The following is a 71,008-nucleotide window of genomic DNA, read 5'->3' on the forward strand; positions in this document are numbered from 1 at the left end:
TAGACGCCTTTGGTAGAGACAGGACGTAAGTGAATAATTTCTTTGTATCAATACCAAAAATTTCCCTGGATCCGTGTGAACTATGTTAGGATAGTAATGTTAAGATTCTTGCCAACACTCTATGGCAGCGGACTAGAAAGAACATAGATACTGTGTGAAGTTAAGAAAATTGACTCCCAATTCTAAAATGAATTAGAGAAAAGATAGAAGACAATTACATGATTATATCCTGCAAAAAAAGAGTATGTGGACTAACTAATTCTAATTTTGCTTGAGTAACCTACTAAAGTAACATCCTTAACACACTCGCACAAAAGGTTTAAATTTCAGTTTTATTAATTTGTTTTCTCTACTCTCTGTTTCAATATATTTAAACACATGCACAACGGCATAATGAAATTTAGTTGTTGTCTTGTTGGTGAAGTGTCTGTTCTGCCAGTCGTGCTGTGAATTTAATTTCACTGCCATCCAAGCATTTTGCTATGGTAAATTTATTTGGCTTCTTTTTTCATAGTATGATGCAAATACAGCAAGGTATTTTTTATAGGAATCAAATGATAATTTGGAGGATGCAAGCAACGAGTTGATTCTCACAGATGAAGAGGTGGTTCGGTTTCAAATAGGGGAGGTTTTTGCTCATGTGCCAAAGGATGAAGTTGAGAGCAGGATTGAACAGATGAAAGAGGTGACGAGTCAAAAATTAGAAAAACTTGAAGAGGAGAAAGAATCTGTACTTGCTCAGATGGCTGAACTGAAGAAAATTTTGTATGCAAAGTTCAATGACTCGATCAACCTTGAGGAGGATTAGGTACTTACTTCTTGTTGATAGATATCTACTTGGTTACTTTTTTGTTAATATGACCTATTGGACCTCTGGAATTTGAATCATTTTGTCTCTTTCAATTTTAGAATGTTTGTTGTCTTGCTTGAACCTCTTTCAATAGTTGGCCTAGGTTTCTGCTTTATTTGGCTTCTTGAATTTCATGTTCCCTTAAACTATCCTCAAGGGGAGGAGGGGTGTGTAAAATCTGCTCTCTTATTGAGGTCATCGAGTACGTGAATTAACTAGCGGAAGGGTGTCCTAGTTTAGCTAATAGTTTTGAGATTAAGTTCGAAGTAATACAGTTGTAATGAGTTTTTGGAGTCAAACTCGAGTAATGAAAGATGATTCTATGAAAAAAAGAGAGGATAAAATACATGTGTAATCTGTTTAAAATTTTGTGAAGTTTGATTTTAGATTCTCTCAACTATTTCTGAAAAACAGTATTGTTAGTATTCTGAACCATTATTTGAAGTACTTTATTTCTTTGTAGAGGGTTATCTAAATATTTTGTGGACTAAAAGTGGTGCTTTTTAACATTGGAAAGACCAAGAAGGAATAATATATTTAGAGAGACCAAAACTTACCTTTAAAATTTAGGAAAATGTTTTTTGACACTAGATGCACCACTTGACAGCTCACTTTTAGAAGTATTTTCTTCATTTAAAAAAGTTAACTTTTGTATATGTAAAGAAAGAAAAAGATTAAAAGGTAAAATAGTGGATGTAAAGTATGTGTAAAAATATGTTGTGTGTCAAAATAATAGCACTTTAAAATTTAAATTTAAGATATCGAAAACATATTTTACTCTCCTATTATCAGAAAATGTTACTTCAAACCATTTAGTTTACTAGACAGTTTGGGTATATTTTTATATCGGTCATTGGAATTAAATAGCTCAAGAGCTACATCTTGGAAATTTTTAAAATGTTTTTCGTTAGGTTCCTGGCCTTGCATTAAGGTATTTGACATTTTATTTTAATATGTAATTTTGCATAAAGAATTTTAATGCAAATTACACTGGACAAAGTCAAAGACAAATAGAAGTTTTTTTTTTAAATACTAATAAATAAATTATTCAACTTATACCATGTTAAATACATGTTTTCTTTCCATTTAAGTTGCATCATTAAATACTTGGTCCAACTAATACAAAATTGTTCCAGTTTAGTAAGTAATTTTAATTAGTAAGTAATAGTTAAATACTTAGAGTGGGAATATCCAAATTAATCACTGTATTCTTTTTTAAAATATTTGGTTGAAGTTGAAGAATGATCATACCAATTCATAGAATAAAATTGCATATCAATTTGTATTTAGAGACAAACCAGATGAATCAAATAAATTTTATTTTGGTATATAATGGATATAATGAAAAAAGTCTATTAATCTATTAAAGATTTATCTAAAATTATATTCATTTAATAAAAATTCTTTTTAATCTATCAATTAATATTTTTTTATGAATGGATATTCAGTCTTTCTATAAAAAATGATATTTAAAAAAAAGATTTTTATAGTTATGTTTTTGAAAGGTTTTCCAAATTAAATTTTGTAAAACAATTTTTTTATTTCTTTAAAGATAAATTTTAAAAAACTAACTACAAAATCGGTTGGATTAATTTTGTCCCTTTGATTTGAAGAAATAATGGATAAATTATTAGCCATTTATATACTAAAATTAATAAACTATAGATAAATGAATTACTTGGCATCCTTCTATCTCAATCACATTATTGATTTTATCACACATCAATTTTCGTACACATTATTTTTTCTCCTTATAGCTCAATCTCGTCATACATTTAATCTCACTTTATTGTTTTCGTATCTCCCTTATTCACTTTGTATTTATTGTACTAGTATACTTTCTCTTGAACAATTTGAATAACAACAGTAGAAACAAAACATCAATTCGCACACCTAACAGAAAGCACTCTTCTTTCTGTCATGGGCATCCACCATTTTCCAAGGATCCGACCGTATCCACACACTACATCAAACCATGAAAGATTCCAATGTCATTTTTCAAACACATTTCTATCATATCCATATCTCAAGTCAAAAGGCTTCCTAGTTCCTGCACTATTACGTTAATCACCATCTACAAAAACACACACACACATAGAGGCACACAAAAACTATTCGTCAAAAGTGAGGAGTTTAGAGTTAAAATGAACGACCAAATAGACAGTGGGGGAGACATCGTGCATGTCAACCCAAAGAGTAAGCATAAACTTTAGAATCGCGTCATGACAAGCAGCAGCCTCCAAAACAACTATACATCAAGGATAAAATTAGTCCCATTCTAATAATCATTGTAGCATACAAATCAAGAATCATATCTGGAAATCACCAAAAACTTAAAAGGTGAAGACAAATGTTATTCTTAAACCAACCATTCATGATTGCATTCATCTTCTCTCCTCACATAAACATCATAAAAACCAGGGGGAGCAAAAGCTGATTACCAATTCACGCCAGACATGCGCCGCTCATCATTGCATCGACACATACTAATCTTCATATAATATTCACCCAGCCATCTTTCAGGTACCCTTTTAATACGCTTTACTATAATATTATAATAGCTTTCTTCCCAAACTCACCCCCACACCCCTTTCACCCTTTCAGTGTGCTTTACCTTATTCCCAGCAACATTCAACAATGATGAGGAAGACTTCCACTTTCTTTCAGCTTAAAGAATCGCGAGAAACCCCCCCAAAGAAATTTTTACAGAAAGTCCACAAGTAAAAGGCTATGCAATCAATAAAGAGCAAACCAACATAAAATATGACAGGGCCCGCCCCTGTAACAGGTATGAGAAAATGAACAATTCCAAGACTACAAGCAAAATACAATCAACATTTGGTAACGAGTTCAGTTTAAGGTTAAGCAAATGATGAAAATTACCACGAGTAACATAGCAGCCAACAGAAACAAAACCGTCATCTGTAAGACACGTTAAATAGACTACAGATCTGCGATGGAAGAAAATGAGGTTATGCAGAAAGAGACCCAAACTTATCAAATAGAATGTAAACAAGGAACTGATAAATAAGCAAAATAGCTCCATGGGGAACAAATTTTTATCCTCGGAAAATCGTCGTGCCTCTATGACAGAAATCGATAAAGCCACACCTAATTCCAATACCCAATTCAATGTTGATCAATGCCTCCCCACAAACACAGTTACAAACCCATCCCCACTCAGGAAATTAACACACTTGCGATTCGCGACTACTCTTCAAAACCAAGTACCCAGCTTCGAAAATTGAGCCCTGCCTTTCTCAATTGCACATTTATACTTCTCAAACTAGGAAAAGAAAAATTCAAAAACCCGATGGTGGTGGCGGAATTGAATGTAATCAAATGGGGGTATAATTAGTTCTGAGAGGCTGAGTTCCCACAACGGAAAGCAACCCACTTTCCTCCTCGAGAAACAAATCTTCAGTAACCCTAAACGCACCGTGCAGGCCAACGAACACCACGGCGACGATCAAAGACACCAAGACGTTGAGGCCAACGTGAGTGGAGACGAGCGCGACGACAGTGATAAACGCCAAACCGCAGAGCACGGCTCTGTCGTCGAGGGTTTGGTTGAACACGACGAGGGGGCCGTGACGAGAGAAGTAGAAGTAGAACCAGGCAACAAAGACGAGGAGAAAGACGATCATGGAGATGGGATGCCAGAGGAGGCTGAGGAACACGATGAGTAGTGTTACGGCGGCGTAGTTGTAGCGGAAGTAGCTGAGATTTCTTCGGAGTCGGATCATGGCATCGTCGTAGGAGAAGGGGCGGGAGAGGGCTGAGAAGTCCAGGAACTCGCGCCATGGCCGAGGGGTGACGAAGGAGGTGGTGGTGGTGGTCGGCGGAGTGGCAGTGGTGGCGCCGGCGATGGTGCCATAGCCGGCGGTGGGAATGTTGGACATTTGGGAACGTAGGTTAGATCTGGAAGTGTGGCATGTCTGTATATGCTATTTGATTGAGGATTGATTTCACTTTCCCTCTCTCTTTAGGGCTGTTTAATTTCCTTTTCCTTTGCTTTCTCCCCATTGCACTTTCCAGCAAAATAATATCTTAATTTCCATTTTAATAATCTATTGTTTAAGCAAAATAAATTCAAGAAACCAGATCGATACAGCATAAAAGTTTAGACAAGAAAATAAAAAAAGATGAAAAAATATAACAAAATAAATTAAAATAATAATTTATTGTTTGTTTCTAAATAATAATAATAACTATTTCATTATTTTTATTAATAATGATAATATTAATTAACAAAACTATGACATCCTATAATTTCTATTATACAGAATTTATTACTATTGAAGTTTTTGTTTTATACTGATTTAATTCCGTTGGAAGATACCTGAACAAGAAAATAATTAGCTAATAATTATATTGTTTAATACGATTAATTATGATGTATTTTAAAAGTAAATTCACGCAATTTTCTTTAATTTATCTGTGCAGAAGTTTTATTACGATATTCTCGATATGTGTATTGATATAAGTATCTTATTAGTTTCTATGTTTATCTTGAAAATATCGATATCATACATATAATATATATATATATATATATATATATATATATATATATAAAGTTGTTAATATAAAGAAATTATAAATTAATATTATTATTTTATAAATCAGATGTTCCATTAGTAAGTAACAAAAAGATATCTTGAAGTATAAAATATAGATACATATTCAACACAAATATGTGACCAAAATTAATGTATGGGAGAATATAATATGAACTTCATAATAATTTCTAAATTACAGAATTCTGAATGCCTTTAAAAATAATGCATTTTGAAATATACATTAAAAAAAATCTGAATCTAAAATTACATTATAAATTTAAAACATATTTAAAAAATTAATGTTCCTTTCTTCCATCCTATGATCCTATGCTTTTCCTGTTCTTCTCCTTCCTTTCTCATATGGTGGATCTAAAGGTGGCACTGGAAGTAAATAGGTGCACCACCCCTGGATACATGGCTGGAGCAGGGGAGAAAGAAAGAATAAAATTATCATTACATCACATCTATGGAAGTGCAGAATAAAAGAGGGAGGTGCAATGAATAAACAGCCCATATTATTTTTTTATATATAATTTATACACAAACGTTAGAATTGTTATAATTTTTTTAAAATTTTATATTTGAATTTATAAAGTTTTTATTTTTAAAACAACACCAACATTTATCTATAAATTATGGATATATAAATATTTAAAATTATCAACTATAATAAAAATACCGTTGTAAAATTTATATAAAATTTAAATTTGATACAGGATGAAATTAATTCAATTTTAACAAAATTGGAACTAAATTGAGACAAAATAACAAATATAAGGACTACATTGAGACTTTTCACATCCAATAGTGACACGTGGCACTGTCACTACCACATCACATTGTCTCTGCCACGTGGCACAATGTCAGATTGACACGTGACAATTTTAAACTTTTTTAAAAAAATTATAACAAAAAAATTAAAAAAAAAAAAAATCAAAAAAATCACGTGCTGACACGTGGCACATAATTAGCACTATTACTGGACAACTAACTGAAAGGAACTGATTGCAACGAATTTTCAAAAATAGGGACTCAATTGATTCAAATAAAAATGGGGGGACCTACTTGAGATTTCGCTACAAAAATGGGGACCTCTAGAATGATTTAACCTAATAAAATTGACATTTTTATTAAGTATTTGTAGAAATATTTTTAAATAAGTTTTTTTTTAGTTTTATTATTAAACAAAGTTAAACCCCAAACTTAATTTCAAAAATTAACAATTTTGTAATTATATACAAAGGCATCAAATGTATCATATATTACAAACTTAGTAAATATTAAAAATCAAATAACTTGTCACATACAAGTTTAGGAACTAAATTTCAAGTTCAAAATAAAATCAAAGTCCAATATTTTGTGTAGAATTTAAAGTTAATTTAAAATATTTATAGAAATATTTAATAAAACGTTAATTTTAGTAAGAATATCACCATAAAATTTATAAAAAAGTAAATTTAGTGTGAATTTGAGGAAGGACAATATTACTTCATTTTTACAAAAATTGAAACTAAACTAAAACTATAAAAAAATATAAGGACCAAATTGAGTTACTTTTTTGACACATGGCACAACTGTTAAGTGACACGTGTCAAAAAGAAAAAAAAATTAAATTTTTTTTTAAAAAATTAAAAAGAATTTAAAAAATCAAAAAAACCATAAATTGACACGTGGTATTGACTTTAATACCGTCTGGTCAAAGTTAACGGTGAGACCAAATTGAGTTATTTTTAATAAAATGAGGACCAAATTGAGACAACGAAAAACTCGAAGACTAAACTGAAATTTCATGACAAATAAAGGAATCAAAAGAGTAATTTAACCTATAAAAAATTATAAATTAGTATCATTATAAAAATATTATTGTTTTATAGATTAGATACTTCATTAATAAGTATTGATAAAATATCTTAAAGTATAAAATATGGATGCGTGTCCGATATAAATACTTGAGCAAAATTAAACCATCGGGAGCATCATAAGAAGTCCATAATACTTTCTAAATTACAGAATTCTGAATGCTTTAAAAATAATGCATTTTGAAATATACATTGAAAAAAATCTGAATCCAAAATTACATTATAAATTTAAAACATATTTAGAAAAATAATTTTCAGATGTTTCGAAAGATCATTCTAGAATGATGTTCCTTTCTTCCATAGTATGATCCTATGATCCTATGCTTTTTTCTGTTCTTCTCCTTCCTTTCTCATATGGTAGATCTAAAGGTGGCACTGGAAGTAAATAGGTGCACCACCGCTGGATACATGGCTGGAGCAGGGGAGAAAGAAAGAATAAAATTATCATTACATCACATATATGGAAGTGCAAAAATAAAAGAGGGAGTGCAATGAATAAACAACCCATATTATTGTTTAGGGTTTAGGGTTTAGTTATATGGACCTAAATAATAAAGTTCAATCTTCATTAGTCCAAATTAGGGATGATAAAAATATTTGTATCCGAGAATATCTACAGATAGAATCCATGACAAATAATTAATACCTGTGGATATTTGTTATTCACGGGTAACAGATATCAAGTATTTTAATACCTATTTATAAACGGGTCGGGTACAAGCATCATATTATCCTCATTTGCGGATACCTATTATCTATAAAAAATTAAAATTAAAATTATGTTTTATTAAGTTAAATTTAATTAAAATTATATTTTATTAGATCAAATTAAATTAATATTTATTTTATTTTATTTTACATTTTATTTTACATTTTTTTGTAATTTTATATAAATTTAATTTTAAAAATTTATAAAATATATTTTTTAAATATTTGCGGGTATCCACGGATATTAGTGAATTTTAAAATACCCAAGAATATTTTTTAAATGGATATCAGCGTGGATAACGAAACATGTAACAAATGAATTTTTTTGTTTAGGTCGGATAGACACTATCTGTGCCCGACCCGACCTGTTGTCATCTTTAGCCCAAAGGATCATGAAATGCTCGTGTGAAGAAATTTTTAAGAACCATCACAATATTTTGATACCAATATTTTTTACACTCCTATAATGATTATTTTACACTTAATTATCTCTTTTATGTTATAAATATAAAATTTTATTTATTTAATAGTCATATTATCTTAAAACCAGGTTATCAAATGATTGGGTTAAACTTAGAAACTCCTTTTATTTACAAATTAAGTTGAAATGAGTGCTACAAGTATCATTCACGAGCCATGAATGATCGTAGATTCAATCTTTTGAAGTGACTAAACTTACTAATGATCAAATCACTACGAACAAAAATAATATACTTATAACAAATCATGTCATTTTTTAAAATATCAATTATATATTAGTTTTAACTACACTAAAATATATACGAAGAAATGGATTGAAATTTTGGGGTAAAACTTATTTTAGTTGAAATCTAGGTTGCATGAACCATTCTCCACAGCATGACAACTTCTTTTCTTTATCATATTTATTATGGCCACCCAACTGCAAGGAAATTTCTTCAGATCACCACAATTTAGCTGCATTTATGAAGTTGTATACCCATTTTACATATTTAGCTTCAAGTTTTATTTGTAGGTAAAAATAAAAACAAAAAGCTGTGTTCGATAAGAGTTTACAACACTTTATTAAACACTTTGCATAATTTTTGTTTTCTTACTCGTTATGTGATGAAAGTGTATTAATCTAGAAAAATTATAATATACATAATTAGCAGTTGCTTCTTATGAGATCTCTTCCCATTGTAATGAAGATTGAATCTAGTGAATATGGATGACAAATATAGGTATTGTATAAATTTAAACATGTCTTAATGTTAATAAAAATATCCTCTTTACATTGAATTCTTTATAAGATATTTTTTTTCTCTTTATTTTAAGTTTTACGTTTTACAGAAAATATATATAATATTTTATTTTCTTCTTTCTGAAAGAAGTAGTAAATTTTTAATATTTTGGTATTTCGACTAAAAAATCGTTTTTATGTATGGATAGGACAATTAATTTGGGTTTCACCACGAAAAGAATGGAGAAAATAGAAGAAAAAGGGATTGGGGGAAAGAAAATGAGTACGCCATAATCAACAATTACATTTTTGCAAGTTTATGTTTTACAATCAAGTCACAACATGTGAAAGGATGTCCTAAGCTAAGGAAAGGGCGTAACACTGATCATCTATTAATACATATATATTTATGTATATACTCATGATTGGTGTGAAATCTCTTAAGTGTCTTCACAGTGAGAGCTCTTATCCTGAACTGAACCCACTTTGCTATTGTTTTTTTACTTTTTACCATTTCATCCAAAAAATAGCTATAGGAATTCAAATACACTCTGCCAGGGACACTTTAGGATTAGAACATCAAAAACAGAATAAATAAAATCGCTCAAGAAATCTGGGTTCATCATAATTGCGTCCATGCCTCTGCTCTAACCAAATTCCAAATTCGACCCAGCAAAGTGAATCTGTTAGCCTCCGTCAAAAAATCCCTTCCCAAGGAATAATCGTAATACAGTTTAAGCAAAGTCTCTTCTTTTATTATTTTTTTCTGTTTTTGTTTCGTCCCTTCTCTGTACAGAACATCCCACAGGTTATTTTCTCAAGATGATTGCATCACAGAACAGGCTACGGCTTGAGCCCAATGCCTTAACTTGGTCTTCACATGTTCAGGGTCATCCCCTGCAAAAAAAAGATTGTACTTTAAAGCAATAATAGTGAATAATGAATAATGAATGTTGAATGAAGAAGATAAAGGGACCTGGGCTACAAATCTTCCAAGAGTCAGAGTCACTTCTAGGGCTTCCAAACGAGGAAGAACGACCTCCGAGGGAAGAGGAACGACTCTGAGGGGTGGAGACAGGGCTAGGAGACAACCTGCGGTTGACAGCGAAATAAAGATCGAGTGCGGGCAAGGTGTTACACAGTCTCTGACCGTCTTCCTCGTTGAATCCGAATCCAAGTTCTATACACCCTTTAAGCTCATTCAGGTCCTCGTCGGTCAAATCATCACATACCGTCGAACTTCTCCGCCGCTCCTGCATCCGCCTTCTTTCCCATGCAATGTCCCTTGGCTTCTCGCACATCGATAACTGCTTCGACAACCTCTTCTTCCACAATGGTGGCGCCAACAACATGTGTTGCAACTCCTCGTCTGACTCACTCGGCGATGAGGAAGAAGAAGAGGAAGATGACACCACCATCTCGTTATGATGATTATGATGATGATGATGATGATGGTGGTGGTGATGAATCTCCATCTGCTTTTCCTCTCTCATATGATGATGGTGATGGTGATGGATCTCCATCGCAGAGGGTGGTTGTGGAGGAATTGAAATTGATGTGGTGGTTGTGACGGCGGAGGCGGCAAGGGGGAGGCGCCTTGCGTGGCCTCGCCGTGAAAGGTAAACGGATTATGGTGGATAAATTAATGAATTGTTGGTGGAGTGCGACAGGGAAAAGGAAGAGGATAGTGTGTTCTAATATTGGCGGGTTTTGAGTTGGGGCTTTCAGTTTCCACCGTCCATTTGTAACTGTCAGCGCCAACATTTTAGGAGCAATATTTAGTAGGCTATGTTGCATCTTCTGCTTTTTTCAAGGGCGTTGCTACATTCTGGTGGAATCTTTGGGATCATACGTAACAATAATTCAACTCACGTGTCTCTCCACTTCGATCTTCTTCTTCACTTTTGTGTTTTAAATCATCACCACATACTGTTACTCGCTAAATTCATGCCAAAATTGTTTGTCATTAATGTTTAGGTAAGTAAAATTATAATCACAATCAACCACAAAATGAAATACAAAGCTTCTTATTAACATCATTCTAGTTCTATAACAAATTATTTAGTTTTCGATGAATAGGGATTTTTGGGAAAATTTATTTCTAATTATTATTAAAAAACTAGTTTTTTATTAAAAAAAATCAGAAAAATTAAGTAACATAATTTTATATTATCACATATTACAGAATTTAATACATAAAATTATTATAAATTTATAATAGTTATTTAAAAGACCATATAAAATTTCTCGTTAAAGTAAAAAACTTATTTTTTTTTAACTTGAAAAACAAGGTTTTAAGATTGCAAGAATATTGTTCATCAGCTATAAAAAAAAAAAAAATATAACATTATATTACTAGATTTATTTGGTACGATAAATCATTAATTTTTTTATTGAATTCTTTTCAAGCTAATTGCAACTATTTAATTTCTTAGTAGTGCATATAAATTTTCTAAAATATTTAGGATTTGAAAAAAATCATCACTGAATGACTGAATTTTTACTAAACTTACCCATAACCTTTGTTGGTCGGAATTAAAGAAATTTAAAGGGTGGAAGAGAATATAAATGTGTGAAAAATGAGTGAAAATGAAATTGATTGAAGTTAAATGAAATGGAAAGAGAGAATAAATAAATAGAAAGAGTAGATAATTAAATATTTTATAGGAAAGAAGTGAAGAAAAAAAAAATATAGTTTTTATATTAACTTTCATTTCCATTGTTTTTTAATTAAAAAAGTTAATTCAATGTTAAGTGAAAGTCATCAAAGTTATATATATTAGAATGTACGCGTGTACGCGTTATCGATTACGAAAAATAAATAAATAAAAATGTATTATGCAAGAAAAACTCTCCAAATCATGTCTGTTTGTGATTTCTTTATATAATTGCTTGTTCTATTATTATAAGAGTGTATTAATCGGGAAAAAAAAATATAGCATATACAATAGCAACTATATGCAGTGAAATTCCACTCTGATTAATAAGAATGAAGTGGAAAACAATGACAAATATTAGTATTATTCGACCCTCTAGTGACGAAAACTACTTCGATTAATAAGAATGAATATAAATAATATTTATTTTTTTTAATTAAATATGAGATGAGAATTATATATATATATATATATATATATATATATATATATATATATATATAACTAAATTACCATACCCATATATTAATATATTATTTTCAAGAATTATACTTTCGGATGTAGGGTTGAATATTTAGTTAAATAATTTCTAAGTCCTTTAAGTCTTGTCTAATATTATTCGTTTGATGTGCATATTTATTAACAGATCGAGGTGTACATGTAAAACTCATTTGATGCTAAAGTCATCATAAATCGTTAGTTAAAACAATAAATGTTACAGGTAATGTGAAACAAAAGTTTTAATAACCAGATATTTGGTCTCAATTTATAATTTTTCTTATGGATCCATTATTCGGTCAATCACTCTTTAATTCATTTTGATTACTAACTTATTTATGTTAATTAAGTTACTAATTGATTCTCAATTGTGTTGCTTGGTTGACCGAATAATGAACAGAAAAAAAAAAAAGAAAAGGAATAGTAGTTGACACGTGACCTGCATGGTTGAAAAACGTGAACTATTTAAATACCGTTAGTAAAAAAAGACTAAATTGATCAAAATTTGACGAAAATGGGACCTAATTGAACACAAAACAAAAATGAGGACTAAATTAAATAAAAATAAGGACCAAATATATATTAAAGCCAATAAATAAAAATGTATTATGCAAGAAAAACTCCCTAAATTATGTTTGTTATTGATTGTTAACATAAAATTGAATATTACTGAAATCAAAACGAATTTTTTAAAATAAAACTTCTATAAATTTGAAAATTAAACTTTTATAAGAGAAGGAAATTTTGTATTTCTTCTAAAATAAAACTTTTTTTAGAAAACTTTTTCTATTTTCAAAATTTAATAAATTTCAATTATAAAATTATATATTTTGCTATATTTTAAAATTTTTTAAATAAATTTTAACCTTTTTTTTCTATTTAATTTTTTTTTATAAATTTCAATTAAAGAACTTGATTTATGTTATATTTTTATATCGTAAGTTATTTATCCCAGCAATTTAGGATTAATGATCTTGTATATAAAATGTAATTAAATCTTCTAATGATCTATTAGGAAATAATGTTAGTTGTAGGGATGGCAACGGGGCGGGGCGGGCACGGGTTTCGCTATCCCATACTCATCCCCGTAAAAAAAATTCATCCTCATCCCCATACCTAAACCCAACGGGTATTAAACTTTTGACCCATCCCCATCCCCACCGGGTATAACCTCGTACCCATACCCATATTCATTTTCTTACTACTTCAATATTAATTTTAATTAATTTTTATAAAATAATAAAATTTTTATGATAAAGGAAACATAATATTATCAAATATTCAATATTAGAATGATGATTGTTTCTTCCATATCAAATACTTTAAAATAAATTATAATTGTTTACATTTTATATAATAATACCAAATAAAATTTCATGAGAATTAAAACAATTATTAAATTTGCAAATATTAATGAAACATAATTGATAAAATTTAAAAATATTTTTTAAAAAATATAAAAGAAAAACAAATATTCAAATTAAAATATATTTTAAATGTTTGTTTACTTCAATCTTTTAAATTCTAATAAATCTTTTTTTATACACTAATAAAAGTTATAATACATCATTTGATCAAAATGATACAAAGAACATAATTGATATTTTAAATGTTTGTTTACTTCAATCTTTTAAATTCTAATAAATATATTTTTTATACACTAATAAAAGTTATAATACATCATTTGATCAAAATGATACAAAGAACAAATAATAATCATAATAAAAGTTTAAAATAAATTATAATTGTTTACATTTTAGATTATAATACCAAATAAAGTTTCATGAGAACCAACACATTTATTAAATTTACAAACATTAATGAAACCTAGTTGATAATATTTAAAAATATTTTTTTTAAAGTATAAGCAAAAAACAAATATTCAAATTAAAATATATTTTAAATGTTTGTTTACTTCAATATTTTAAATTCTAATGAATATCTTTTTTATATACTAATAAAAGTTATAATACATCATTTGATGAACAAATAATAATCATAATAAAAGTTTAAAATAAATTATAATTATTTACATTTTAGATTATAATACCATATAAAATTTTATGAGAACCAACACATTTATTAAATTTGCAAACATTAATGAAACCTAGTTGATGAAATTTAAAAATACTTTTAAAAAAAATATAAAAGGAAACAAATATTAAAATTAAAATATATTTTAAATGTTTGTTTACTTCAATATTTTAAATTCTAATGAATCTCTTTTTTATACACTAATAAAAGTTATAATACATTACTTAATCAAAATGATACAAAGAACAAATAATAATCATAATAATAAAATTTAACATAGATCTTGTATCTTTTGAACTTCAATTATGTTGGATGGTGATAAAAAAATATTAATGACAATTACATTAAATTTTTATATTGTAGTAAATAAAAGTTATTTATATAATTATAGTGAAAAAATTATAGTATGATTGATAATGAGTTAAAAAATAAAAAATAATTAAATAAAATATATCGAAATAGTATTATACATAATGAAAATAAACAAGAAATAAAATATTAAAAAATTAAAAAATGTTTACAAACAATTTGAGAGACTATTGAAAGAAATCGCACAAAAGAAAACAAATGTATAATTAAGGGTATGATAAGTTGAAAAATATCTTAGAGATCTAAGCAAACTTTTCAAATATCAACATATATACTCAGTAGTTGAGAAATAACAAAAAATGTTTTAGTGAAATAAAAAAGTTATTCAAATGAAACAAAAACTAATAATAAGAATAATAAGTAAATGATTTTTTTTATATTACCTAGTAAACGAAATGTTTGTGCTATTAAATACTTAAATTGAGAGTATTAAACATTTTCATGTGAAAGAAAAATATACATTAAATAAAAATATTAAAAAATAATAGAAATATTCAAATGTGAGACATAAAATTTTTTAATTAACATACATATTTTTGAACATAATTACATAAAGATTATGATAAGATGAAAAATATAATTGAAATGCAAAATTAGTTTAATGACAAACCAAATAATTAGAATAAATAAAAAATAATATATATATATATATATATATATATATATGGTTATTTAATTAATTAGGAATATTTTAATAATTTAAACGGGGACGGGTAATATGGCGAGGATATGTACATCCCCATACCCATCCCCATACCCAATTGAAAAAATCGGGGATTCCCCATACCCATACCCAGTCAATTCGGGGATTCCCCGTCAAAACGGGGACGGGTTCGGACAATACCCACGGGGACGGGTTTATTTGCCATCTCTAGTTAGTTGGGTAAAGATTAGGGATGCCAACGGGGCGGGTAGAGTACGGGTAGTAGCTTCTTTGTACCCTATTCGCCTCATACTCGTATTTATATCCGCAGGTATTTACAAAAATAATAAAAAATAAATATTTAACAACATATATTAATCGTAAATTCAAATAAAAAAAATACATAACATTCATAGATTTTAAAAAAAGTCCAAATAACTCATTTAATTAGTGTTGAATGACATTTTACAAAAAAATGATTTTTTTAAACTAATTGAATAAAAAAATAAATCATTCAAAATCAATATGTTAATATTTTAATCATGTTTTTTTTAATTTAAATTAGAGTATAGCGGGTACGGGTATCCACGGGTACGGATACTATGATACAGGATACATGTACCTGTCCCGTTAATATGCGAGTATTAAAAATACCCGTACCCGTTATTCGTGGGTATCCATTTACAATATCTATTTCATACATGTTGTGGACTTTATCCGCAGATACTCGCTGATACAAATTTTTTTTGACATCTCTATCAAAGATATTAAAAAAGATAAAATGTCAAAGTTTTCGAGAAACCTAAAATGATAGGTAAAAGAACTGAATTATAAATCCACATTTGAAAAAGAAAAATTATCGAATTAATAATTTTATAATTTTATTTTTAGAAAAAAAAATCATGAAAAATTATTTCACTTTATATCGCTACATTATTTATATATATATATATATATATATATATATATATATATATAGATAGATAGATAGATAGATAGATAGATAAAAAAAAATTATGAATAAAATAAAATAATAAAATTCTCTCGTAACATATCTCTTATATTTATTATGTATCTTATATCACTCATATTTTGATAATCTCTAAGAGTTTTCAACACTTATAATTATATGGCCTAAACATATTTTATATTGTAATATGACTCTTACAATTTTATAAGTCCACATTAAATTTTTTATCAAATTATAAATTTAAGCGAATGTTTAATATATATATATATATATATATATATATATATATATATATATATATATATATATATATATATATAATATGCACGTAATCTTTAGTGGACAAGACTGGTACTTAAGGTTTGTTCTATTCAATTTTACGTTATAATTTATGATCTCATGAAAACTTTGTCTATTTTCTTACTTGATTAACTGAACTCATCCTACTGGGTTAATAATAATTGTGGCAGAAGGTTTAATCATTTAATTTTTATTTAGTATACTAAATATGGGTTCTCCTATCATCATCATCATCAGATTGGATTAAAGTTGACTAATTAGAAATTTTCTAAATATGGGTTATCATAAAAGGGTTGGTTCGGATAGAAAGAAGTAAAATATTTGTTCTACGTTTAAGTAGCAATACACTTGGAACGTAATACGGGGATTATCAATATTAAAATTGTATGAAAACAAGATTTTGTATATTATTTAATCAATTTTTTTTATTCAAAAATTAACTCATATGAAAGCAAACATTTTCTGTTGTCGCTGATTTTTCCTATCTAATACTGTGAGCAAAAAATGACAGATTGTCACTCCCAAATTGTATGGATATGGAATGCTAAAAATAGCTCATACTCGCCCGTTTAGGATTCAAAAAATGTCGCAACCCCTGGAAGCACAATTACGATTCTCACTCTCTATCATCAGTTCCCAAAAGCGCACAACGGAAAGGAAAAAAAAAAATCTTCCGAAATCTGAATTCTGGAGCAAACCAGACCACTAACTCCTGAAGAAAATAATATTAAATAATAAAGTTTAGGATCGTGTTGTGTTTCTTTGCCTGGTTTGGGCCGGTTCCACCAATCCAGGTTTAACGTTTACACCAGCATTAACGATTCACGGCGATGGTGGAATAGTGTTGCAACCATCGTTTCCATCACATAGAACAGACACCAATCCAATACAGTTTATTGTTAGATTCTGGCGTACAGGAAAACGAAAAAAGAACACCTTTTATTCACCTTTTTGGTTCCTCTCTCATCACGCCACAACACAAAATCTTTTCCTGTACGCCTCATCCTCTCATCTTCCACTTCATCCATGCACACCCGCGCGAGTCTCTTGCTGCTCTTTTTCTTCCCTGTCTTGTTAAAAGCCGCACCCTCCTCCGATAAAGACGAAGGTGGCAGCGATTCCTTGATGTTGGGATGTGGGTTGGACAAAAACGGTGGCAAAGACAGCGACGGTAGACAATGGAGCTCCGACGAGAAGTACCTCAAAACGAAAAACGACCTCACGTTCAAAGCCTCTTTCCAAGACCCTTCGCTTTTGTCCGAGGTTCCATATATGTCTGCACGAATTTTCAAAACCAAAACATCCTACAAGTTCCCCATCCAAGGTGACAAACGTTACTGGCTCAGGCTCCATTTCTACCCCTCCTCTTACGACACCTTCGACTCCGTTCACTCTTATTTCTCCGTCACCGCAAACAGCCTCAAGCTTCTTTCCAACTTCAGCGCCTCCGTCACGTGCCAAGCCCTCTCACAGGCCTACCTCGACCGAGAGTATTCCCTTGCGCCTTTGGATTCCGACACTCTCACCGTCACCTTCAAGCCCTCTGCCAAGCACGATAAAGCTTTTGCTTTTGTTAATGGGATTCAGCTCGTCGAAATGCCGGAGTTGTTTGACGAGGCTCCCTTGTTGGGCTTCGACGGCCAAACCATGGAGACCAACGCTCTGCATTTTCAGACCATGTTCAGGTTAAACGTTGGAGGACAATACATAGCTCCAAATAATGATTCTGGTCTATCCAGAATGTGGTACGATGATACGCCTTATATTTATGGTTCTGCCACTGGTGTCACCAACCAAGCTACCAAGGATGAAAAAATCGACTACAAAACCCTGCCAGAGTCCATTGCTCCTGTCGATATCTACTCCACTTCCCGATCCATGGGAGGCGATAAGAATATGAACATGGGCTACAATCTCACATGGATATTCCAAGTTGATCCGAATTCTATGTATCTTACCCGGTTGCATTTCTGCGAGTATCACTATTCCAGATTGAATCAGATTGTTTTCAAAATCTTCATCAACAACCGCACAGCGGAGACTGCTGCTGATGTGATTGGGTGGTCCGGAGGTAAAGGAGTGCCAACGTACAAGGATTATGTATTATATGTGAGAGATCGGCCAGGTGATGATCAACTCTGGCTTGCTTTGCACCCTGCAAATGAATCAAAGCCAGAATTTTACGACGCGTTACTCAACGGGGTGGAGGTCTTCAAGCTCAATGACACAGACCTGTCTGGTCCCAATCCTCAACCTTCTGACTTGCTGATTCAATATGAGCGCAAGGCAAATACTTTCCATAGCAAACATGAGACTAATAGGACTTTTGTTATAAGCACTGCTGGGGGTGCTGCAGGTTTTGCCTTGGTGGCTTTGATAATTGTTGCTGCTCGTCAGAAAAAGAAAAAGAGAACTCCGGGGACGTACAGCGCCACGTCCAGCTGGCTCCCTCTTTATGGCCATTCGCAGACAGCAGGCACCAAATCCACAGTATCAGGGAAGAGTGTGGGCCATGCCAACCTAACCGCCATGGCTCAAGGATTGTGCCGCTTTTTCTCCTTACAGGATATGAAGCAAGCAACCAAGAATTTCGATGAATCTAACGTGATAGGGGTGGGAGGGTTTGGAAAGGTTTATAAGGGTGTTATCGATAATGGGTTCAAAGTGGCAGTGAAGAGATCGAACCCGCAATCAGAACAAGGAGTGAACGAGTTCCAGACAGAGATTGAGATGCTGTCCAAGTTGAGACACAAGCATTTGGTGTCCTTGATTGGTTTTTGCGAGGAGGGTGATGAGATGTGTCTGGTTTATGACTACATGGCTCTTGGCACCATGAGGGAACACCTTTACAAGGGAACCAAACCATTGGACCTGCTATCATGGAAGCAAAGGTTGGAGATCTGCATAGGAGCCGCAAGAGGCCTTCACTACCTTCACACTGGAGCAAAATACACCATCATTCATAGAGATGTGAAAACAACCAACATTCTCCTTGATGAAAACTGGGTGGCGAAGGTTTCAGATTTTGGACTGTCCAAAACAGGTCCAAACATGAATCAAGGTCATGTCAGTACTGTGGTGAAGGGTAGCTTTGGATACTTAGATCCCGAATATTTCAGGAGGCAACAGTTGACTGAGAAGTCTGATGTGTACTCGTTTGGGGTGGTGCTGTTTGAGGCCCTTTGTGCAAGGCCTGCTCTCAACCCTAACCTTCCCAAGGAACAGGTAAGTCTTGCGGAATGGGCATTGTACAACATAAGAAGAGGAACACTTGAGGACATCATTGACCCCAGCATCAAAGGGAAGATGAACCCTGAAAGCTTGACCAAGTTTGCTGATGCAGCTCAGAAATGTGTATCTGATCTTGGATTCGAACGACCCTCCATGAATGACCTATTGTGGAACCTCGAATTCGCTCTCAACTTGGAAAAAAGCACAGATGGTTCAGCTGCTCTAGATCACGAAGGTGAGTTCTCAGAAGTAAGCTTGGAAGACAATACCAATAACAGGGCTGCTCATTACAAAAACCTCAGCCTTGAAAGCGAGAAAGGGCTTAGCCAAGACCCCAGTAATGATAACTCTGCTGTCATCTTCTCTCAAATTGCCAATCCATCAGGACGATGAACATAAACCACTATAGAAGCCAGGTTCAGGATTACAGAATCAGCTTTTAGCGTTTGTTTTAGAATACACTGTACACAGTTTCATACTTCTTTCGTTTCTTCTACCAGTTGTCCCGTTAAATAGCTCATATGTTTGATTGTCTATAGCCCAATAGCAACTTGTTGTACAAAAAGTCAGTAAAAGCAAGCTTACCCTGCTTGTTAGGTATATTATATGTAGATGAGTATATGTGAATGATCAGTATTGTGTCGTCTGAAAAATCAGCAGTTTCGGATTCAGATTATGTATGTGTGAACTGTGATGATTCTGTATAGAAAGAACTTGGGGTTCCTTTTTTATGTATATCACTCCATGCTGTGAATTGTTGTAGGATCATTCGTAATTAATGTTTAGTTTTCATTTGTTCTATTTCATGTGCAGCATTGTTTCTCAGAATTGTTTAATTTAATATTTGATGTAGAGATGGCAAATAAACTCGTCCCCGTGGGTATTGCCCGAACCCGTCCCCGTTTTGACGGGGAATCCCGGCATTGACTGGGTATGGGGAATCTCCGACTTTTTCAGTTGGGTATGGGGATGGGTATGGGGATGTACATATACCCGCCATAATACCCGTCCCCGCCATATCTCCATTCTCGTTTAAATTATTAAAATATTCACAATTAATCAAGTAACTCCTATATATATATATATATATATATATATATATATATATATATTTTATTTTTTTTTCTATTTTTTTTTCTTTTAATTATTTCATTTGTCATGAAACTCATTCTCATCTCCAATATATTTTTTATCTTATCATAACCTTTATGTAATTATGTTAAAATGATGTATGTTAATAAAAAAAAATATTATGCCTCACATTTGAATATTTATATTATTTTTTAATATTTTTATTTATTATAAATTTTCCTTTCACATGAGAATGTTTATACTCTCAATTTAAGGTAATATAAAAAAATTCTTTACTTATTATTATTATTATTATTATTAATTTTTGTTTAATTTAAAGAACTCTTTTGTTTCATTAAAATAATTTTCGTTATTTTTCAACCATTAAGTATATATGTTGATATTTGAAAAGTTTTCTTAGTTCTCTAAGATATTTTTCGTCTTATCATACCTTAGTTATACATTTGATTTCCTTTGTGTGATTTTTTTCGATAGTCTCTCAAATTATTTCTAAAACACACATTTGTTAGTTTTTTAATATTTTTATTTATTGTTTTTTATTTTTATCATGTAGAATAACATTTCGATATATTCTATCTAATTATTTTTTATTTTATAACTCATTATTAATCATAATGTAATTTTTTCACTTTAAATTCTGTTTGAAGTGGTTAAAATTTTATATATATATATATATATATATATATATAATGATATTTAGGAATAGTATATGATAATTCACTACAAGAAAAACATGAAATGGTGATTGATTTAGTCAGTAACCCATATCAGTCACTATTTTTCGTCATTGGTGGTAGTAGTTGATTTATTGTTTGAATCAATGACTAAATTAGTGACTGATTCAATGATCGAATCGATACTTGATTTAGTGACCAATTTAATTACTAATTTATTTGTAATTTAACAAATTTTTTGGTCACTAATGATATTTCTATTTAATTTTAACCACTTCAAACGTAATTTAATAATTAGTTCTCTAAAGTATTTTTCATTTTATCATACCTTAATTATACATTTGATTTCCTTTGTGCGATTTCTTTCGATAGTCTCTCAAATTATTTCTAAAACACACATTTGTTAGTTTTTTAATATTTTTATTTATTGTTTATTTTCATCATGTAGAATAATATTTCGATATATTCTATATAATTATTTGTTATTTTATAACTCACTATTAATCATACTGTAATTTTTTTCACTTTAATTGTATAAATAACTTTTATTTACTGCAATATAAAAATTTAATGTAATATAAAAATCATATTGTAATTTAATATTTTTTTTCACTATCTAACATATATTGAAGTTCAAAAGATACAAAATCTATGTCAAAATTTTATTATTATGTTTATTATTTGTTCTTTGTGTCATTTTGATAAAGTGATGTATTATAACTTTTATTAGTGTATAAAAAAGAGATTTATTATAATTTAAAAAATTGAAGTAAACAAACATTTAAAATATATTTTAATTTGAATATTTGTTTTCCTTTTATTATTATGTTTATTATTTGTTCTTTGTGTCATTTTGATCAAGTGATATATTATAACTTTTATTAGTGTATAAAAAAGAGATTCATTAGAATTTAAAAAATTGAAGTAAACAAACATTTAAAATATATTTTAATTTGAATATTTGTTTTTCTTTTATATTTTTTTGAAATATTTTTTAATTTTATCAACTAAGTTCATCAATGTTGTAGTTTGCAAATTTAATAAATGTTTTGGTTCACATGAAATTTTATTTGGTATTCTAATATAAAATATAAACAATTATAATTTATTTTAAGGTATTTGGCATCGAAGAAAATCCTCCAAATATTGAATATTTCATAATATTATGTTTTTTTTACCGTAATTTTTTTTCTTTTATAAAAATTAATATTGAAGTAGTTAGAACACGGGTACGGGTATAGGTACGAGATTATACCCGTTACCCGGTGGGGATGGGGATGGGAAAAAAGTTTGATACCCGTTGGGTTTGGGTATGGGGATGGGGATGAATTTTTTATGTGGGGATGGGTATGGGATAGCGAAACCCGTCCCCGCCCCGCTCCGTTGCCATCCCTAATTTGATGTGCTGTATGAATGAAGAGAGATAAGGATACCCCGAGTCTCTCGGTGTGTTGTGAATGCTTTCTTTTTATTTTATTTTTCCCAAAGATCATGATAAACAAGGGTGACAAAACCGGTTGGGTCCAGGCAATCCGTGTTAAAAGGGATGTGTTAGGTTGAAGATTGTAACCCGTAAGTACGTTATGGTCCTTCCGTCCAGCCCGTCAACTTGACGGACCAAAGTACGAACCAAACCGTCTTGACTCGTTTTAAAAAAAATAAAAATAAATGTAATTAAAAAGATTAATTTTTTTATATTATATTTTTAAAATGTGTAAATATATAATAGTATTGTAATTTAAATCATAACACCTACAAATTAAGTTTTAATTATTAGTTATAATTGAATAATTTAATATGTAAATTTAATAATTATTTTAACTTATCTAATTAAAAACATTAACTAATAATTCAAAAGTTTACAAAATATTTTATTTGATTAAATATGTCTTTAATAATAATTTATATGTATATATAAATAAATTTAAAAAATAAAAAAAAATTGAGAAATTTGAAAACAAATTTAAAAAAATTAAAAAAATTAAAAAAAAAGAAAAAAAAAGTGGACGGACCAGCCTGGACCGGCCAGTTAGCTCGTCCTATAATGGATTGTGATTATTGGCCTGTTTCTATTTAACGGACCAGCCTGACCCGATCGTTTTTTACGTGCCACATACGGGTCTAGCTAGCCTGTTTTGGCACACCTAATAAAGATATCCTAATTCTCATGCTCTGCGTTCTTGGTACAATTTTCTTTTTATATGTTTACATGTTTTCAAGATCACCAAATTAGAAATCTGGATTCTCTCTTTTGTGATGTTTTTGTATTTATTTCTTCAAAATATATCCATTTTAATACAAATAATACTAAAAATTCACTATAAATATAATTCACTAAATTGGTCTTTAAAATTAGCTACCAAAGTTTTGACTACCAAAGGAAATTGATCACTAAAAATTAGCTACCTAGATTTTGGTTACCAAAATGACTTAGTTTCTAAATTGGTCTCTAATTAATTAATGACCAATTTAGTGACTAATTATAATTTTTTATTTATAATAGTAATTATTTTAGTAACCAATAATTTTTTTTTTAAATTAGTATCTAAATTGGTCACCATATTAACTAACAACTGTTGGTCACGAAAATGAGTTACTAATGAAACATTTTCTTTTAGTAATTCTTCCTTTTTTTCTCATATGATTCTCATCTTCTCTTGAAATCAGAGACCAGATTTAAGATGCTTCGGACCTCTTCGAAGATGCCTAAACAATTTCTTCATTTGCGTAAGTAAAAAATCTAACCTTTGTCTCCTTGTTATGTTTGGGTTGTTTATCTTTGCTTGAGTTCTGATTAGAGCCTCATGTTTCTCTATAATTCTTTCGTTTTGGTTTCTTTAGGTTGATTGGGGTTTTGCAACTCAAAAATCAGGGGGTTCTTCGTTGTTTCAATTTTGGTCTACGTTTGAGATGAGGGAAGCTATTTTCTTTTAATGGAAATAAATTTGTCTTGCATGTTATAATTTGGTAGATTGAATTGCTTTAAATTGTTGTGTTTTGATGTGTTGAACTGATGAGCGCATGGGAAATGTTAATGGTTATTGGGTCTGGTTTTTGCATATTAAGAACAGATGAAAATCTTCTATTTTAGCTTAAGCGAGAGCCTTCTTGCTCAAGCGAAAAAAATCTAGCTTAAGCGAAAATAGTTATAATTTCACTTTGCTCTATGTTCGAGTTTTAATTGAAGCGAGAATTTTTAGCTTTAATGAGAGTCCATGTCGCTTAAGTGAAAAATTCTAACTGAAGAGAGAACCCCTATCGCTTAAACACGATAATTTCTAGCTCAAGTGAGAATTGCTACAGAATTAACTAAGTTAATTTTAAAAATATGATGTACTAAGTTATGCATAAATGATGTGGTATCTTTTTTAGACTTGACTTGGTATGTTGTTGGAAAATGTGATTGTTTGATATTTAAAATTTGAGATGAGATTATTAATATGTGAATATGAAAATATGTTTAAGGATATATATGATTGTCAAAATATTGTTGTGAAGTTGGGATGATAATGAGTTTGTGAATATATATATATATATATATATATATATATATATATATATATATATATATATATGAACACACTACAAGCATTGTATATGTTTAACTTAATTTCATGGGCCTCATGAGGAGATTTTAAGGTGGTGTTAATTTAATATATTTGTTGAATTATGGATTTAAGTAAAGTGACATCTTGAAACTTGAAACTCTAATGATCATTCACACTCAAATAGAGTAGAATTGTTCATGTAGTGAGAGTAGAAGGATGTCTTGGTATAAGGAATGATAATGGTCTCAGATGATCATGGATTAAGTTTGTGTGATAGGATGAATCTCATTGACAATGACTTTGTAGAGCAATAGAGGGCACCACGAGTGTAAGTCTCACGTGAGTCCGATTCTAAATGCATGTATCTGGATAATCGGGTTTAGTATCAGCTGTTTGTGTACAAGTTATGTGAATTAATTGTAGTAGCCCATGTATGAATTATAATTGATATGATTTAAATGGTTTTGTGCCAACTCTTTTATAAACTAGCTTACCCTCTTATTTTGTGGTCTTGTGTTGTGTTCTTCTTTTGCGATGATCACCATTATAGTGAGAGCAGATGAAGATGCAGATTTAGAGGTACCTTTGAAGGATGAGAAGTCCATAGTTAGAGTTGTGAGATTGAGGCGAAGGTTTGAGTGGTGAATACGTTTGATATATGACTATCTTTAAAGTTTTTGTTGTTGCTATATAAATAGTATATTTTTATAGTCTGAACTCTTAAAGGGTTGTATTAATATACTTTTTATTTTGTTAATCTGCCTTTGAATATTTTTTTGAATTTTTTTATTTTATTATTTTATACTACTAAAATGGGATGTTACATGAATAAAAAAAAACATGCTTCACAATTCAAAATAATAATACTTTGGTTATATTTATTTGACATCTAAATTTAAATATTTTATGTATATTATTATATTATTAAAATGAGTGTTCACAATTCAAAATAATAATACTTTGGTTATATTTATTTTACATCTAAATTTAAATATTTTATGTATATTATTAAAATGAGTGTTTATTTTTTTTTTTAATTAAGAGTGTCAAATTAACATTTTTCTTCATGGAAGCTAAACTTACTCAAATAAAATTAAAAAAAATAATACAATATCAATTAAATTTTGATAACTTTTTCTTATAACCTGAGTTGGTATCTTTGAATGATTTCTTATTTTTTCTATAACCCGAGTTGCTTAGACTTTTAAAGTGTTGGTTGGCCATGATAATTCCTACCTAGGTAGGTTTCCTCCATGTTGGAGCTTCCAGGTTGGTGTTACAGTAATGAAACTTTCCTTCTCATTGAATTTTCTCTGGAGACTCAACTGCAATATTGAAGCTTGATGCTTTTTTGGCAGTGGATGTTTCTTCATGTATGGCTCAGCACAACCAAAGGGTCATATTTTAAATCTTCATAAAGAGTCTTACATGCCTCAACAACTTTGGAGCTCAACACTAATGTCTTACAATAATTTATTAAATCATACATAGTTGTTTTTATTTTTTTTAGGTAGTGATAGATTATGAGATGACTTTTTAAAACTTGTATTTTACATTGTAATTTATTTTTCATAAACTAAATTTATTTATATTAATATTTTATCATGTAGTTTTATTACATTTGAATATAATCAAATTTTTACTTAAGTTTATAATTTAGTTTTTTTTAATATTTTATTAAATTTTTGAAACCAAAGTATAAAAAATATCTACTGATATCAGTACATGCTCGAAAATATAAAAAAGAAAAAACCAAGTATGTTTTACACAAGACTTGTTGATATTATCTCTACTCTCTCTAGCCCACTGTAATCCTTGATAGGTATTTCACCCAACCATTCTAGTTGAATCTTACAGATGTATTATGTGCATAATTAAACCGTTTGCAAAACAATGACAATGGTTTCAACATGGAAATTGAATTAAGAATCACAAATACATAATAGTTGCAAAACTAAGATACAAAAAATGTCATTAAAATCAGTGTAAAAAATCACATGTTATTTGGCAATGAAAACCACAAAAAAACACACCATCCCCCAAAACTAAAAGTTCCGGCAAGAGATGGAAAAATGTTAATGCGCCAGGATCCATGCGTCTCCGCTGACTTAAATTAATAACCGTAGATAGGAATGAATCCAAAGGCGGAGATTTAAACAAAGCAAAACATAGCGAATCCGTGCGAACCTCCTTTCAACCAATCAGAGTTTACGAATTTTCCTCTCCGAGCACTCTATATAAACTCTCTCCACCACAATTTTCTATCATCCAAATTCTTCTCTCTGAGCATCTAGTTGTTATCTCTTTTGTCACAACCGTTAATTCTCGTTCCTTTCAGCATCAGTTCAGCCATGTCTACCGCTAAGGTCAAGAAAACAGCGGCGGCCGCAAAGAAGCCGTTCTCTCACCCTACCTTCGCCGTGGTACTTTTCGATGACTTCTTCAATTCAATTATCGATTAATAATAATCTTTTGTTCTATTTTAGTTTGTTTATTTATGAATATTTGTGTGTTGTAGATGATAGCTGAGGCAATTACGAGTCTGAAGGAGAGAACTGGTTCAAGCCAATATGCGATAACGAAGTTCATCGAAGGGAAGCACAAGGAGTTGCCACCAACCTACAAGAAACTTGTGCTCATTCAACTTAAGAAGTCTGTTGCTGCTGGCAAACTTGTCAAGGTTAAAAACTCTTTCAAACTTGCACCCACTAAACCTGCCGCTGCCCCTGCCAAGGCTGCTGTTGCTGCTCCTAAAAAGCCCAAGTCCGTTACCAAGACCACCACCAAGGCTGCTTCTACTGCTGCTAAGAAGAAGCCTGCCGCCAAGCCCAAGTCTAAGACTGCTGTGGCTGCCGCCAAGCCCAAGGCCAAGCCTGCCAAGAAAGTTGTTGCCAAGCCTGCCAAGAAGACTCCGGTAAAGGCGGTGAAAAAGCCCAAGAGTGTGGTTAAGAAACCCAAGAGCGTGAAATCTCCTGCCAAGAAGGCCAAGAAGTGAACAAGTGGAGTCGGTTGGGTTTTGGTTTGATGTTACAGTGTTATCTATTTCTGGTGCGATCTTAGTATAGGTGGATATATTGTTAGAAAGAGAGTATTTGATGTAAATTTCTTGTTAGAAAGAGTTCTCGTTTGCATTGAATACAGTTCTTCATTATTCATTTTTTGGTTTACTTCTATGATCAATTGGATTGCGGTTTTCTTGTTCTTGATCATTATAGGTGTCCCTTACAGCATTTCAATGTGAGACTTCTGTGCTGATAAGAAAATGTCTCTGAATTTCTAAGAAATTGTCTGTTAATTGAAAGAATTCTTTCAATTTGTCTTCTTTTGTGTCACATGAAACTGAGGAATACCGTGGATCATGAATAGAAGGAATAATTTGAAGACTCTTTAATTTACCTCTATTCTTTATCGTAATGATATTAACTTTGTTTAGGATTGATTATGGTAGGGTACAAAATTATAATTTTATTACAGAAAGTAATCTCTTGAAAGATGTATGAGCTTTGGAGGTTTCAGTTGAGAGGCTGAGATGACTCGGTTTGACAAAGGTTGAGTGGGTTAGCCTGTTTATTTTATCAGTTTTGAAATCAAATGTTATTTTATAAAGAAATATCAGTTTAATTTCTAAAATTCTTAATATATTACTATTTCAAGATACGTTTGAAGTTCATTTTGAGTTAGTAAAATAAAATGCTTTCTTTAAAATTATTTGTTACTATTATTTTATATATAACCTATTTTAACTATTTTTTTTATCATCTGATGCTTATTTCTAATTTGAATATTACTATTCTATGTAGTAGTGTTATGAAAGCCTAAATTTGGACATTTAGAAAAAGATTGGCCTTATTATTCATGGCGTCCAACCTCTAGTGCATAGTCTTATCCGGTGTGGGAGATAATGTGCCAGAAGTACATCCTGATTCTTTTAGTGATATTCTCCTTAATAACTTCGAATAGTAATACTTACCTAAATTCAATCATTTTTTTCTTCGGAATCCTAGCCTCTGTTCGCAAAATTAAAAACTAACAGCGTACAACACATTTACAAGAAGAAATAAAAATATGAAACCGTGTAATAGATGCAAGCGTGTAACACTCAGGCACCCCTGACGCTAGTCCTTGAGAAAGGTAATTATATTTAAAACGCCTGGACTAGTCTCTGGGGAAAATTCATACATTGGTAAAAACATATTACATCAATAACTCTCATCATTATATAAGAAGACATAATAAGGTGTAGCAATATAAGTTACAAAACATATACACCGCAAGTCACAAGAGTCAGTCCGGGTGAAAAGAAAATGATGAAGCCTCTTCCGGTCTCAGCAGTCATGATTGAACTGAAATGTCTGCATTTGCACGGTCTGTAATATTGGGAGGAGCCGTTTTTGTTTCCTTATCCACTTTCGATCGTTCTTTCGGTTTGCAAACGCCGTTGTTGTTGCTGCTGTTGCTATTGCGTCGAATGTTGTTTTTGTGAGGGAAAGGGGCATTGGAACCACTCTTGATGTGACCTCCACCTCCTGTGCTGTGACGCGCTCGACTACAAGCTTCTGGAGATGAGTTCACAGTATCCCCAAAGCTCCTTCTCCGACTTAGTTTTGGTGACTTCGGTCGAGTCAGTGGCAGCTGTCACTCACCAAACCAAACCCAATTCATATATTTTTCAACAAAAGGCTCCAAATTGAAAGAACCTTTAGTTCAGAAATTCTTATGGTAGTTTATAATATTGATAGAAAGAGGCCAAAGTACCTTCTTTAGTTCAGTCTTAGGAGGAGGCCCTTCATAGTAAAAGCTTGGTACTGGATTTGCTTTGATTACCAAGTTCTTTCTCAACTGCTTGATGGCTGCTTCTTGCTCTTCCTATCATTATTAATTATTAAATAAACAATGACAAGTTCTTGTATCGATTCAATGAGCAAAAGATGACATGGGAGGATACATAAAACAAGTAAAACAGGCTTTGGTAAAATGGATGAGTGGGTGGTGTTTGTAGTTCGAAGAGGAAACAGAAAGATATGAACTTTTAAATAACATTGTGTGTAATGCAACTACAAGATAAAGACAGTACCTTTATCCTTGCCTCATACTGGTTTTTCTCTTCTCGAAGAGCTCGATGTTTCTCTTCCAACTTCAGATAAAACTGGATACATAAAATAATAATAATATCAACATGGAACAATCCTCTGTTTTAAATTATATACAAGAGTCAACTTGTCGGTCGATCAATACCTCCCTCCGTTTCTCTGCACGTTCGGAGCATCTGAACGTAGGGGCTGAACCAAGAGTCACCTTAGATCTGGCTGTGCGCATAGACATAGCACTAGTATTTGCGGTCAAGGAACATTTGATAAAGTAACAGCCGTATTGTTTGGATGGTTTCAAAATAAGAAAAAAAATCTCACTGAAATTGATAATGTTATAAATGTTTTAGTCTGTACAAGTATGAAGTGTCACATGCCAAAAGATTCATCTACTGTAGGTAAAAGTTGCTCTGTTAACAATAAATCATCAAAATATCTATGTTTAGAGGATACGAGGAAGCAATAGACCAATTATCTTCATCGTCATAGTTCTTCTTATCATGTTGCAAAGGCTTGCTTGATGAAAAAGGTGAGTTTGGCTGAAAAAATGGGACTATTTTGTTAGTGACTCAAACAGAAAAACAAAACGTTGCAAAGCATCCCGGCAAACGTCAAAATATATAAACAGGAAGTCTATTAACAGAAAACCTTAACAAATTAGCAATGCTTACAAAATAAACCATTCGTGTATTTCTTTGCTATGGTATTTTGAGCTTCCCAAGATCGAACATATGTATGTCTCAAATTATTAATACCATAAACTATCTTTATCTTCATTTCGAGATTTAAAAAGATTTCTTTGGCAAGCTTTCTTGTTTGAATTGCAGAGGGTTGAGAAATTAAACCTCTGTCAAAGAAACATATCTCGCACAAACAAGCATGTCCAAAAACAAAATGAAAGATCCTTGTTCTGTAATTCTAAGTAAAACTGCAAACAACCTATTAATAACATATATGCATAACATTCACCAGGTTTATTACACATCCTGGGCTACGTTATATGATTACGTATGGATTAAAGTGGCTCATGCTTCAACATCAACATGTGATGGCATAACAACAAGCAGGACAATCAATTACCTGTGAATTCTTTGATGAGATAGGTGAGTGCATGTTGTTAGTGTTTGATGACAGATTCAGACCATTTGCATCAGCTTCAGTATCAACAATCTGTGTGTGAGATTCATGCTTTTCAGTAACCAGATCAGTTGGATGTGTAACAAAGTGACCAGTATGCTCTTTTCCAGCAGGCGAGCTAAACTTAATACTGTCACCAATTTTGAGCACTTCAGAACTCTCAATCTCCTCCTCCGGCAAGTCAGTATTACAGTTCGTTGTTTTGGCACTCAAAACATCCTTCTTCTCATGGCTTTTCTCCACAAAAGAATCACCTTTGGTACATTCCTTTACCTCATGGTCCTTTGCTTGAGCCTTAACTGCTGCTATTTTAGGAGAAATGCACACATTATCGTTAGAACTACCATAGGAAGCTGGTAGTACACCATTTGGCTTCTTGTCCACAACTTGCATTCCTGTCACTTCTCTCCCCATGGTGCTGCAGGATTTAATTTACAGGATGAGTGACACAAGACTATGACAAAGATTAAATGTAGAAATTTCATTTATCAGCATTAAAAATTGAAGAAATACTACACAACTAAAACAGAGTTACGCCACCCCATAAACCAAACAAAAAAGTCACTTCATATGTTTAAGGTCAGTTTAGAACACTGTCCTGTAAATGAAGGTAAAAGATTATGGGATTAGTTAAATATCCTTATAGAGATTAAAGAAATAGTAAAAGGAAGCTACTTCTTCCGAATGGGTTATAAACAGATCCAGGAGAGCATCTAGTTCAAAAAGAAAATGTTGTTCATATGAATATATTCACTGGAATTAGTAATTTTGAAATTTTCATCAACTGCCCTGTAACCTCCGGATTCTGAGCTAATTATTTCCCATTTTAGAAAGGAAAAAAACTTCTCGTCTTCAACGCGCTTTGACGTAGAACGAGAGAAAACTGCAAGAGCAGACATTTCAAGGTCTGGCATAACTGCATATTTTTTCAGAAGTGCAAACTAAAATTGCACATTAGAAGGCAAAATGAAAATTAGAAATCTACTCCAATATGATCTTTAAATGAAAGGTAAAGAAATATATATTTACACAGTAGAGTAATAAAGAGAATGAAAAATAAAAAAAAACAACGTTTCCCTTTGTCAGGAAGAACAGAGAAACGGAGACGCAAAAGGACCAATTCCAACAACTACATTCACCAGTAACATGTTTGTTAGTCAGTAGAGAAAACGGAAAATTAAAGCTTTTGAAAAGAAAAGAAATTACATAAACCCGGCAAGTGAAGAAATCAACCGAAGAAATGACAACCCTTAAAATAAACAAACAAAAACACGGAAAAGTAAAAAGGAAATCGAATTCCACTTTTGACCCAATATTCACAACCCCATTTTGAAAAGGAGAAGGCTCACAGTTAGCGGCGAAAGAAGATGAGGTTCTGAGGAGCTAGCCAGCACTGGCGAGTATGAAAATGAACGAATCAGAAGAAAGATCAAAGAAAGGAGAAGCCCACATCACAAATCACAGAAAGAAGCAGAAGAGAGTGGAAATGGCAGATAAATCTCTCCACTGTAGCGCGAAGCAGAGTTAGGTGCAACAGAGATCGACACCCACATTGTAAAGCAAAAGAAAAGCAAAGGCAGAACGGGAACAGAGTGAGCAAAGAATGAGAGAAATGTAGCTTACAGTTGTGGCCTGATCTCACAAGATCTCCTTCTTCTTCCTCTCTTTCTTCCTTCTTTCCTCTCTCTTTTGCGTGTGTGTCTCTGGTTGTGTGCTTGTTTTGTTTTATTTCGTTGTGGGTGGGTGCCAAATACAAAGAAAGTCCAAAATTTATGTTTCAATAATATTCTTTTGCTTTATCAAAAACCTCCTTTCTCTTTTTTATTCTCGCTCTCCTCCTGTTTGCGTTTATGTTCCTTCCTTGGTTTAACATTATTTATAGATGGTCTTTTCTGGTTTTTAACGGCGATTTTTCACCGAGACACTTTTCCCCGTAGGTTGTCGGAACATTTAACGGCGTTAACTGAGAGTGAGGTTAAAGTCAAATAAAAATTAAAATGTAGAGTAAAAGGAAGAGAAGACGAATGATAGTAGTCATCCAACAGATAAGGTATGTGCTTTGGTCTTATAGATATGCCTAAATATAGCGAAACAATTATAGCCTAGTAGACCAATATCTCCACCAAAATAATACACAACTTTTTCCTAATTTTTCTACACAAAAAATAATTACACGGTATTCAAATTTTGATATTGCATCGACATCACCAGGAATAAGACCGTGATTATAGGATATTAATTGTAAGCAAAGAAAAAAGTAGTCCAAAAGAAGGAATGCATTTTCTGTTATAAAGTTGTTGAATAACTAATCTAGAATATGTTTTTAAAAAACAAGTATACGCACTACACTTTAATACACGAGAGAATTGTTTGTTTTCATTAGAATTAAGCATTTCATTCACATCAACTTCAATCCATTAAAGTGTGAAGTTACTTTACATGCTTTCGATGATAATCCAACCTTGTTAAGAAACTTGAATAAACATCCTCTTCGGGCATGTTAATTAATTCTTCACTTTTATTTTTTATTTCCTTTTATCAAAATTTATCGTTTGGGTATTCTCCCTCTTTCTTGAAAGTAAAGCGACAATTTGATAGTACAACGATAATGATTAAAAGTCATCATAATCATGGAGAGGTTTAAGCAACAATATCGGATTAGGAAGGGATGAAAAAAAAAAAAATCTTCTTTTTACTTTTTCCCCTCTCTTTTGTGGGGTTGTTTTGTTCGTTCTTCTACTTCCCTCTTCACTTTTTCCAAATTTCTATTCTCCATCTTTATTTAATAACCGTGTCTGTCATTTGACCAGACATAAAGGTTCGTTCTGTCACCCAATAACTACTACCAGTGAGTAGTAAGAATGATGCACACTCATCACCCTAACCGCTACAACCATCTTCACTCAATTCACTCCCAATGTTTCTCCTCGATGCTACCGTGGAACAACATTGTAAAATCACGTGACAGATTAAATGTAACTTTCATTTCTAACTCGTGAACATTATAATTATGGCATCAAATCTCATCCTATGTTTCTCTGGGTGTGGACAAGGTTCAGGTTTCACAAATTTGTGTGACACATACGAGATAAACTCCACGTCATTAACATGGTCTCATTCAAGTGATATGAATTGAAAAATGCGTACGTACCAGACTTTAGAAGCTATGGCATAGAATTGTGACACAAATTATGAAAGTTCTGTTTTCGACAGAAAAGTGCACGTTTAACCTTCATTCCATTATATGCAGGTATATGTATATGGTTGATTAATTGTTCTCGTCACAAATCCCAAGCTTCTTTCTTAAGATAAAAGGTAACATCTTGAAAGTGTATTTCTTATTGTTAGGTAGGTGTATAATCAATCAATGATAAATGCACACACACCATTTTGTTTTCTTCCGGATGATCAAACGTTGAAAGATGCTTGCCAAATTCATGTAAACACAAGTTACTAACATTTTCTTCTGTATGATGATTGTTAACAAAGCATCTATTTTATATCAGAGTATATATATAGAGTAACAAAAAAAGGCCAACCAAGAAGCTTATGTTGCAAGCTATGTTTATTTTTGAATATGGGCTAACTCGATTAACTCCATCGTTTTTTTTCATCATAACATGTTCCCACACTTTCTTTATAGAGTCGAGGTACAGTAGCAGGGACACCTTTTCTCTTTTTTCTCGTTTTGCTCATCTTCTAAGGCGCTCATTCTCTTTTTGAATTTGAAGGTATAACTATCTTCGTACCTTCAACTACTCCATTTCAAATTCTTCTATTAAAAAAGGTATAGTTTAGTTAGTAGAAACTACTGATAACTTCGTTATCAATTTATTGCCATGTTAATTACTAACTAAATAAAGTACTGCCACACTTGTAGGTAGATGGAATTTAGAAAAGCCTTTGAAAAATGAGGTTCTTTATTGGCAGTGGAGAATGAGAGGAATCCCACATATTAATTGCTTGTTTAATAATAGCATATGTTGGTAGAAAATATTATTAGTCACAAATGCTAACAAGGAGATTTGCATTCACTTTTTTTTCTACTGATTTTTCTCTGTTGTTATTCTACTGTATCTTCAAAATACACGGATGATCATTAATTTTAAAATTTTAATATTTAAAGTATCAAAATAGTGTATTTTTAATGTTTAGCATAGGACAATATAACAAAACTCAGCAAAGAAATCAGACTGAGGTCCAATAAATAACCAATCTTATTAGGATAGACTTCAAATGACTCTGAAACTATTTTAAAAGATAGACTTTAAGCCTAATTCAATTTTATTAAACAAATTTGTAAGATAAGATTTGTATTTACTTATACATTCTCTGAAACTATTTTATTTCTAGTTGATATGAATTCCAACATTGTATAATAACTTGCACCGGCTTAAATTAATTGGCCAAATTATTCATCACCTATATTCTGAGAGCTTTTACTTGATGCGTACATTGACATTGTTGTATACCTAAAAATTTGAAATCAATAGATGTTCCTTGTGTGTTATTTCATCTGATTATTTGTTCGAAGAAGAAGGGTCAAAATTAGTGGTGAAGACCGAATAACTTTGTGTCAGAAATGGGTGTAGTAAGAGGCAATGAGACACTCTTCGCTGTTACTTGTCTCTGGACATTCTTTATTCATCGTCTTGCATTTGTACGTTCTGTCATTGCAACATAATATTGTTGTGGTTTGTGAACACTATTTATGGAGACTTGTGTTTTATTGTCTTACGGGAATCTATTCTCTTCCAAATTCCTAACTCTGGAACAATGTAGAACCTTTGACCTTTGAACATATAAAGTATGCTACTATTACTACACCATGATTTCCCAAGATTTTGCTTTATCTTTGGTTTTGCACCGACGGAGAAAAAGACTTAAAAAAGATGCTTTGTCCAGTTACTTTTGTGTATCCTCGACTATTTTAATGTTTGTTACGGTTTCATTTCAATAATTAAATTCTGAAAATTAAAATCCTTTCTCAACATATACTAATGTCATAAAGTAAACAGTATTGTTTAAACAGGTTTAATTGGCCATATATTTAAACTCTATTTTCAATCGTGGGCTACTTTTTGGCCCGCACTTTAATATTCCATTTGTTTTCCCCTTTCAAGGTTTCCCATTTGTTTTCCCCTTTCAAGGTTTCCACAAACTGAAAAAAAAAAAAGAAGTTAACCCTTCGTTTCTAATTAATATTGACCTTTCCACTTAATCTTATGAGGAGTGTTGTGCTGAAGCAGAAAATTGAAGAAAATTCCGAAGCGTAAGTTGTTAGGACGTATGTTGTTTTGCTGTGTCCGAGGTACAATGATTAATGTTAATTCAACTGTGTAATCGTTTTAATTGAAGAAGCATCAGTGATTAAGATCTGAAATCTATGTACCACAATTCCAATATCTAATGCAGTTGAGACATCATGCCCAATACCTACAAAAGATATATTTCAACGCCAAACCCAAACAATTTTATCAGAGTAATAGTTTTAATGTGTTTGTTACAACTTCTGAAAATAATTTGAAATTAAAAAGAATCAGAAAATTGATAACGACCAAAACAAATTTAAAATCTTTTTCTATTTTTGGGCATAATACTAACGCATGGTTATTCATTAATTACATGTATGGAACGCATAATTGTAAGTATTTTAATAATTAATGACATTTAAGTGTCACCCAACACGTTATTTTCAATCAATTTCGAATACCTTATAGAACTTAGAGGCTAGTGCAGTATCTTAACCCTTCACCAAATGATAGTTTCAGATCAGAGACTCATTTGAATTAAACCAATTTATATTATCTTTATGGTTAAAGTCTCTTTTTACATAAAAACAAGCTCCAATATTTTATGTAGATTTTGCTTTTGTGCTATGGTTGACCTTTATGTTCCAAACAAATAAAAAAATGCAAATAATAAACATTATCGTGGAGGATCATCAATCCTCGTCATAACACGTTTTGAAATCAAGAAATGATCTTTTTCTGTTATACGTAGGATACATGTATTATACTTCACGTTCCCAAACATGCATATTTATATAAATTAGAAAATCGTGAGGACGAGACATGAAAGCTTAACCGATGAATGATTATACGGTTGAGAAAAATTATATCAGAAAAATTCACCGGAAATATATAATTTATGTATTTTATGGTAGATGGGACCAACCATTTTCACTGCACATGCCTAAGTTAATTTCATCAAAACTGATGTTTCAGCCGACATCTCCATCGTTCAACTGAAAATATCCTACTTGTAAATCTCATAGATAATCAAATACAAAAACTTACATTCGCATCAGCGGTCTTTTTCTAATAAACCTTAATCATGGTTAAGAATTACACTTTAAAATTAATTTAATTTTATAAAATTAGTTTGTAAAATAAAATTTATATTTTATTTTAAAAAGTTGATTTTAGTTCTAACTTAATTTTAGAATATTAATTTATAAAATAAAATTTATATTTATATATTTTAAATTTATTTTATCTTCGATCGATATAAAATTTTTAATAATATTAAAAATAATAATAAAAGAAGGTTCAATAGATATGTTGATGTCGAGGATGATCTTCTTTTTCTATAAGATTTTTTTTTTTTATATAATGCACAAAATATTTTTATTTTATTTCAAGACATAATTAAATTACTCATTTATTTATATATCAAAATTTTACATCGGTTAAAAATTATTCTTATTTTATAAATTGATAGCGTAAGTAAAATTTACTTTTTTTAATATGAAATAAATTTAATAATTGGGATGTATTGTTAGAAAGAAAAGGACTAAAGGAGATCTAGAAGTGGAAAAAGGGTGTGTGGGCACCTTTGATTTGCTTCCACGGAACTAAGCATTACAATATTCCAATAAATTGGTCCCATATTAAATAACCTGTGCACGTGTGGAAATAGACTCCCTCTCTATACATTTGTTTCTATTAACAACAATTATGACTTTCCCTTTATTCTCAAATCTTCCTACTACCTATTATTTCAGCCTAATAAAGTATTAAATCTTTTTCTTTTTACATTTCAACGTGGAGAAAATAGGTTGTCCATTCATCTGGCATATGTCATTGTAATGCATGCTATGATAAAATTGTTAATCTTTATAATAGCTACAAAGTATCTCTCTTTAAATGTTGATAATTAAAAAAATCAATGAGTACTCTTTCTTTTACATTAGAAGTAAAAATATGATTATGATTATGCGTGAATTGGAAGTTTATTTAAAGGATGGAGGGATGTTAGGTTTAAAGGCAATAAATGATGAGGAAATGGATTGAGTAAAGCTTGGATGCTGATGCATGATCTATAAGGCTTCTAGAGTGCCTTAATGGTGAGCTTGCTAGTGTTCCATGGGTTGTGGCCCGGAACGTATCCTTGGGTTGTTGCCCGGGACAGGGGTTAAGCACGTGGCATTCTATGGGTTGTGGCCCGGAATGACTTCCTTTGAGTTGTGGCTCGGGATAGCGGATGAACACGAGGAACCCTTGAGTGGTGGCTCGGGTTGGCGAGTGTTATCGGTGTGAGTGTGCTGGTTGTAGCCAGTACGGATGGGTCCAGTTGGATTGCCCTCCTCAGTGGTTGCTGATGAGTTTGGTAGTCCTGGGACGTTACGGACTCTGTTCGTATTTGGGAACTCCACCTGGCGTTATGGTGTGTGATCCGTAGCATGGTTTCCGCACGTGCTCTATCGGTTGTGGCCGATAGGTGTGGCAGCAAGGCACCTTGAGATACCTAATAGGACATGTAGATGGATGCTAACATGGTTGTGGCCATGTGAAAGAATTGGAACGAGGTTCCCTGATGTACTTTATATACATGGTGGTGGCCATGTGGAGGGAAGGTAACGAGTCTTCCACTAGGTGCATCGGTGTACATGGTGGTGGCCATGTGATGGAAATGGAGTAAGGTTCTGTGGGAAAAGAAATGATATTTTTTATGGTTATGGACATGTATAAAGAAAGAGTTTGTGTTATTGTTATATTATTTGTATTGGTTATACATGTATATGTATGTTGGTATATTTTTGTGTGTTTCAACTGTTAGCTCACCCTATCTGCTTGTGGTTGGCGATGATCGTGTACACGGTACACGTGAGCAGGTGATGATGCAGGTGAAGCTGGTGAGGCTTAGCGACGGAGAGGGGATGACCATGGGATCTTTTTCTTAATGTTTTCTTTACTTTATTTGAAATGGATTGTAAAGACTCATGGAATATTTTGATTACATTTGCAATTTTGTATTTATGGACTTCTTAGTAAAGTAATAAAGATTTAAAGTTCCCGTGTTTTTGGGAAATGAAGTATTATTAATCAAAATGTAATTAATTACTTTATCTTATTTTATTAAATTCGTAATATCCGGACGGGATATTACAGGTGCACACTTCTTGTGTACCTTATATCAAAGGCATGTATACGGATAATTGAGTCTAGAAGAGTCTCATGATATGTATGATTTTGTCTAATAATTGTAAATATATCTATTATGATAACATAATTTAGTGTAGTATGTTGTGAATATAAATACATGTGTACCTCTTCTCAACTAGTTTACCCTTGCACTTGTTGGTTGTTGTGTTTTTGTCTTTCCCTTTTGTGATGATCACATATTTTGTGGGAGCAGACGAAGTTGCAGGTCTATAGGCACATCTGGAGGATGAGAATATATCTATTATGATAACATAATTTAGTGTAGTATGTTGTGAATATAAATACATGTGTACCTCTTCTCAACTAGTTTACCCTTGCACTTGTTGGTTGTTGTGTTTTTGTCTTTCCCTTTTGTGATGATCACATATTTTGTAGGAGCAGACGAAGTTGCAGGTCTATAGGCACATCTGGGGATGAAGAGCTATCAGTTAGAGTTGTAGAAGGTCTCAAAGAGTTTTAGTAAGTGATTACTTTTGTATATGCTTGACAGTTTAGATTAAGTGTATAAATGATATATTTTTATAGTCCTATCTTTTGTAAGACAATTTTAATATATTTTTACACTAGATTATATATTTTGAACACTATGATCAAATATCATATTTTATTAGTTTCAAACTATAAAATTGGGATGTTACAATTATCTATCATATATATATATATATATATATATATATATATATATATATATATATATATATATATATATATATATATATATATATATATATACACATATATATATATATATACATATATATATATATATATTTGTGTTATATTAGTGATAATAATTAAATATATAAGAATTGAGCATATTGGTCCCTTCAAAAATTTTTATTATTATTATTATTATATAAATAAATATATATATATATATATATATATATATATATATATATATATATATATATATATATATATTACACACTTTTTATTTTTCAATTCTTTTAATTGTTTGACTTATCATGAAATTCATTTGCATCTCTAAGATATTTTTTATCTTATCATAACTTTTATTCAATTATGTTCAAATGATGCATGTAAATTAAATATATTTTATATATCACATTTGAATACTTTGACTCTTTCTTAATATTTTTAGTTATTGTACATTTTCTTTTTACATAAGAATGTTTAACACTCTCAATTTAAGTGTTCAATAGTATAAACATTTCATTTACTAAATAATATAAAAATATATCTTCTTTATTCTATTATTATTATTATTATTATTATTATTATTATTATTATTTTCATTTGAAAAACTCTTTTATTAGATCTCAAAAAATATTTTTCATTTTATCATACAGTTAAATATATATTTATTTTTCTTTGTACAATTTCATTCAATAGTATCTCAAATTATTTATTAGACACACATTTGATGTGGGGACCCAAGTTTTCAGCCCCTAATCTCTTTTTTTCTTTGCCACCCACTTCACTAAATTTTCATCACTCTTCACAGCACCTCTTCTCTCTTCTTTTCCTCTACCATCTCTCTACCAAAAAGAGAATTCTGAACCTACTCTTCATCCATTTCAGAGCCCAGACCTGAGGCTAGCTCATGATCCCCTATCTCAACTGCAATTCCCCTTCTCCATGTAAGTTGTACCTAATCCTTACATTTTCTTCTTCAATTCGAAAATTGTAAAGATTTCCTTACTGTTGAGTCAATTTTGAGAACCAACAATCACTCTTATTCTCTGAACCTACAATTCCAGCTTATTAGGTTGTACAATTGAGGAGCTCTTGGTAGAAAGGATTCTAGCTAGTTAAAAATCCTATAGAGGTAAGGGAAGCTAATTCCTCTTCTCAAAACTTTATGGAAAATCCATGGATGAGCTTGAATTGTATAATTAAGTGATGAATTCGTGTTTGTAATGTGTATGTTAGTGAAAATCTCTGGTTGATTGATAGAATCTGGTTTGCTGCATGTGGGAACAGGTGCATGACCTGATATTTTCGCCTAGGCGAGTTACTCTCGCCTGAGCGAAAGCATCAGGAGATGCACCTCTGTTCCTGCGCGAGGTCTCGCCTAGGCGAGCTGGGGTCGCCTGAGCGAGATAGCGATCTCGTCTGGGCGAACCAGCCTAGCCTGAGCGAGAATTCGCCCAGGTTTTTCTTTTTGCCCCTGTTAGTGCCTCGCCTAGGCGAGACTGACTCGCCTAAGCGAGATGACCCCTCGCCTAAGCTAAACCTTCTAGCTTGAGCGAGAGGTACTGCAGTAGTAGTGTTTCAAATATGTCTTTCTTAGTAAAAATATATGTTTTAAAAGCATCTTTTTGCAATTTAGACTTGGTATGATTGAAATGCTATCAATGATGTGTTGAATGATTTAATTAGATGAATATAAATTTGAAGAAGAGGAAGTTGAATGGAATTTCAAGGGAAATTCAAGTGGAGTAGTAGTGTGTGTAAGGATGTGAGGAATCTAAATGGTTGGTATCCTGAAACTCCAATAATCATTCAAGCTCAGATAGAGTAGAATGGATTATGTCGTGAGGAGTAGCAGGAGGTCCTCGTCGTCAGACTCGATCAAGTCTTAGACGTGGAGGGGACTTACCCTGGGAATGGTCGGGTGAATACTCCATGTGTCCAGACTCTGCAGAGTCTGGAAACCGTTACAGGTGCAAGCCACCAAGAGCTCCAACGTCACTTACACAATCCGGATATAGAGTCTATAATTTATGATTGAATTACATGCTATAAATGATATCTTTTATTGTGAAGTGTGTTGATAATTGCTTCTTTCAGTTAGCTTACCCTTCTTGTTGTATGTCTGCTTTTTGCATATTCCCCTTTGCAATGATCACCTATGTTTGGTGGGAGCAGAGCTGAAACCTGATGGAGACGCTTCCTCTTGAGCAGAAGTTGGAGATTGGCAAGGAGCGCCATTATAGTTAGACTTTTACTGTATTATTTTGAGGTCTTGGGTGTAGTCTAGGACCCCTTCTACCCACTCCTATCTGATGTATATGAGTTCTTCGATGTTTACGTGTGGAGGACTGTACTAGAGATGTTTATTCCACGCATGTTTTGTTTGCTCTTACTATCTGCTATGTTTGACCATAATATAATGTTTTGTTTGATAGTATGGAAAACTATTAAATGGGATGTTACATTTTTGGTATCAGAGCAGTAGTTCCTTTAGGGTCTGTAGGTGTGAGCTTGCCTAGTTTCTGTTGTGTGTTTCTTATAGTAATTTGGCACAATTGTGGAGTTTGCTAGATAAACTGATGTTTCTCTTTATGTGGTCAGAGCTATGGCACCTAGACCTCCTCCTCCTCCTATTCCTAACCCGGATAGCTCTCACTTGGTGGGGACTATTGAGGCGATGTTGGCAGCCATGCAACAGCAAAATGCTAACATGGTGAACCAGCACAACTTGGCCTTGCAGCAGATGGAGTCTGCTAGGCTCGCAGCAGAGACCACCCAACAGAGGCACTTGGAGGCCTTACATCAGCTAGGGGAGAATCGATCTGTGGCTGGATCTTCCCAAGCTCCACCACCACGAGTGCAAGAATGGAGTTTGGAGGACTTTCTTAAGCATCATCCATCCCGCTTTGATGGCAAGACCACTCCAGATGAGGCAGATCAGTGGATGCGAGATATGGATAGGATATTTGAAGCCAAAAGATGCCCACCAGAGAGTAGACTGGCATATTCTGAGTACTTGCTAGCCGGAGAGGCTGTTCATTGGTGGTCTAGCATGAAAATGATGTTAGAAGACAGTAGGGAGACCATCACTTGGGAGCTATTCAAGAAGAAATTCTATGCTGAGTACTTCTGTTAAGACTTTGGCAAGTGTACCAAGTCGCGCAAGTAGTAACCGGTAAGACCGGGGTATCGTTTCCCAAGAGACTCGTGTATACTAAATATTTGCGTAATTAGTGACTAATTTAAACTAACGAATAAATCCATATTTTGAGTTTTACTGTATGAAATTAAACTTTGCATAAATAATTAAAATTGAACTTGGATATTTGAAGACTCTAGGAAATGGTAAAGACTAGAAATGCAATGGATTGATATTGTTGGAGTTAGACTTCACCTACTTCACTCTCATGTATATTAAGCAATAAAACTCTTCTCCATTAATTACTAATGTCAACCCACAAGTTTACTCAAACTCTAATCCCTTAGTTGAATGAGCCTAGGTTTCCTTATTTAGAGTCAATTCCTTGAATCCCTAAATAAACAAACCCGCTTTACAAATTAGGGTTTAAGACAACTAATGGGTCAAGTTCCATTCCTAGATACAAGTTTCATTAGGTATCTTGTTCCAATTCAAGGTTTCAAGAGATATTTTCCAATACCTAATGACCCAAATATCATGCAATGAATGGGTAAAACAAAGCAAGCTTTAAATGCATAAACCAAGATACTAGAAATCAATGGAAGAAGCATATATATATTCAAACCATTCGAAAATACATGAAAGTTCAGTGGCTACATCTAACCCCAACAAAAATGGGTTTAGCTCTCCATTGTCATGGAGAGCTCAAGCTTACAAAATGGAATATGGAAGAGAAAGAGATACAAAGAGGAAGATGGAGCTGTTCCCACAAGCCCTAGCACTCCTCCAAGCTCTCCAAATCACGTTGCTCGAGCTCCAAAATGTCCAAGATTCGTTTCCCCTCGCGAAAACAGAAGAAAAAGAGCCAACTTGCCACATCAGCGAAAACGGGCGTCTGGCGGAAGGGTCTCACCGCCAGGCGCTAGCCATCAAACAGTGGGCAAATTCCTCATCTACCGCCCGGCGGTGGCCAGGTGCCGCCAGGCGGTGACAAGCAGTGGCGCCTGGCTGGCGCTTGTCTGGCGCCTGGCGCTGGCGGCCTGTTGCGCCTGGCGCTGTATTTCTGTCGCCGGGCGCTTCCTGTTGATATTTTTGCTCTTCTCCTTGCTATTCCGGGTCACTCATTTATCTGGACTTTTGGAACAAAGCTTCCCATCTACAAAAAGGACACAAAAATGGGGATTAGTGATATATTTAGATCAATGTAACCTACAATGTATTTATTTACAAAAGTAAGGTAAAATTGAGGATTAAGTAGGTTAAAGGCTTTGGAAGAGATGATTTTGCTAATGAAATATAGCTTGGATAATGGTAAAAATTAACATTATCAACTCCCCCAAACTTAAAACCTTGCTTGTCCTCAAGCAAAAAGGTAACTTGGCCTAGATGAACAACACAATTGTAATGATCTAGCAAATCAAGAAAACATCTATCAATTGTGCCTGCTCTTATTTGAAAGATTGTGTAGCACAAGTGTTTCATTAGCAAGGCAAACTAAAGCTATGGTGTTCACAAAACAAAAATATCACAAGTGCATGCAAGAGTTTATAAGGGATCAACAATCATGGCAAAATGTTTCCTTGATCAATGGGAACCACTTCTCACAAGAATAAGTGTTTCACTCAAGCCCACTAGTGTATGGATATAAACAACATTCTCTCTACCATCACAATGCCACACAATTTAACTTTGCTTTTTGTTCAAAATGTCTAAGACTTTCACAAGCATGCTATCATCACAAGGTCTTTTATGGCTTGTATCGTGGCTAGGCTAAGAAGGAAATTTGGTTTTTCAGGATAACAAAAGTACTTTGAGCTAAGAGAGCAACTAATCAAATCATGAAAGTATTTTTCTCCCTTCTCTATTGAACCAATGAAACCAATTCCCAACTTGTTTGCACCAATTTTCTTTTTCTTTCTCTTTTCTTTTCTTTTTTTTTTCTTTTTTGAATTGAACCAAAAACTTTACAAATTTTCCCATGCTCCCTTGTATTAGCAATAATTCCCCCAAACTTGAACCAAATTCATGACTAGCAATCATTTGCTCTCTCAAGCTCAAAGTAAGGTAGTCAATATCTTCACTATGCTCAAGGTTCAAGGAATGACACATATTATCTTTAAGGCTCAAAGAAGACTCAAGGGATTTGCACAAGAAATCAACTTAAAAAGGATTGGCTCAATTATGTAACAAGAAAAAGAAAGATGGCCTTGATCACCTGTAGCATGCAAGTAAATGAATAGCAATTGAACTCAAGCAAAGTCAATTATGAGTCCACAGTGATAGCATTCACACAATTAAACTCTGGGGCACAACCTCTCACAGGGTATTTGGGTTCCACAATTGTCAACATATGCCAAAATCATTGATCACAATTAAACTCAAGCATCACAATATCAAAATGAGAACAACCACAAGCTCATGCTCACAAGCCAATTCAACATCATTTCATAACAAGCACAAAAGATGATCATGAAAAGTAGTAATTCAATGCAAAAGATTAGTTCACCACAACCAAGTTACAAAGTTCTACACTAAGCTAAAAAGTTCAAAAACTATCAAAAGAAAGTTAAGACTGAAAACTAAAAGCATAAAATAAATCAGGACTATCAACAAAACAAGTCCTGCAAAAAGTGAATCATTCTCTCCAAGTGCTCAGGCGTCATCCTCGCCCTCTTCGTCTAGATCTTCCTCCTCATCCTCTGCAGCAGCTGAGGCTCCACCTCCTCCAGCAGTATTGGCCTGGGCCCCAGGCCAAGCAACAGTGACAGCAAATTCCTCAGCTGATGGGGTGTGCAACTCAGGAATAGTTAGGGAGATGCCCCTAAGCATGTCAGCATTGGCCATCCCCATCCGGTATAAGGCCTGCATCTGGGGTTCCAGGAGCTGAAGGTGATCGAGCTTGGCCTCCAAAGCCTGCAACCGCATGTCAATGGTGGGAGTTGCCTCGGGCTCGGGCTCTGGCTCAGCTTCTGGCTGTCGCTGATGGCACCTCCTAGGTCTGGGAGCAACTGAGCAGAACCTCTGAAAATATGAAAAGTCTAGGTCCTGCGTTGCTTTCTCCATCGGGGGTACAGAAATGTCCACCCCTGCCAAGTTGCAAAGATGGGTGATGAGAGAGGGATGGCCAAGAGCGGCCTTGCCAGCGGCGTTAGCACACCGGTGGATCTCATTGGCAATGAATTGCCCTACGTCCATCACCCGACCTGTCAGGATGGTGTATAGAATGGTGGCGCGTCCCTCCGTAAGATCAGACACATGGGAGCACGGGGAGATGTTGGCGTGCACAAATGCTGACCAGAAGCGGGCCAAGGGGTGAAGGGAACCTCTCTGAATCGTACCCCTGTGAAATCCTTCACCCGCCAAGCAGAGTGCTTGGAGCAGCTCTCCAGGCGCCACGCCCTCATCTTCCAACACTGAAAACTGGCACTCCACATCATCAGCCAGCTGGGTGCCCAAGAACTCGTTGATCGTGTCAGCATCAAAGGGCACCCTTTTCCCCCGCACATAACTGAGAAAAGTGGGGGCTGCGGAGGTGGTAACCTTGGCATTAGCATAAAATTCCTTCACCAAGGTTACACTAAAAGTGCTAGGATAGCTACCCAGCCTTTCCCAGCCACGCCTGATCAACTCCAGCTGAAATTCGTTGACCTCCCCGGGCTTAAGAATCACTTTCCTCTCTGCCACCAACTTTCGTTGCATGACCACTTGGAAGCGGTCCTCATTATCCTTTGTGAGAAAGTGATGAGAGTAAATTCTCTCCTTTCGCTTTTACCTTTCGAAGGGTTCCCCACGGAGGTCTTCATTCTTTTGGGATTTGAGGAGGATGCCATCTGCAAAATAAACATTGGTACAAAGAGGCAATTTAAAGTTAGCATTGGAGTGAGAGATTCAATCAAAAAGAGAGTTAAGTGCATCTAAAGACTAAACTAGACAACAAAACATAGATTCATTCAGATGCCAAAAACTATTGCAGCTCTAAAGTTTGACAAACTAAAAAGCAATTGAATGAAAATGGGAAAAAGAGAGCAAAAACAGGGGCCACCGCCTGGCCCCTCCAAAACGGCCGCCAGGCGCCAGCTTGCAGCAGTGGGCACTGCTGGGCGCCACCGCCTGGCGGTAAAACAGGCCAAAATGGCCACCGCCAGGCGGTACACAACAGGGCAGCAAAGTATTATGGTCAACGAGCACAGAACAGCAAAAAGAAAAGAAAAATTAACTACAGTGGCAGCCCAGAACAGCAAACACGAGTTCATACCCACAACAAGCAACAGAAACAAAGTATCAAAGCAAAGTAAAACCATAAACTAATGAATTAGGATTTTTAAACAAAAAACGAGCATCAAAAACTCTAGAGACGATGAGAAAAACAACACAAGGAAGTTACTTGAGTGGATTGCACGAGTGAATGTTGCAAGAGGTGAGATTGGAGAGTCCGTGAGAGTGGGTTTGTGCGTGGAAGGGGTTGGAGCAGCGTTTCGCCTGGCGAGAGTGAACTGTGAGTGAGTGACACGAGAACGGGAGTTGGAATCAGGTTTGAATTTGAGAGAGATTGGGAAATAGAGTTAGGGATTTGAAGATTAGGGATTTGGTAGAAGTGAGATCAAGGAATGAGAGTGAGGCGCCAGGCGGGAGTAAGGATTAGGGTTTGAAGAGATGGGAAAAATGGGCCAGCCAGAAACAGATTTAAAAAGCCCAAACAATCAGCGCTGTGGTACCGCCTGGCGGGAGGTCACGAGCCGCCAGGCGGCGTATCAGTAAAATGCCTCTGCACCAGTTTTTCTGGTGTGGCGCCAGGCGGGCGCTAGGGAGCCGCCAGGCGGTATGCTTCTGCAGTGCTTCCAGTGGTCAATTTTTAAGATGGCGCCTGGCGGTTCACTCCCTCCCGCCAGGCGGTTAAGCTGCAGGGGTGGATTTTTTTTATGTTTTTGGGTAATAGTTGGGTTGGCTTTGACTCTATTGTGCTCCTACCAACCTTTCACTCTTGCACACATCCTTTTTCAAGCTTTTCAACTTGAAACCAAGCATTCACACTCAAGCAAAACATTCAATTCACAAAACACATGCACAACTTAACTTAAGATATGAATTTACTACACAAGCTATACTACTAATATTCTCACAAACAACCAATTTTACACTACCACATTCTATGATGCACAAAGGCTAAACTCAATTCAAAATGCTACAACTAGCACATGCTAACACCATCCTAAAACTAAACATGCTTAACAACATTCTAGGCTATGCTTCCACAAATTCACAAATGCAAATTTAACACAAAATTCAACATCTCAACAACACAACAATCATACTAACACAATTCACACATGCATACAAACATCATACTGAATTGAAAACAAAAATTAAAAGCTAGAATGAGTTTAGAGCACTGAGTTGCCTCCCAGGAAGCGCTTGTTTAACGTCACGAGCCTGACAGGTAAGGCGCTTAAGATTGGTTGGTGCTTTTGGTGTGCTCCTTCCCAACCTCACACCTATACAACTTCAATTGAGCACTAGTCACCAATTTAGTCCTTCTAGAATAAGGAGCTTCAATTTCAATTCTTCCATCAACTTTGATGTCTCTAATAACCCATAGCCTTGCCCAATTTGACTTGAATCTTCTAGGAGAAATCTTCAAATGTTCCTTTCTCATCACAATTGGTTGGCCAGGTCTCAGTCCATTAGTCCCCATCAAAGAGTGGTGGTGAACTAGAGCATCATCTTTCTCTTCCCTCTCTTCATTCACTTTTGTAGAGAAACAATTTGAGCACTTTCCAAACAACTTAGAAGCTTGCCACGGTCTACTAGTCACAGATAAGACTTCATTGATGGCCTTAAGACTAGTTTCTTCATCAGTTGATTCTTGCACAGCTTCAAAAACGTTGAAATTCACTTCCTCATCTTGGTCCTTCAATTTCAGCGTTCCCTCATCCACATTGATGACAACCTTGGCTGTCTTCATGAATGGCCTCCCAAGAATGAGTGGTACCCCTTCATCTTTCTCCATCTCCATCACCACAAAATCAACCGGGAACTTGAGCTTATCTATCTGCACCACCATATCTTCCACCACGCCATAAGGGTATTTGATGGAGCTATCTGCTAGTTGCAAGGTCATCCTTGTTGGCTTGGCTTCAAGACCACCAATCTTTCTAAGCATAGATAGGGGCATCAAATTAATGCTAGCCCCTAAGTCAACAAGAGCTTTCCCCATATCTTGATTTCCAATGGTGCAAGGGATGGTGAAGCTACCCGGATCCTTGAATTTTGGAGGAAGATTTTTCTAAATAATGGCACTACAATTCCCTTGCACTTCAATGGTTTCCTCTTCTATGTATTTCTTCTTTTTGCCAAGGAACTCCTTCATGAATTTTGAATAAGAGGGTATTTGTTGCAGTGCCTCAGAAAACGGGATCTTGATCTCAAGTTGTTTGAATATGTCCTTAAACCGAGCTAATTGTCTCTCTTTCTCTTTTCTTGAAGGATTTTGAGGATAGGGAAGGGGTTTCACAACAACCTTCTCTTTTTGTCTTTTCTCTTTATCATTCTCTTCACTTTTATTCTTTTCTTCTTCCACAACAATCTCTTCATCAACTTCTTCCTCTTGAATCTTTTCTTCATTCTTTCTCTTTTCTCTAGCCTCCACCTTTTCTTTACAACCTAGTCCAACCTCCTTTCCGCTTCTAGTGAAGATGGCCTTACATTGCTCTTTGGGGTTGGCTTCGGTGTTGGCGGAAAAAGGACTTCCTTGTTGATCAGCCAATTGCTTGGCTAATTGCCCCACTTGCACCTCCAAGTTTTTTATTGATGCATCAATGTTCTTTTGATTTTGAATTGACATTTGCAAGAACTTTTGCATCATGTCCTCAAGCTTTGAGGTTCTGTCAGTCAAAGAGGGATGTTGGTAAGTTTGTTGATGTGGGAGCCTATTGGAAGGTCCTGCTTGGCTCATGTTTTGGTGAGGTTTCCATCCTTGATTAATATTCCCTGGTCGGCCTTGATTGCCCATATAACTAACTTCCTCTTGAGATGTGCTTGGCATAGCACATTGCCCATTGGTATGGTTTCCTCCACATAACTCACAACTTTGCACTTGTTGGAGTTGAGCTACAGAGGCATTTTGAAGCTCTTGAGGAAGTTGTGACAATTTCTTCATCAGGGTCTCCAGCTGCTGAGTCATAATCTTGTTTTGAGCCAATAGAGCATCTTGAGATTGAAGCTCTAGAATACCCTTCTTTTGAGAATGGGCTCTCTCAGTGTAAGCTTCATTATCATTAGCTGCCATATTCTCTATTAACTCATAAGCTTCCTCTGGCGTCTTCCACTTGATACTCCCACCGGCAGAGGCATCTAACATCAACTTTGACTGGGATTTAAGACCTGCCAAGAAAAGAGTAAGCTGTGTAGGTTGATCAAACCCATGAATGGGAGTCTTCCTCAGCAGTCCCTTGAATCTATCCCATGCTTGGCCCAAGGACTCATCCATATCTTGTTGAAATGCCGAGATTTCCTGTTTTCCCTTATTAACCTTGGACTGGGGAAAATATTTGCTCAAGAACTTTGCAACCACATCATCCCAGTTAGTGAGGCTATTTTCAGGAAAGGAATTCAACCAAGCTTTTGCAGGTCCTGCTAGTGAGAACGGGAAGAGACTCAGGCGTATGGCTTCATCAGGAACTTGATGGATCTTCACAGTATTGCATATCTCCAAGAATGTGGCCAGATGAGTGTAGGGATTCTCATGAGACAGGCCATTGAACTGATTACTCTGCACCAGATGAATAAGAGCTGGCTTCATCTCCATGTTGGTGGCATTGACAGTTGGCCTAGCAATACTGTTGAAGTTGATATGGCCTGTGAACGCTGCATAATCTTCCAAAGTGCGTCTTTCACGACCTCTACCATCACCATGAGGATTGTCTGCCATTTCTTCTTCTGGAAAAGGATCAGGATTCTGAGAAGTAGATGAAAGAGTGTCTGAAGCAGAAGAGTGATGGGCAACTTGTTGTGCTTGAGCTCGTCTTCTCCTTGTGGCACTATTGTTTCTGCAGGCAGTTTTCTCTATCTCAGGATCAACAAGGAGTGGTTCTGAAGATGCAGTCCTCCTTGTACGGATCCTACCCTGCATAAACTATAGAGCAACAACAAAAGCAAGCTCGAACTACAAGTTAGCCCAAAATTAATGCGCGTATAAAAGTAAATAAAAACAGTAAATATGCACAAAAGAATTTAAGTCTAAATAAGTCAAAAATCACACAAAAGTCTAGTATTAGACACGAGTCCCCGGCAACGGCGCCAAAAACTTGTTAAGACTTTGGCAAGTATACCAAGTCGCGCAAGTAGTAACCGGTAAGACCGGGATATCGTTTCCCAAGAGACTCGTGTATACTAAATATTTGCGTAATTAGTGACTAATTTAAACTAACGAATAAATCCATATTTTGAGTTTTACTGTATGAAATTAAACTTTGCATAAATAATTAAAATTGAACTTGGATATTTGAAGACTCTAGGAAATGGTAAAGACTAGAAATGCAATGGATTGATATTGTTGGAGTTAGACTTCACCTACTTCACTCTCATGTATATTAAGCAATAAAACTCTTCTCCATTAATTACTAATGTCAACCCACAAGTTTACTCAAACTCTAATCCCTTAGTTGAATGAGCCTAGGTTTCCTTATTTAGAGTCAATTCCTTGAATCCCTAAATAAACAAACCCGCTTTACAAATTAGGGTTTAAGACAACTAATGGGTCAAGTTCCATTCCTAGATACAAGTTCCATTAGGTATCTTGTTCCAATTCAAGGTTTCAAGAGATATTTTCCAATACCTAATGACCCAAATATCATGCAATGAATGGGTAAAACAAAGCAAGCTTTAAATGCATAAACCAAGATACTAGAAATCAATGGAAGAAGCATATATATATTCAAACCATTCGAAAATACATGAAAGTTCAGTGGCTACATCTAACCCCAACAAAAATGGGTTTAGCTCTCCATTGTCATGGAGAGCTCAAGCTTACAAAATGGAATATGGAAGAGAAAGAGATACAAAGAGGAAGATGGAGCTGTTCCCACAAGCCCTAGCACTCCTCCAAGCTCTCCAAATCGCGTTGCTCGAGCTCCAAAATGTCCAAGATCCGTTTCCCCTCGCGAAAACAGAAGAAAAAGAGCCAACTTGCCACATCAGCGAAAACGGGCACCTGGCGGAAGGGTCTCACCGCCAGGCGCTAGCCATCAAACAGTGGGCAAATTCCTCATCTACCGCCCAGCGGTGGCCAGGTGCCGCCAGGCGGTGACAAGCAGTGGCGCCTGGCTGGCGCTTGTCTGGCGCCTGACGCTGGCGGCCTGTTGCGCCTGGCGCTGTATTTCTGTCGCCGGGCGCTTCCTGTTGATATTTTTGCTCTTCTCCTTGCTATTCCGGGTCACTCATTTATCTGGACTTTTGGAACAAAGCTTCCCATCTATAAAAAGGACACAAAAATGGGGATTAGTGATATATTTAGATCAATGTAACCTACAATGTATTTATTTACAAAAGTAAGGTAAAATTGAGGATTAAGTAGGTTAAAGGCTTTGGAAGAGATGATTTTGCTAATGAAATATAGCTTGGATAATGGTAAAAATTAACATTATCAACTTCCCAGACAGTGTGAGGTATGCCAAGGAAGTGGAGTTCTTACAGTTGATGCAAGGAGAGATGTCCGTATCTGAGCATGCGGAGAAGTTCAAGCACTTGGGCAGATTTCACACCTTGAGGATGGCAGAAGACTGGCAGTGTAGGAAGTTTGAGAATGGGTTGAGAGGTGATCTCAAACTCATGGTGGCTCCACTCTCTATAAAGGAGTTCCCTGCTCTAGTGGAAAAAGCAAGAGTAATGGAGAAGCTGAAAGCGGAAGTTGAGGCCCAGCAGCAGTCTCAACAGAAGGTGGGAGGACCATCTGGGTCCACGAGCCGACAGGATGATAGGAGGAAGCCCTACTCCAGACCTCCGCCTCAGGGGTCCAGGAGGTTCTCACCACAGTCACATCAGTCTCCTCAGCATCAGTCCCCTCAGCACCTTTCTTCCAGGACTCGGTGTTTTCAGTGCGGAGGGCCCCATATGAGGAGCACTTGTCCTCAGCTTGGTAGTAGGCGGGCGTGTTATAGATGTGGCCAGGAAGGTCACATTCTCAGAGATTGCCCTACTGGCCGGAGCACAGTGCCAAGACTTTCGGCACAGTCGCAGCCGCAGCAGACACGGGGAAGTGCTAGACCTCAGGCAGCTGGTAGAGTATATGCCATGACGGGCACAGAGGCGAACAAAGCAGGTAACCTATCTTTGGGTCTTGCATGATTGATGGTAGGAGCCTATGTGTACTATACGATTCAGGAGCGACACACTCTTTTGTGTCGAAGTCTATAGTGTTGGAGTTGGGTCTTCCGGCGAAGGAGCTCCAGTATGACCTGGTGGTGTCCACGCCTGCTTCTGGGTTGATCAGAACCTCGACCTTGTGTGCTAGGTGCCGGATCGAGGTTGAGGGACGCCAATACCGGGTAAACCTGATCTGTTTACCTTTGGAGGGCTTGGATGTGATTTTGGGAATGGATTGGCTATCCGCTAATCACATTCTTATTGATTGCAATGAGAAAAGGGTGTTGTTTCCCAACTCAGAGGATGAAGTTATGTTGATGTCCTCGCAGCAGGTGGATCAGGCCATCCAAGAGGGATCCCAGTGTTTCTTGATTCTAACTCAACTATCTGTTGAAAAGGAGGACGGACACCTTGAGACGGCAGTGGTGAGGGAATTCTCTGATGTGTTCCCTGATGAGGTACCCGGCTTGCCCCCACCCAGAGAAATCGAGTTCTCTATTGACCTAGTACCTGGAGCAGGGCCAGTATCAATAGCACCTTACAGGATGGCTCTTGCTGAACTGGCAGAGTTGAAAAAGCAGATTGAGGAACTGCTAGAGAAACAATTCATCAGGCCCAGTGTGTCACCTTGGGGAGCGCCGGTGTTGCTTGTTAAGAAAAAGGATGGCAGCTCCAGGCTTTGTGTAGATTACCGGTAACTCAACAAGCTAACAATCAAGAACAAATATCCTCTGCCAAGGATAGATGACTTGATGGATCAGTTGCACGGCGATGCAGTGTTTTCGAAAATCGACTTGAGATCAGGATACCATCAGATTAGAGTTAAGTCCGGTGATGTGCAGAAGACTGCTTTCAGGTCTAGATATGGGCACTACGAGTACGTAGTGATGCCCTTCGGTGTGACCAACGCCCCTGCTTTGTTTATGGACTACATGAACCGAATTTTCAGGCCTTTTCTAGACAAATTCGTGGTGGTTTTTATCGACGACATCTTAATATACTCCCGGACTCATGAAGAACATGCGGAGCATCTGAAGATAGTCTTAAGTATCTTGAGAGAGAAGCAACTCTATGCAAAGCTGTCGAAGTGCGAGTTTTGGATGACCACAGTCCAATTCTTGGGGCATGTAATCTCGGCTCAGGGCATAGCAGTGGACCCATCTAAAGTTGAAGCGGTATTAAAATGGGAGCGTCCTAAATCAGCGACGGAGATTAGGAGCTTTGTGGGACTGGCAGGATACTACCAGAGGTTTATTGAGGGGTTTTCTAAGATCGTGGCACCCTTAACACAGCTAACTCGTAAGGATCAGCCTTTTGCTTGGACTGATCGGTGTGAGAATAGTTTCCAAGAGTTGAAGCAGAAGCTGACCAGTGCTCCCGTTTTGGTGATTCCTGACACCAGTAGGCCCTTTGAAGTTTACTGTGATGCCTCCCATCAGGGGTTAGGGTGTGTCCTGATGCAAGAAAGGAGAGTGGTTGCCTATGCCTCTAGGCAGCTTAAGAGCCATGAGAAGAACTACCCCACACATGACCTCGAGTTAGCGGCTGTGGTGTTTGCACTGAAAATCTGGAGACATTATCTGTATGGTGCTCAGTTCCAGGTTTTCAGTGATCACAAGAGCCTGAAGTATCTGTTCGACCAGAGAGAGTTGAACATGAGGCAGAGACGATGGATGAAGTTCTTAAAGGACTTTGATTTTGAACTGTTGTACCACCCGGGGAAAGCGAATGTGGTGGCAGATGCCCTAAGTAGAAAAACAGTTCATGCCTCTTATATGATGGTCAGGGAGTTGGACTTGGTGGAACAGTTCAGAGACATGGAGTTACATGTGACTTTAGGAGAGGATGTCATTAGATGCAACCGTCTAACCATATCTAGTGATTTCCTCGTCCTGATAAAAGAGAGACAATCATCCGACCCCAAATTGAGAAGGACAACAGAATTGCTTGGTACAGAGAAAGCCAAGGATTTTGAGATAGGAAGTAATGGGGTGTTGAGATTCAGAGGCAGGGTCTGCATACCTGAGGATTTGGAGGTGAAGGGCGTGATTCTTGAAAAGGGGCACAAGAGTCGTTTTAGCATGCACCCAGACATGACTAAAATGTATCACGATCTGAGGGAATCATTCTGGTGGACGGGCATGAAGTCGGACATTGCTCGGTATGTGTCATCGTGTTTGACCTGTCAAAAGGCTAAGACAGAACATCAGAGGCCTGGAGGGATGCTGCAACAGTTGGAAATTCCAGAGTGAAAGTGGGATAACATTGCTATGGATTTTGTTACCCATTTACCATGGACGGTGAGGAACCATGATGCTATATGGGTTATAGTAGACCGCCTGACCAAGAGTGCCCATTTCCTCGCAGTGAATCTAAGAATGTCCATGACGAAGTTGGCACAGATGTATATCAATGAGATTGTGAGACTGCATGGAGTGACGTTGAACATAGTCTCTGATAGAGATCCCCGTTTCACCTCCCGTTTCTGGCAGACGTTACAGAATGCCATGGGTAGCAGACTGACTATGAGCTCAGCTTACCACTCCCAGACGGATGGCCAGTCCGAGAGGACAATACAGTCTCTTGAGGACCTCTTGCGGACATGTGTGCTGGATCACCTTGGCACGTGGGATGAGATTCTGCCCCTGGTAGAGTTTACCTATAATAACAGTTTCCATGCAAGCATTGGCATGGCGCCATATGAAGCTCTCTATGGCAGGAGATGCAGGACCCCTTTGTGCTGGTACCAAGACGGAGAGTCAGTGGTTGTAGGGCCAGAATTATTGAGGCAAACTACAGAAAAGGTCAAGCAGATACAAGAAAGAATGAAGGCATCTCAGAGTAGACAGAAATCCTATGCTGATCAGAGGAGAAGACCTTTGGAGTTTGCAGTGGGAGATCACGTTTTCTTGAGGATTACCCCAACCACTGGTGTAGGGAAGGCTATTCGCTCAAGGAAGTTATCTCCTAAGTTCATCGGTCCATATCAGGTCCTGAGGAAGATTGGGCCAGTGGCTTATGAGATCGCTCTACCACCTCAACTGTCTAACCTTCACTCTGTATTCCATGTCTCTCAGCTCAGAAAATATGTATCTGATCCTTCTCATGTGCTAGAGTCTGAAGATCTACAGGTTAGAAGAGATCTCTCGGTGGAGGTTCAGCCGGTTAGTCTTGGCGATAGTCAGACTAGACAGCGCAAGGGGAAATCAGTCAGCCTAGTTCAGGTCATCTGGGATAGGAAAACAGGGGATTCTACGTGGGAGCTTGAAAAAGAAGTGAAGGAAACGTATCCACACTTGTTCTCTGGTGAGTCTTAATTTTCGGGACGAAAATTCTTGTTGTTGGGGAGATTGTGGGGACCCAAGTTTTCAGCCCCTAATCTCTTTTTTTCTCTGCCACCCACTTCACTAAATTTTCATCACTCTTCACAGCACCTCTTCTCTCTTCTTTTCCTCTACCATCTCTCTACCAAAAAGAGAATTCTGAACCTACTCTTCATCCATTTCAGAGCCCAGACCTGAGGCTAGCTCATGATCCCCTATCTCAACTGCAATTCCCCTTCTCCATGTAAGTTGTACCTAATCCTTACATTTTCTTCTTCAGTTCGAAAATTGTAAAGATTTCCTTACTGTTGAGTCAATTTTGAGAACCAACAATCACTCTTATTCTCTGAACCTACAATTCCAGCTTATTAGGTTGTACAATTGAGGAGCTCTTGGTAGAAAGGATTCTAGCTAGTTAAAAATCCTATAGAGGTAAGGGAAGCTAATTCCTCTTCTCAAAACTTTATGGAAAATCCATGGATGAGCTTGAATTGTATAATTAAGTGATGAATTCGTGTTTGTAATGTGTATGTTAGTGAAAATCTCTGGTTGATTGATAGAATCTGGTTTGCTGCATGTGGGAACAGGTGCATGACCTGATATTTTCGCCTAGGCGAGTTACTCTCGCCTGAGCGAAAGCATCAGGAGATGCACCTCTGTTCCTGCGCGAGGTCTCGCCTAGGCGAGCTGGGGTCGCCTGAGCGAGATAGCGATCTCGTCTGGGCGAACCAGCCTAGCCTGAGCGAGAATTCGCCCAGGTTTTTCTTTTTGCCCCTATTAGTGCCTCGCCTAGGCGAGACTGACTCGCCTAAGCGAGATGACCCCTCGCCTAAGCTAAACCTTCTAGCTTGAGCGAGAGGTACTGCAGTAGTAGTGTTTCAAATCTGTCTTTCTTAGTAAAAATATATGTTTTAAAAGCATCTTTTTGCAATTTAGACTTGGTATGATTGAAATGCTATCAATGATGTGTTGAATGATTTAATTAGATGAATATAAATTTGAAGAAGAGGAAGTTGAATGGAATTTCAAGGGAAATTCAAGTGGAGTAGTAGTGTGTGTAAGGATGTGAGGAATCTAAATGGTTGGTATCCTGAAACTCCAATAATCATTCAAGCTCAGATAGAGTAGAATGGATTATGTCGTGAGGAGTAGCAGGAGGTCCTCGTCGTCAGACTCGATCAAGTCTTAGACGTGGAGGGGACTTACCCTGGGAATGGTCGGGTGAATACTCCATGTGTCCAGACTCTGCAGAGTCTGGAAACCGTTACAGGTGCAAGCCACCAAGAGCTCCAACGTCACTTACACAATCCGGATATAGAGTCTATAATTTATGATTGAATTACATGCTATAAATGATATCTTTTATTGTGAAGTGTGTTGATAATTGCTTCTTTCAGTTAGCTTACCCTTCTTGTTGTATGTCTGCTTTTTGCATATTCCCCTTTGCAATGATCACCTATGTTTGGGAGCAGAGCTGAAACCTGATGGAGACGCTTCCTCTTGAGCAGAAGTTGGAGATTGGCAAGGAGCGCCATTATAGTTAGACTTTTACTGTATTATTTTGAGGTCTTGGGTGTAGTCTAGGACCCCTTCTACCCACTCCTATCTGATGTATATGAGTTCTTCGATGTTTACGTGTGGAGGACTGTACTAGAGATGTTTATTCCACGCGTGTTTTGTTTGCTCTTACTATCTGCTATGTTTGACCATAATATAATGTTTTGTTTGATAGTATGGAAAACTATTAAATGGGATGTTACATTTGATAGAAAAATAACACATTCAAAATCATTATGTTAATATTTTAATCATGCTTTTTTATTTTGTTTTTATTTAAATTAGAGTATGGCGGGTACGAGTAGTGGCGGAGCTTCTATGAAGCTGGGAGGGGCCTTGGCCCCCCCAAATATTTTTGATTTTTATATATATGTTTTTGAAATTTTTAAGAATTTTGAAATTTCTTTAAATTATAGATAGTGTATTTTAGAAATTGAAGAAAATTAAATTAAATTTTTTTATTTCTTTTATAAAATAAAAGATTTAATACTAATAAATAATAAAACATAAAATCAAATATAACAAAGAATATAAATATTTATGTTTAATTACTTTTTTTATCTATATTTTCATCTAAAAATATCAAATTGTGACTAAACAATTAAGATCAAATTGAGATTAAAAAAAATGGGAAGACCTTGATATTTTTGAAAATAGTAACCAAAAGAGTAATTAAACAAAATATTTAATAAGATATTTTTTATTTTTTTTCTCATTGCCTTTTTAGTTTTTCACTCTCATATTTTTTTTTGTTTTTGAAGAAAAAATAAAGTTAGATATATATATTCATTATTTTTGCTCTTATTTCTTATTTGTTTCTTTTCTTTCTCGAATAACAAGATGTAACTCTTTTATCTTACTTGATAATGAAATATTAGTTTAATAGTTATTAAAATTATTTTTTTATCTCATGAGTATCTTGTATATTCACTTTTTATTATTATAGAAGTAAAAAATAATGTATTATATGTTTTTTCATAACCGATTTTTAATTGTAACTTGACTACCATATATTTCTCTTTTAATAATTATGTCTCTCAATTTTTTATTAGATTATAACAAATTATTTTTTAATACATTTAAAAAAGTATATGGATGAAGAATAAAATAATAAATGTTTTTTTTAAAGTGATAAAAGAAAAACTACGTGAAGATTTCTTCACATATTTTGAAACATTATACCAATGATTCAATTGTTCAATTACACAAGTTATTTTTTGAAAACATTATACTAATGATTCAATCAAAATCAAATAATCATATTACTTTGGCCCCTCCAACCTCTTGATCAAGATCCGCCACTGGGTATGAGTATTCACATGTACAAATACTATGATACATGTGTCCCATTAACATATGAGTATTAAAAATACTGTACATGTTACTTGCGGATATCCATTTACAATGTCTTTTTTTACATATTGTGAATTTTATCCGCAAATAGCCATGGATACGAATTTTTTTGATATCCTTATATCCATTATTCAAAAATAGAAATAAAACAAAAATATGATATCTATTAAATTGGAATACAAAAATAAAAATAATTTTTTTCTTTAAAAATAAATATAAGATAACGAAGCTACCACCGCCCTCCCTCGGGGTGCCATCCCTATTTGTAACTCCTTTGTTACGAAAATGCTAATAATAACTTTAGTTAGTGTGGACCACCAAATCAATGTGGCAGCACGACCTACATGCATGTTGAACCAGAGTTGTCACAAATAATAATAGAATAGGGCTTTGAATATTAAGAGTGAAATTAATGCACGTGTTTCTTCAGATAAAAACGGTGCACGAGTGCCTATGATATATGAAAAAGATGGTATATATACTCAAATCAATTTGGATTTATTCTATTAAGTAATAAAAAATTTCTAATGTCATATTTATTAAGTTAAGCATATTTTGATCATTAAAAACATGACATAATTAAATTAAATTTTATGTTTCTTGGAGTAATTTTTGTAAGAAATTGGTATGCTATGAGGATGATTATATTAATTTATTTTTTATTTTAATAAATAGTAATGTGATAATTAATGAACTTTAAGTGTCAACGTCTCAGAATTTCAAAATTTATAGTGATACAAGAACTTATTAGAAAATTAAATTCTATTTATATTTTAATACTTTTAGTCTTGAGAAAATTTCAATTTCTAATAGAAATTAAAAAATGTTGTAGTTTTATTCAATATAAATTTAAGAATATATAAAGAATAGAATCTCACTTGGGTAGTGCTTCCATTTTCTTTCATGTTTTCTTATTTCACTGTAAAAAAACATTACACGGGTGGAAATATAATTACTGATTGTTTTACCTAAATATATATTAATTATTTCTTCATTAGATTAAATTAAAATGCTTTATCAACAGTTTATTCTACTAACTTATGGCATAAGTTATTATTCCGATAAACAATTGAGAGTTTTGAACCAAAGACAAAAAAATATATTAAATTTTCTTGATTCACAGTAAATAACACTTAGACAAAAGTAATTTCATCATTTAAAGGTGGAAATTAACATTTTATTTACAAGCAAAACAATTATAAATAATTTATTCCCGTGAAATATTAGTGAATATTTCAGTTATAAAAATAATAACAAAAATGTAAAAATTAAAAGGTAACAACCATATATTAAATTTCTTTCACAACAATATCTGTTAATAAAATTGAAACCTTAGATTCAATATTTGAACTTATAAACTTTATATCAGTTTTAGATATTTTATCCATTTTTAAGTATTGAGTTAGTCAGCTGGAACAGTGGGCTAATGTTGACATGAATTAGTTATTCATAATTGTAAATTATATATATAATAAAAAAAACGCTTACAAAAATATAATATATCTAAAATGTGTTTATTATAAATTTGTGTGTAACGAAAAAGTAATTTTGACGAAAGATAAGATGGAGATGGAAGTGAAAAGAAAAGTAAAGGGTGAAAGAAAGGGTGCAGAAGAATCGGTCAAGAATCTATATAAGGCATGGAGATTTTGGCATCTGAAAAGAGGAAGAAACTATATAAGGCAGAGTGATAGGCATTATGGTCCTTTACCGTTTTACTCTAACACAAAATTGCAATGGCCACCGTAGCCGCTGCTGCTACCCTTGCAGACGAACCCCCCAAGAAGAACCGAATTCAGGTTTCCAATACCAAGAAACCTCTTTTCTTTTACGTCAATCTCGCCAAGGTACCTTCTTCCTTCTTCCACACTCTTTCATTCTTCAACTTTTTCACATCCTCTTTTCCTCTCTTCCATCTACCTCTTTCGCAAACAACTTACAAATTCAAACTAAAAACTATTTTTTTTTTTATTTCTTATTTCTTATAATTCTACAAATATTAAATATTAATGTTTTTCAAATACAATTTCTTATTTCTTATATTGGTAAGATTGATAAATTCTTATAATTTTTTACTAATAGTAATAGTATTTATTAATTTTTATAATCATAATAATAGTTATTATAAATAATATTATTATCATAAAATTGAGATTGTATAAAGAAATACTACTTCAATAGTTTTGTAATTAATGTATTAGGTAATGTGTTTTAAAATGATCGAAATCGTAATTCTTTATATTATTTCGGTTATATTAAATAATATTAGTCATAATAATCATAATAATAAAATTAATTTAACAACATTATTATAATTAGTTTTAACTATTGTAATTAATTAATGTACTATTACTAAAATACGTTTTCTATAATAGTAATATAACCGTATATTATTGTAACGATTTTTAAATTATTATTAGATATAATTACTATTATTGTTGTTGTTGTACAAAAATAAATATTATTAATAATAGTAATTTTATTGTTATAACAATAATCATGTTGTTAATATTAATTTTTTATTCTACTTATTATAACTAATATAATTTTTTAAAATAATATATTAGAAAATTTTAATATTTTAACTTAAAAAAATTAAGAAATAGATATAAATAAAATAAACAAGAACAGAGTTCAACAAATAGATACTAAATTTTAGTATAATAATAGTTTGTAATGCATATGTTGGCAGAAGCGTTATATATGTTTGTGTTTGTTTTATATTCTGGAGATTATAAGTCATGGAGTGTCCATGTCTCTTGGTCCGGCCTCATAGTTTTCATTTACATTACTAACATGATCAATGCCTACCTCAAATGTTTTTTTCTTGATGCAGAGGTACATACAACAGCACAATGAGGTCGAGCTTTCTGCTCTTGGAATGGGTACCTCTTTTTTTTTTTGCAAATTTCACATCCTCAGCAGTTAAAATTTTGTGGAATTAAACAAAGCTTAGCTTGGAACCTTATTTTTCAGTCACAGTTACGATGCGATTTTTTCGCAATGATGGAGGACAAGTGTGAAGTTACTTTAGTCCATTATTTTTATGATTGTTTTGCACTTTGTTTCTTATGTTAATGCGTTTGGAGTTATATTTAGACATTCTCATTTGTGTTAGATAAGTTTGAAATAATGTTTCTAGCTGTTGCTACAAATTAGGAAATAAAATCTGGTAGTTTTTTGAATAAAGTATTTTAGGAACTAGTTTCCTTGGCATGTGGCTGGTATAAGTCCAAGCATCGTGATTTCTATGTTGTTGATGCGAAACCACTGAAAATATGAGTTTGTACACACTCTGTCGAACTGATTTAACATCCTCCACCGATTGAACACATAAAATGTCCCACTCCAAGTCCAACTGATATAACATTGTGCAAAAATTTGACATGTATTGGTCCAGCTATAGCTACCGTTGTCACAATTGCGGAGATTTTGAAGAACAATGGACTTGCCACTGAGAAGAGTAAGGATTCTTCGTTATTTCTAATACTCACATTTGTATGATAGGTGTAGTTACTCTAATCAATATGAATGTTGTGATGGAACAGAAGTTCTGACATCTACTGTTGGCATGAAAGATGAGAACAAAGGTCGTCTGGTGCAGAAGGCAAAGGTGAGTTTTACATTTCAGTTTTCTGCAAGGCTTGTTCCCTCTGTTTGGATGCTTTATCTATTTTTCTTGATGTTTTTAGATTGAAATTGTGCTGGGGAAATCTGAGAGGTTTGACAATCTGATGAGTTCTTCTAGCAAAACTGAACCAGAAGCAGCAGCTGCTGAGGACAAAAAGTGACAGATATAAGACAGTCCGGTTAATGTGACACTACTGTAGTTAACACTCTGAGTCTATTGTACTGCTTGCATTCATAGACGTAAATAGGGGAGTTGAAAAGGGTCGTAAAATTACAATGATAAGGCAGCAATGTGTGGTCAAAGTTGTAGAGCACATATTTTCATTATCAATTTAGATTGTATTTCTTCACTGCACATATACGATTGTGATGGTGAGCACTTTACTGGTCACTCTTGAGCTCTGATTTTCAGTTCATTCAACCTGTTTTCATTCTGAGGTATTGTTGCCAGTGTCGTTACAGATATTTCCACTTCATCTGCCATTTTTATTTTTCCCGTTAATCATTTTAGATGGATTTTCTGAGGTGAGCTTTGGTGAAAAAAAATAAACGAAACCACTCATTTAGTCATTTGGTAAACTCTGCCAATAAATAACCAACATAATTCTAATACAGTTCTCAGTCCACACCACAGCATAAACTATATGCTCCGTATAATAAACAAAAACAAATCGTATTGCAATGCAGCTGAATTATCTTCACTTGCTATTGCATTTTACTTGTGATACTTATAAATCTACCCTTTACCTTAGTGAATAACACACAATTCTCTGGATTAGTAAGTTTAACAGCTAAAAGGTGTGCTTTTCTTGCATCACTGGTCCATATGAACCAATCTTTTCAAATCTAGTGTTAGTGGAAGTATATCCACAGTCTCGTTGATGATTGATTGATTAAGCAGTCAAGGACTTCGATGAATTTCTTATCATTTGGTTTTACGATGTTTATTGACAAACGTGTATTACTCTCATTCACTCTATTTTTTATTAGTTATCTGTCAGACTTCTAAGACTTGAATAAAAAGAACGGTGATTGCTCAATAAAGGGGACACCATGAAAACTCCTCTTTCTTTTTGTCCTTTCAAATAATAACTCCGTATGGTCCACAACAATCGGGAAAAGGGATTTAAACTAAGACAGCATAATTTGGAAGTTCTTATCACGTCGATGCATTTTTTTTGATAGTGAAGCACAAGAAGTTGGTAGTGCATGAATCTGAAAAGGATAATACAAAAATATATATATATATATATATATATATATATATATATATATATATATACACAAATACTTATTTTAGTATTACCCATTGGTTCTTATCAGCGGAGTACCATTCCACATGTTTATTTACTTAACTCAAGAAAACTCTTGCATCTACGTTACTTCGAAACGAAAAAAAAAATCTTCGTACATAAAATAATTCTTCGGAACTAAGAGGAAAAGTACAAGTTCCTTTTGATCCTTTAAAAGTAAAGGAGATATCGTCTTAATTCTCCATTCATGACATCTACTTATACTTTTTAAAGTAGCTAATACTATCAATTTGGCTTTCAAAAACCAGCTGCATACCATTTTAAAGGCTATTTGGTGAAAAAAAAATATGAAGAGACCAATTTGACGTAGACAAATTCAGTGCAGAGGGAAGAGTTAGTGGTTATTCACTATCTCCCCCTAGAAAAAAAAATATCGAGGTTTCATCTTGGAGCGGAGCATCTGCACAAATTATTGAAGAACATGTACGAGAAACAAAAATCACGCGATTACTGTATGCGTTATTGAACGATGGCAATTATTGGAGGATGATATATACACATAGAGTATCTGCTACGAATTAATTCACATTAATGTCAAGTAAATAACAGAGATCATCTACTCGCCAGTCTAAGCTATGAAACCTAAATAAATAACACAAAGGATTCCCGGCACATAACATAACTAAAGGTTGTCCAATTTTGTTTATTCAGTAACTTAAATGGGAGCTGCACATGTGGTTCTAAAATGTCCTGTTTGATTGCAACGGCTACAATGCACCACTCGCTTAACACGACCACGGTCTTCTGCACGAACTCTCTTCTTTCTCGGTCTCCCAGGTGGTCTCAGTGATTTAGGTGGATTGATAACAATCTCTGTAGCTTTGGCAGCATTGGCATCCCCTTCAGACAACTCCTTCCACAGGGATTTATCAGGAATTGGATGTATGGTTTGTGAGTATGTCTTGCGGTAAGTTGCTACAGTGAAACAGCTTTCTGTGAATCTATGCACATTCTGCCTGCAGGAGAGAAGTGCTGCCACAGCATGTGCACAGGGCAAACCATAGAGCTGCCAGCCACGGCAAAGACAGCAACGGTTCCTGATATCTACTATGTTTGTTCCTTCATGAGATATTACTTCAAACTCAGCATCGTTGGCGCGAAGAACCTGATACGTGCGTGCCCGATCAAGAGCTTCTGCTACTCGTCTCTCGGCGGAAGGGACGAGTATTGACGTCCACTGCATACTGGTCTCCCGGCGCTCATTAAACCAAGTCATTAGCTGCCTTCTGATACATTCCATCATTTGAATTATTGGAAGTCCAGATGCCTCCAATATCCAAGTGTTTAAAGATTCAACAATGTTGGCTGTCAAATGACCAAACCTTTGCCCCTCAAAATAAGCAGTGGCCCAGAGGCGAGGTGGGATTCTTCGAATCCAATATGCGGCGTCTTGTGATATCTCTTCAATCTCCAAAATTTTTGCTTCGAATTCAATCACAGTAAGAGCATTAGCTGCATCCCATAGGAGATTGACAAGCATGGTGTTATTAAATTCCTTACGGAAGCTATCACTCAAGTGGCGCATACAAAATCCATGGAAAGCAGTGGGAAAATTTGCTTCCACTCCATCCACGATTCCCTTCTGTCTATCAGACAAAATGGTGAGCCTTGGCATGTTTTCAGTGTGAATCTCAAGTAGGTTATGAAGTTCAGACAGAAACCACATCCAGTTCTCATCATTCTCCTCATCAACGACTCCAAATGCCAAAGGAAAGAGAGCCCCATCACCATCAAATCCAGTAGCAAGAAGCAATGTTCCAAGATACTTACTCTTTAAATATGTCCTGTCAAGCCCTAAGAGTGGCCGACAAGCATTTAAAAAACCATATATGGATGCTTGAAAGGAAATAAAGAGACGTTGGAAGCAACAATCGACTGGGCTTCCATAAACAGATGCAATACTTCCTGGATTAGTGCGTTTCACCTGTTCACAGTATTGCGGAAGCAAGCGGTAGCCTTCTTCAAAAGATCCACGCATTGCAGCCATGATACGCTCCTTACCTCTCCATGCTTGCTTGTACGATAAGGTAATACCATGAACCCTGTGAATCTCTTCCAATATTTCCTTTGGTTTGTAATTAGGGTTCTCCTTGAGCCTTTGCTCCACAGAGTTAGCAACCCACTGAACTGAAGCTTGGTGATGGCCAAGGTGAGAAATTCCTCCACATGAATGATTCTCATGAATTGTCCTAATAGTAAAGGTTGGAACCCCTGGGAGCTTAGCTGCGTGAATGCGCCAGGGACATCCTTCACTAGCACACTTAGCAGTAAAGCGGGTCTTGTCAGATTTTATAGTCTGCATCTCAAAGTGCAGAGCAATTGCTGTATCCCTCAATGCCCTTCGGCAACTCTTGACATCAGGGAATTCTTGCCCCACTGACAATTCAAAACTAGGACTTGCAGTACGAACCTGAATTATTGGAGGTGTGGAAGCAAGCACAAGCTGTGATTGTTGAACATCCATATCATTTGCAGAATCAATTCCCAGTTCTGAGTTCTGAACCACACCCAGGGCCATGTTCTCATCAAGTTCTTGGTTCTCTGAAACAGTCAAATCATTGTTCTCAGATAGGACTAACTCGTGATTTTGTCCAGGAAGAGGCAAGTCATGATCATCATGCTCCGGTTTTTGATCCATGGCTAGCTCATGCTCATGCTCATAAGTGTGATCAGCATCACCTTCATGATCATGGTTTTGTCCTAATCCCAATTCATGATCATGGGCATGTCCCAAGCCCAGTTCATGATCATGGGTTTGTCCCAGATCTAAATGGTGCTCATGGGCTGATCCCAGTTCTAATGCATGGTTCTGGAGGCCCAAATTGTGGTTATGGCCCAGCACCAGTTGTTGATCATGACCAAGTGCCAAATTGTGACTTTGACCAAGAATCAAATCGTGGTTAGCCATCAAGATGTAAATAACTACATATAGCAACAAGCCGACAACAAGAAGAACTCCTGTTCAGCTTGATATACAAATTACAGCTTTATGACAGATACACTGTTGCAAGATCCTACATATGACAAAAGACAAGTCAGATAAACCACATCAATCCTCTGTCCAACACATTAAAGATAAAAGTCCTGAATCACCAGAAAGAAACAAAGAAAACAACAGAAGATCATGTAAACATCCAGCTAACAAAGCATGCCAATCATTTCTTCTTGTTTTTACTTTTCTATTCTTTCTTCGAATATACTCCTCAAATACATAAAAGATGTACAGTTTGATGGTTACAATCAACTAAACCACGTCAGGTCCACCACCTAAACTGCGGCAAATATATAATACAAAACACGGAACTTTTGTCCACTCTTAGCAACTTCAAGTGCTAACACACATCAAAGATCACAAATTACATATTGAAACATTAACTTGATTTAGTGTGTTTGGATTCACATTAAATCATCAAAAGTCACATTGAAATACCCACGTAGCACAACTTCAGCTAATTACTCACATAATGAAACATTAACTATTGATTGAGTTTGTGTTTGGGTTCACATTAAATCATCTAGAGTCACATTGAAATACCAGCTAGCACAACTTAAGGTAAACATTGATTTAGCACAACGTTGGATAAAACAAATTATGCTGGGTTTTACTACTAACTTGTTTTTTGGAATAAATAATCCAAACATAAATCACATCACTTCAAAATCAATTACGAAAAACCAATTTTATTTAAAATTACTTTTGTAAGCATTCATCCAGAACACACTCAACTACATTTCCATAATTGGGAGTACAAACCCACAAATCTATCATCAATGGTTACATAGAAATATATTGGAAATCCAGCTATCCAAGCCACAAGCATTCCATTCACACTTCCATTAAACGATAACCCTACAGAAACAAATTCAAATCACATGAACTAAATTTCTGAAAATTCACGCCTTTTGATTGCAGAGAATGTTTAGCATTCCTGAAAAAACTAAAATCACTTATATTATCCAAGAAAACAAACTACGAGCTTACAACTCCAATTAACTTAAGCTGGACTGCAGTAGCACAAAAGGGGAGTAAAGGTAAGAAAAAAAAATAGTACGTGATGTGAAGCGGATTTACAGGTAACTGAACTAGCCAAAAAGAGAAACTTTCGTGAAAACACACAATCACACATCCATTACCCACAATTGAATTGACTGAAAATCGAAGGAATTCCCTAATACCCATGAGAATTGATAATAACAAAATTCTTAATAATGATAAAATTACCTGAAAGTTTTCACCTTTCCTGAAAAGGGAGTGAAACCATGGCCTGAGGAGCTGGAAAAACATAAAAGGGAGGTGGGTAATGTCGCAGAGACAGTAGAGCGAGGGTTGAGAGCGGATCGAAGGGGTTTTGTGAATTGAAAAAAAGAAAGAAGAGAAATTTGAAAAGAGGTTGATGAAAATTGGCGGGGAAGTGGAGAAAATCGGAAATAGGAGAAGAAGGGTAAGGAGAGGAGAGGAAGATTGGGAATTAGAGGGGTAGCAGAGGCATCGCTTCTGAGGGCTGAGAAGGGAAATACAGGTTTGGGGCTATCCACAAAAAGAGGGTATTTAGGTCAAAGGAATTCAACCTCTTCTTTTTTCTGTTTCTCGGAATTACTGTTTTGCCCCACTCTACCATAGTATTATAGTACTCTCTTTTCACCTTTTTCATACAACTACCATACCATGGAACCTGCCAAACATGCAATTTTTTTCACTTCGAATCTTCGTTTCCAACAATAGTTCAATCATTCTTGTAAAACTTTTCAGTTAGGGTTGTACAAAAGATTTGATTTGATTTTATGGGAAAGAAAAATATTTTATTTTATTTACTCAATAAACTTATTTTGATTGGTTGGGTTAATTCGCTTAAAATTCAAGTCAGCCTATTCAGTTATTAAGTTTATCTTTTGCATCTTAAACAACTGTAATCAATATTTTCGTAATTAAGTTTTTTCAAGATATTACTAATAACAATTACCATAAAAAAACTATTTTAAACCTCCCTCTGTTTTAAACTCAACCTAGACCAATTAGAATTCATAAATTTAATGTTTAAAATCGTTATTTTTTAGTGATGATCTTATATCAAATTTAGCCTAGTTGAATTTTATTGTGTTTGCATTAAATCCATGTCAATCTTATGCCTACAGTTTACTAGGTTTATGGTAAAATCTACATCCTAAGATATATTTTAGTAATGCTGTTGATGATAGAATTTTAATATTTTTAATTTATCTAAATAACATGTTATTTTAACAAACTTGTCATATGCTTAGTAAAATATTTTCTTCTATTCAACATTTTTAAGGACTAAATGTATTTTTAGTCTTTAACTTTTTATGTGAAATTAAAACTCATTTTTATCTTAAATTTTGATTAAGTTTCATTCTCAAATTTTAATTTAACATTTAAGTTTATGGATTAAAAACATATAACTCTTAAATTAAATATAAGTTATTTTTATATTTAAATTATTAATTATTACACAAATTTTTAGAGGAAGAGTTTTCAAAAGCAGTTCATTCTGATAAAGACTTTAAAATATTTTATGATAAAATATATTGTTTCAATACAAATAAAAAGTAATTTAATTGTGAAAATTATAAAAAGTTATATTTTACTTAAAAATGAAAATTTAAACCTTTTTCATACTTTCTTTTCTTCATATACATGTATTTTTTATAGGTTGACTGAAATATTATGTAATTAACATTAATTTAAATATTGTTAGTTCGATTACTTCGTAACTTCAATCTCTGTTAAAATATTGCTCACTCGATATAGTTAGCATGAGTTTCTATCAAAGTTGACTATGAATATTTTG

The 71,008-nt window shown here is 34.4% G+C and overlaps 10 protein-coding genes across 10 annotated transcripts in view; 5 read left to right on the forward strand and 5 right to left on the reverse strand.

The window, feature by feature from the left end:
- Positions 1-1,048, forward strand: part of AIP3 (ABI3-interacting protein 3) — a 1,807-nt gene extending 759 nt beyond the window's left edge. Inside the window, exon 3 of the mRNA XM_028081321.2 lies at positions 548-1,048. Within this exon, the coding sequence (XP_027937122.1) occupies positions 548-808 (261 nt within the window). The 3' untranslated portion in view covers positions 809-1,048. The remainder of the gene's footprint in view (positions 1-547) is intronic.
- Positions 1,049-3,822: 2,774 nt separating this feature from the next.
- Positions 3,823-4,880, reverse strand: PRA1.E (prenylated RAB acceptor 1.E). Its single transcript, XM_028081322.2, has one exon. The coding sequence runs from the start codon at positions 4,750-4,752 to the stop codon at positions 4,189-4,191; it is 564 nt and encodes a 187-aa protein (XP_027937123.1). The 5' UTR covers positions 4,753-4,880; the 3' UTR covers positions 3,823-4,188.
- Positions 4,881-9,464: 4,584 nt separating this feature from the next.
- LOC114192652 (1-phosphatidylinositol-4,5-bisphosphate phosphodiesterase epsilon-1, putative (DUF1685)) lies at positions 9,465-10,859 on the reverse strand. The gene is made up of 2 exons (XM_028082426.2): positions 10,157-10,859; positions 9,465-10,077 (listed from the first exon to the last, which is right to left on the reverse strand). Exons 1-2 carry the CDS (start codon positions 10,701-10,703, stop codon positions 9,998-10,000), a joined length of 627 nt encoding a protein of 208 aa, XP_027938227.1. The 5' UTR covers positions 10,704-10,859; the 3' UTR covers positions 9,465-9,997.
- A 6,435-nt stretch (positions 10,860-17,294) lies between these two features.
- Positions 17,295-20,654, forward strand: LOC114192738 (receptor-like protein kinase ANXUR2). Its single transcript, XM_028082536.2, has one exon. It carries the CDS (start codon positions 17,678-17,680, stop codon positions 20,273-20,275), a length of 2,598 nt encoding a protein of 865 aa, XP_027938337.1. The 5' UTR covers positions 17,295-17,677; the 3' UTR covers positions 20,276-20,654.
- Positions 20,655-27,426: 6,772 nt separating this feature from the next.
- LOC114189802 (uncharacterized) lies at positions 27,427-28,351 on the forward strand. Its single transcript, XM_028078500.2, has 2 exons — positions 27,427-27,619; positions 27,715-28,351. The coding sequence occupies exons 1-2, from the start codon at positions 27,548-27,550 to the stop codon at positions 28,189-28,191; spliced, it is 549 nt and encodes a 182-aa protein (XP_027934301.1). The 5' UTR covers positions 27,427-27,547; the 3' UTR covers positions 28,192-28,351.
- A 967-nt stretch (positions 28,352-29,318) lies between these two features.
- Positions 29,319-33,277, reverse strand: LOC114192665 (protein WVD2-like 2). Its single transcript, XM_028082440.2, has 7 exons — positions 33,044-33,277; positions 31,364-31,838; positions 30,737-30,822; positions 30,432-30,522; positions 30,271-30,342; positions 29,952-30,062; positions 29,319-29,828 (listed from the first exon to the last, which is right to left on the reverse strand). The coding sequence occupies exons 2-7, from the start codon at positions 31,832-31,834 to the stop codon at positions 29,529-29,531; spliced, it is 1,131 nt and encodes a 376-aa protein (XP_027938241.1). The 5' UTR covers positions 31,835-31,838; positions 33,044-33,277; the 3' UTR covers positions 29,319-29,528.
- Positions 33,278-43,132: 9,855 nt separating this feature from the next.
- LOC114191347 (uncharacterized) lies at positions 43,133-54,723 on the forward strand. The gene is made up of 3 exons (XM_028080517.2): positions 43,133-43,652; positions 53,310-53,981; positions 54,044-54,723. Exons 1-3 carry the CDS (start codon positions 43,133-43,135, stop codon positions 54,721-54,723), a joined length of 1,872 nt encoding a protein of 623 aa, XP_027936318.2.
- On the reverse strand, positions 49,113-51,504 carry LOC146884822 (uncharacterized). Its single transcript, XM_085675497.1, has 2 exons — positions 50,337-51,504; positions 49,113-49,949 (listed from the first exon to the last, which is right to left on the reverse strand). The coding sequence occupies exons 1-2, from the start codon at positions 51,468-51,470 to the stop codon at positions 49,113-49,115; spliced, it is 1,971 nt and encodes a 656-aa protein (XP_085531623.1). The 5' UTR covers positions 51,471-51,504.
- Positions 54,724-61,895: 7,172 nt separating the features above from the next.
- LOC114192667 (uncharacterized protein At2g34160-like) lies at positions 61,896-64,272 on the forward strand. The gene is made up of 5 exons (XM_028082443.2): positions 61,896-62,105; positions 63,095-63,143; positions 63,659-63,721; positions 63,807-63,871; positions 63,951-64,272. The coding sequence occupies exons 1-5, from the start codon at positions 61,995-61,997 to the stop codon at positions 64,047-64,049; spliced, it is 387 nt and encodes a 128-aa protein (XP_027938244.1). The 5' UTR covers positions 61,896-61,994; the 3' UTR covers positions 64,050-64,272.
- A 1,384-nt stretch (positions 64,273-65,656) lies between these two features.
- LOC114191777 (uncharacterized) lies at positions 65,657-69,748 on the reverse strand. Its single transcript, XM_028081163.2, has 2 exons — positions 69,424-69,748; positions 65,657-68,215 (listed from the first exon to the last, which is right to left on the reverse strand). Exon 2 carries the CDS (start codon positions 68,107-68,109, stop codon positions 65,857-65,859), a length of 2,253 nt encoding a protein of 750 aa, XP_027936964.1. The 5' UTR covers positions 68,110-68,215; positions 69,424-69,748; the 3' UTR covers positions 65,657-65,856.
- Between the last annotated feature and the right edge of the window lie 1,260 nt (positions 69,749-71,008).

This window comes from Vigna unguiculata, chromosome 7 (genome assembly GCF_037176805.1).
Source record: "Vigna unguiculata cultivar grain cowpea cultivar isolate G323 ecotype 2 chromosome 7, ASM3717680v1, whole genome shotgun sequence".
In the NCBI taxonomy this organism is placed as follows: Eukaryota; Viridiplantae; Streptophyta; class Magnoliopsida; order Fabales; family Fabaceae; genus Vigna; species Vigna unguiculata.

Coding starts and splice junctions, on each gene's coding strand:
- PRA1.E (XM_028081322.2), bottom strand. CDS start 4,752: ATGTCCAACATTCCCACCGCCGGCTATGGCACCATCGCCGGCGCCACC.
- LOC114192652 (XM_028082426.2), bottom strand. CDS start 10,703: ATGGAGATCCATCACCATCACCATCATCATATGAGAGAGGAAAAGCAG. Junction 10,078..10,156: donor TTGGAAGATTTGTAGCCCAG/GTCCCTTTATCT, acceptor TTTTTTTTGCAG/GGGATGACCCTGAACATGTG.
- LOC114192738 (XM_028082536.2), top strand. CDS start 17,678: ATGCACACCCGCGCGAGTCTCTTGCTGCTCTTTTTCTTCCCTGTCTTG.
- LOC114189802 (XM_028078500.2), top strand. CDS start 27,548: ATGTCTACCGCTAAGGTCAAGAAAACAGCGGCGGCCGCAAAGAAGCCG. Junction 27,620..27,714: donor CTCACCCTACCTTCGCCGTG/GTACTTTTCGAT, acceptor TGTGTGTTGTAG/ATGATAGCTGAGGCAATTAC.
- LOC114192665 (XM_028082440.2), bottom strand. CDS start 31,834: ATGGGGAGAGAAGTGACAGGAATGCAAGTTGTGGACAAGAAGCCAAAT. Junction 30,343..30,431: donor GTGCAGAGAAACGGAGGGAG/GTATTGATCGAC, acceptor TTATGTATCCAG/TTTTATCTGAAGTTGGAAGA. Junction 29,829..29,951: donor CTAAGACTGAACTAAAGAAG/GTACTTTGGCCT, acceptor GGTGAGTGACAG/CTGCCACTGACTCGACCGAA.
- LOC114191347 (XM_028080517.2), top strand. CDS start 43,133: ATGGCACCTAGACCTCCTCCTCCTCCTATTCCTAACCCGGATAGCTCT. Junction 43,653..53,309: donor GAAGAAATTCTATGCTGAGT/ACTTCTGTTAAG, acceptor TTAACATTATCA/ACTTCCCAGACAGTGTGAGG. Junction 53,982..54,043: donor CACAGAGGCGAACAAAGCAG/GTAACCTATCTT, acceptor TATACGATTCAG/GAGCGACACACTCTTTTGTG.
- LOC146884822 (XM_085675497.1), bottom strand. CDS start 51,470: ATGGAGATGAAGCCAGCTCTTATTCATCTGGTGCAGAGTAATCAGTTC. Junction 49,950..50,336: donor TCACTAGAAGCGGAAAGGAG/GTTGGACTAGGT, acceptor GCCATTATTTAG/AAAAATCTTCCTCCAAAATT.
- LOC114192667 (XM_028082443.2), top strand. CDS start 61,995: ATGGCCACCGTAGCCGCTGCTGCTACCCTTGCAGACGAACCCCCCAAG. Junction 63,722..63,806: donor TGGACTTGCCACTGAGAAGA/GTAAGGATTCTT, acceptor GTGATGGAACAG/AAGTTCTGACATCTACTGTT. Junction 63,872..63,950: donor GTCTGGTGCAGAAGGCAAAG/GTGAGTTTTACA, acceptor TGATGTTTTTAG/ATTGAAATTGTGCTGGGGAA.
- LOC114191777 (XM_028081163.2), bottom strand. CDS start 68,109: ATGGCTAACCACGATTTGATTCTTGGTCAAAGTCACAATTTGGCACTT.